Source organism: Paramormyrops kingsleyae, chromosome 25 (genome assembly GCF_048594095.1).
Source record: "Paramormyrops kingsleyae isolate MSU_618 chromosome 25, PKINGS_0.4, whole genome shotgun sequence".
Lineage (NCBI taxonomy): Eukaryota > Metazoa > Chordata > Actinopteri > Osteoglossiformes > Mormyridae > Paramormyrops > Paramormyrops kingsleyae.
The window spans coordinates 9,683,846-9,755,934 of record NC_132821.1 but is presented as its reverse complement, the minus strand read 5'-3'; the positions used below and the strand labels follow the sequence as shown (position 1 = coordinate 9,755,934).

The window sequence follows — 72,089 nt, the reverse complement described above, 5'->3', positions numbered from 1 at the left end:
GTAACCCTCCCAATCAACAAGGTATTGAGTCCCGCGACCCCGAGGGCGCGCATCGAGGATCCGGCGCACAGTGTAAGCGGGACCACCAGCAATGATACGGGGCGGAGGGGGGGCGGGGGGGGGGCGGAACCATGGGAGAAGTAACAAAGGGCTTGAGCTGAGAAACATGGAACACTGGATGAACCCGAAGAGTCCCGGGCAGCAGGAGACGATAGGTGACAGGATTAAGATGGTGGGTGATACGGTACGGCCCGATGAGTTTCCGTGAGTCGGTGCGGAGGCGAAGGTTCTGGGTGGAAAGCCAGACCTTGTCACCCACATTGAACAACCGACCCGGGGGGTGCCGACGGCGGTGTTGGGCAATGTACTGACGATTAGCCCTCTTGATGGCAAAATGTGCCTGCGTCCAGAGCTTGCGACATCGACGGACCAACCGTTGGGCCGATGGGACATCCACCTCCGGTTCTTGATAGTCGAACATAGGGGGTTGGAAACCGTTGCACACCTCGAACGGACTGAGACCAGTTGCGGCGGAAGTGTGCAGGTTGTGAGACAGTTCAGCCCAAATGAGGTAGCGCGCCCAGGAATGCTGTTTATCTGCAACAAAGCATCTCAGGTAGCGTTCCAGTTGTTGGTTAGTCCGCTCCGTCTGACCGTTGGTTTGAGGGTGGTAACCTGAAGACAGACTGCAAGAGGAGTTGATCATGCGGCAAAAAGCCTTCCAGAACCTGGCGGTGAATTGAGGCCCTCTGTCCGAGACGATGTCCCTGGGGAACCCATGCAAACGGACCACGTGTTCTAAAATCAGTTCAGCGGTAGTTTTAGCCGATGGAAGTCCGGCTAGGGCCACCAAGTGCACCGCCTTGGAGAAACGGTCTACGATAGCGAGAATCGTAGTTTTCCCCTCTGACTCCGGCAGGCGAGTGACAAAGTCCAGGCCAATGTGCGACCAGGGCCGATGAGGAACCGGGAGGGGTTGAAGTCCACCCGGAGACGGTTGATTGTTGGTTTTGGCCCTGGCGCACACCGGACAGGCTCGCACGAATTCTCGGACATCCCGATCCATGGCAGGCCACCAGAAAGCGCGCTGGAGGTACTGGAAGGTTCTTTTGGTACTGGGGTGGCCTGCCAGGGCAGAGGAGTGAGCCCAAGAAAGGACTTCCGGCCGGATGGACGTGGGAACATAGAGCTGGCCGGGTGGAGAATCTGCCGGAGCGGGCTCCGTGGTCTGGGCTTGGCACACTCTAGTCACCAGATCCCACTGGAGAGGGGCGACGATTCGAGCGGTGGGCACCACCGGTTCCGGATCCATCCGAGGAGCATCGGCCTGGTGTTGGCGGGAGAGAGCGTCAGCCTTGGTGTTCTTGGACCCCGGCCGATATGAAATGTGGAAGTTGAATTGTTCAAAGAACAGGGCCCATCGTGCCTGTCGAGGGTTGAGCTGTTTGACGTGTTGGATGGTGATGAGATTCTGGTGGTCCGTCCAGACCATGAATGGTTCGCTGCCACCCTGGAGCCAGTGACGCCATTCTTCCAGGGCCCACTTAATGGCCAGCAGTTCACGGTCCCCCACCCTGTAACGCTGCTGAGTGGGGTTGAACTTCCTGGAGAAAAAACTACACGGATGCAGTTTCTGGTCCAGACCCCGCTGAGAGAGGATCGCTCCGACGCCTACGTCTGAGGCGTCCACCTCCACCACGAAGGGTTTGGTGACATCCGGGTGAAGAAGAATAGGGGCAGTAGTAAAAAAGTGACATAGCTTCTGGAATGCGTTGATGGCATCCGGAGTGAGACTGTAAGGATGGGTGGAAGGACGGGTTAGAGCGGTGAGAGGCGCAGCAACTGTACCGAAGTCCCGGATAAAACGCCCATAGAAATTGGCGAACCCCAGAAAACGCTGCAGCTGCTTAAGCGTCTTGGGTAGGGGCCAATGACGCACAGCTTCCAGCTTCTGGGGATCCATGGCCACGCCCTGGGGTGAAATGACAAAACCCAGGAACGTGGTGGAGCACTGGTGGAAAGCGCATTTCTCCAACTTACAGTACAGCTGATGAGCGAGTAAACGCCTGAGGACCGCCCGAACATGTTGGATGTGCTCTTCTAGGGTATGGGAGTAGATGAGGATGTCGTCGAGGTAGACGAATGCCCAACGCTCTAGCATGTCCCGTAGCACATCGTTAATAAATTGTTGGAAGGCGGCGGGGGCATTGCACAGACCGAAGGGCATCACTAGACTCTCATAGTGACCAGTGGGAGTGATAAAAGCCGTCTTCCACTCGTCGCCTTCCCTGATGCGCACCAAGTTGTATGCGCTCCGGAGGTCCAACTTGGTGAAGTAGGTAGCACCGGATAGAGCGTCCAGGGCGGTGTTGGTCAGCGGAAGTGGATGACGGTTCTTCACGGTGATGTTGTTGAGCCCCCGATAGTCGACGCAGGGACGGAGACCACCGTCTTTCTTCTTCACGAAGAAGAATCCCGCGGCCGCGGGTGAGGAAGACGGCCTGATAGTGCCCTGACGGAGAGCGTCAGCAACATATTCCTCCATCGCCTTGGTCTCTATGGGGGAAAGGGAAAAAAGTCTGCCGTGGGGTGGAGTCGCACCTGGTAAGAGGTCTATGGCGAGGTCATAGGGCCGGTGAGGAGGTAATTTAACGGCCCGTTTCTTGCAGAAGACTTCCGTCCGGAGCAGGTCGACCCCCACTGAAGAATCCGCTGTTGGGTCCAGGTGATGAGGGGGTCGTGCTGAAAGAGCCAAGGGTGCCCTAGGATGATGGGAGGTGAGTGGATGGATGTGACAAGGAACTGGATACGTTCATGGTGTTGACCGATGCTGAGGGAGATAAATTGAGTCTGGTGAGTAATAGGACTGGTGGTCAGAGGTCGACCGTCCACCGCAGTGATCGAAACCGGCTGAGGTAACGCCACCAGCTCCATCCCTAGTTGTTTGACATAGGTTAGGTCAATAAAGTTCCCTGCGGCTCCAGAATCAATAAAAGCCGAGGTCTTAACCCGTTTGTGGTCAAAAGGTGTACCGGAACCGTGAGGCGAGAAACCGCCTTAGTAGTGGAGAAAAGATGTAAGGGACCCGGTGAGCTCTTCCCAGGACTCACCGGGTATGACCATTTCCCGGACGGAGGGGACAGACGGCGCGATGGTGCTTGGGAGAGGCACAGTAGGCACACAGACCTTCCCTATAACGCCTCTCCCTGTCCGCTGTGGTCAGAGAGGCACGCCCTAATTGCATGGGTTCTCCAGCTCCCGGGTGGTCCACGGATCGAGGTGGGGTGATAGCCCCTGCAGATGTTGGGAAAGCAGCTGGTGGATAAGGAGACGATGTGGGTGGCAGGTTACGGGGGATTTGCCTCGGACGCGAGCTCATCCGTTGGTCGATCCGGAGGGCCAGTTGAATGAGACCCTCCAAAGTGGCGGGGAGCTCCCTACCGGCAAGCTCATCCCGAATACGGGGAGCCAACCCCTCAGTGGATTTTCGCCAACCCCTCATTCCGGAGAGCGGAATCACCCCAGGTGGTTTGTACTGTGAGGGTGCGAAAATCCGCTGTATATCGGCTTACGGGTGAGCCCCCCTGCCGCAGATGGTACAACCTTGAATCGGTCTCCACCTCACTATCTGGATGACAAAACGTAGCACGGAGTTGATAAATGAACTCGGGATAAGAGTGCCCTATGTCGGATCCGGACCAAATAATGGCCGTAGCCCACTCCGCTGCTTGTCCGGTAAGAAGGGAGACGAGAAGTGCAATGCGCTGTCTATCTGTGGAGTATCGGGTAGGTTGGAACTCAAACACTAAATCTAACGCAGTGAGAAATACATCGCACTTCCCATCTACCCCATTCCATTTCTCAGGCAGTGAAAGATGGGAGTCAACAATAGGGGAAGAAAGACGAGCCGCCGCCCGCGGTGCGTGCCGCTCGCCAGCCAGCTCCCGAACTGCTTCGCGAAGGCCCGCGACCTCCTGCCGCAGCGCCTCCACCTCGCCGCGAGACGCAGCTTGGATTTGAGTGCTTTGGCGTAATTCCGCGACCTCACGCTGGAGCAGTACCGACTGGTTTGCGACAGCGTCGCAGATGGCGGCGAACTCCGCTGGGTTAACCGCACCGGGCTCAGTCATTCTGTCAGGAATTCCCGTAGCAAAACACGGCGAAGATCGGATGACAGCGGATATTTAATGTAGCGTGGAAGGTAACCCAGACGCGGAGTGTACACGAAAAGGGTAGGATAACCACGCGATTAATCTAAGAATGCTCCTTAACTAACGAGTAGGAATTCCCACCGGAATCCCCGTTCTATATATACACACAATCAGACTGCTGGAATCAAAGGCTGAAGTACTCACAGTACCGGCGATGGAGGTAGAAGAGGCTTGGGTCATTTAGCAATGACTGAGCGGCGAGAGACTGTGAAGCTCCGCTATTTATCTTCCGGACGATCACCTACTTCCGGGTCCTAGTGGCGATCACCTGACTGGTGCGCATGACAGTTGAGCCCAACTCTGAGTCATTTACCGCGGTAACATACCCCGTGAAGCTAACCTGCTCGCTAGCAGGTTTAATCCCTGTAACTCTGAGTTCCTCCTCTTTAAATGAACAGTCAGATTGAAGCAAGTACTTTCTCAGACATGGCGTGTCCTTTTCTCGAAAGACCGGTCGACATCGAAGCACAAATTATCCGCAGGAATCTACGTCAGGAGAGGGTGATCAGACCCCGTTTAGATATTTTATCATTTACAAATGATTTTCTGTTAGAGCGTTACCGTTTTTCATCACAGACAATCATTTATCTCAACAATATTCTTAGACCTCATTTTGCTCGTCAAACACACCGTGGACATCCTCTCAGTTCCGAGCAAATTCTTTGTACAGCACTTCGCTTTTTTGCTAATGGCAGCTTTCTGTACAATATTGGTGACGCTCAACATGTTTCTAAGGCAACCGTCTGCCGGTGTATCAGACAGGTTACTCTTGCGCTTAAACATTTTCTCTACACGTTTGTGGCATTTCCTGGTCACAGATGTAGTAGAATAATCAAGGAAGAATTCCACAGAATTGCAGGTATGAAGTAATAGCCTCATATATTTAGTAATATGCTTTAAGATTTGAAGCAATAAACAATTGTAGGTTAAGACTAGATAAAATACAGTTACACTTTTTGCATTGTAACACCATACAAAACTAGAAACTGACTGCAGTACCTGTTAAAATTAAGTAGACTTATGCCCTCTTTGTTAGGATTTCCAGGTGTGATTGGCTGCATAGATGGCACACATATTCCCATTAAGGCTCCTTCAGTAAATGAAGGAGACTATGTGAACAGAAAGTCATTCCACAGTATTAATGTGCAGGTAGGTGTTTCTAGCTTTTAGTAGTTTACTGCATTGAATTATTGGCCTACTTTACAGTACATCTACAGTAACTAATCACTGTTCTGCATTGTGAAGATTATATGTGATGCAGCCTATGTCATCAGCAATGTGGAGGCAAAGTGGCCTGGGTCTGTGCATGATGCCAGAATGTTCCGTGAATGCACACTGAGTGCTAGACTTGCTCGTGGTGAGTATACAATGTAGCTACAGTATATTATAATCTTTAAGCAATATCTTGTTCCCTCATATTGCACCTTAACATGTAAACTGTCTACTCATCATTGTAGGGGAGTTCAGTGGTTACCTACTCGGTGACAGGGGGTACCCATGCCAGCCCTATCTGCTGACCCCATACCCTGATCCTGAGCCTGGCCCACAGCAAAGATATAACTTGGCTCACAGCAGGACCCGGGCCAGAATAGAGATGACCCTGGGCATACTGAAGGCCCGTTTCCAGTGCCTTCGTGGCCTCCGTGCCACCCCAGAAAGGGCCTGTGATATCATTGTTGCATGCGTAGTCCTGCACAATATTGCAATGATGAGAAGAGAAACCTGGGTTGCTGCCCCAGAGGTTGACCCTGATAACAACCCTGACATTCCTGTTGATGCAACATGTGGCAGGACGACCGACGGAGGAGCAGACAAAGAGAGCCCAAGTAGTTGTAAATGGCACCATATCACTTATTTTATTACTCTTCTCTTTTTTTTTCTCCCTCTTTTCTTAAAAATACAAACACGTACGGAGACAAAAATTCACCGCACAACTAACCCAAAGAAAGGAAAAAACAGAAAAAGGATATGAGTGGCCAGACTATGCTTAAGAGCCCTGGCTCACAACCGCAGAGAAAACGCATTTCACCAGCCCCACTTCTCTTCTTACCACTGAGCCACTAAGCCTTATATTGACCAAGACAAACTATAGCTCCTTCCCCCAGGTTAGCCCCATTAAGCAAAATAATCAATTAACCCAATAACAGCAAAAATCAAACAAAACAATAAATCAAGCAAACAAACAAATCATACCCAGACATACAAAATAATTATGTTACATCAAAATACATTATAGTGTTATTAGAAACAGCAAAAAGACCAACACACAAAACACCCCCGTCACATTGGACTTTACCCTCGCCCCTACGGGAAACCCCGCTATTTACATGAGTTGGACCAGTCCCTCGGTTTCGCGTCCGAAACCAGGAAGTAAGCAGCCAACAGTCCAATATCGGTAAGCTAAACAGAATATAAAAATAAACCAAGAAATTAAACAGTACATATGAAAAAGTGAAAAAGTAGTACCACGACCAGCGTCCGGACAGCATGTTGGAAAATGCCGGCAAATGGCTGCCTGCACGCTGGTTAGCTGCGTAAGCGTCACAGCTCACCCTGTGACACAACAGATGGACAAGCTGTTCGAAACGCAATATGTTCTAATCATTTCCAGTAAATAAGTTGCAAATAAAAACAAATGACAATCATTTTATGAACTCTTCTTTATTTCCTGTAATTGATTATGCAAAACAGTATTTTAATATTTTGTTTTGAAAGACAGTTAACGATCCATCAACTTGTGCCACTACCCACCTTTAACTGATGTTCCAATATTTGTATTTCTATTAGGGTTTTCTGCATTTTTTGTTTAATGTGTTCCATTTCCAGATCCGATTTTTCAATTTGTTTCTCAAGGTATATTTTGTACAACTGCTTTACAGGGAGCTATTAGAATACACAAAAATGTTACATCTTGGCAGTATTGCACTGTGAAAATTGTACCACTATGAATATAACTTAGAAAACAGACACTTGTAGCTAACGACATTTTCATTTAATGAGAAGAATGATTCTTAATCCAATTTTTCAATAACTGGCAGGCAAATACTGAAGCATCTTACAGAGGTAAGCTGCGCTGTGGCTGTGGATGCAGTCGGTTCACCCTGGAGATTCTCTGCATTGCTCTGTGAAGAAAGGATAAATGTTTTAAAATGGTGCATCACTTACATGACGTATTTGTTAGAAAGTGCATACCATAGGCTGCTCTACATCTTCCCTCCCTGTGACAGCTGACAAGGTGTCTTCATCCTGTAGTGAAGACTATCTCTTACTTGCATACACCAATAATGAAAGACATAATATGAAAAATCGCTAGAAGAGTATGTACCATTTCATGGGTGTCTGGCGGTTCCACAACAGAGATTACTCCATCAGTAACTGCAAGACAATGTGGATTACAGGCAATTCATCAACTGAGACCTGCACATTTTGAATATAACTTTTACAACAGTGGGCAGTCTTTCAAATATCACAGTCTTTCAACAGTATGTACATGAAGTAATGACATCTATCAAATTATACTCATCTATAACTTTTAAATAAATTACAATCGGTTCGATTATGATGGGTTTGATGATGAGTTTAATGGATAGCCATCACTGAGCCAACACTGGACAAATGCATATACATCATTCATATGAATTAATTACTTCTTATGTAAGAACTTCTGTCCTGGGGCATGGCTGTATCGGAGGAGCTTCCTCCAAGGATGCCATCAGCCATGGGCCGGCCAGTGTTTTGGCTGAGAGCCATCTCTTCAGCCTCTGAGAGAGGTGTTGGTGGTGGACCCCCACCAGTTTTTCGGGCCTCTGCCTTTTTCCTATTGGCTAATATGTAGGCAAAATGTGAACATATGCACCCAAGCCCACATTTAGAACCTTGTAAAAAGATTTAAACAATATTACATGCTGCCAGATTTAAGATGAAACTGTAGCTTTTGTGTCTTATAGACAAGCAAAACCTCCCAATCGTCCAGTGCCTACCTGTTTGTACTATATTTTTATACTTCATCTTTATTTGCTGCCAAGTGCGCTTTATGCCTGCTGGGTTACAACTGTAATAACGAAATTAAATTAGAGAGAATATAGAAAAACTAGTATTATTTCTTAAATATACATCAATCAACATCGTTCTTATCAATACTTACGCATTCACTCGGTCAGCTATTTTCTGCCACGCTTGTTCCCGTTCTTTCGCAGCAGCAATCGTGTTTCCTTTTTTTGATATGGCATGCTCATATTCAGTATACGCCATCATTAATAATTCAAGCTCCACTGGGGTGAAATTGGAAGCGCGAGATTTGTTTCCCTGTGTTGTCATGGTGAATCATTTTCTCTGGATGCCATTGATAGAGCCTTTTTATGTGCTCGTGCACGCGTGATAATCAGGGTTAATTGAACTCAGAGTTTTGTAAACTAATCGTTATCACCTGTTCTGAAACCAAAAACTCAGAGGTTGACATCTCAGAGTTAATCAACTCAGAGTTCAAGTTTAAACCCAGAGTTTGCAAAACCTGCTTCGTGAAATACCCCCCTGGGGCTATAGACATGTGTCTGGTCTCTGTGTGGACCACAAATGTTGTGCTTTAATTTGATGCTTAATTTGGCTTTATAGCCTGAGGTAGGAGCTCAAACAGACCTCATTCCAGGCATCCGTACAGACTGTAAGGCCCTTCCGAAGTCTGTTACCCCTCATGTCAGATGTTGATGTTAACCACTTGATTAAGTGACCTGTGGGTCGCACTTAAAATACTGTAATACTTGGGGCAACGACAAGGTCTTAAACTTTATACATTGTCAAAAAAACAAAAACAAAACAATTATACCTGGATGTTACTAGAAAAGTGTCACTTTATTTCACATTTAAAGAGTTATTTCACATAAAAACTGCATACAAGAAAATAGTACAGTGCAATCAGGATGTACTTGGGCCAATAGATTAGAAATTAAGAGCTTTAAATTTGATGAATGAATAATCTTTTTCGAAATCAGTCGCCCTATTCTTAGGTAATAAAAAGCCCACCAATCAATCTCCGTCTTTTCCCTTTAAATGCTCTGAGGATGGTTTTGTATACTTGGGTATTCATGTGACCCCTACTTTTGAAGCAATTATATAAAGTCAATTTCACACCATTGTTAGGAAATATCCATGATGATTTGAATAGGTGGATGGCTCTCCCTCTGTCATGGCTGGGGAGGGTGGCTCTGATAAAAATGAATGCCTTACCCCGCTTACTGTATCCATTGCAAATGATTCCTATTTTATTGTCTAATAAGGCTATAAAAGTGTTAACTGGGTGGCTCAGTTAATTTATTTGGAGCAAAAGGAAACCCAGATTAAAACTATCAATGCAAAGGGTGGCTTGGACCTCCCAAATATTAGATTATATCAGTTGGCTTGCCATCTTAGATTTATTAATGAATGGCTTATTAAAGACCCTAAATCAGTGTGGCTTGATCTAGAATCTTTACAGTGCAGCTGCCCCTTACAAAACTTATTATTTGTTTCTAATTCAAATTTATGCAGAACTCTGTATAATAGTCCTTTAGTACCCAATACCCTCAAGGCATGGCGTGCTATTCAAAGGATGGAAGGCAAGAGCGATATAACCTCACATCTTCTGCCTATTTTGAATGATCCAGAGTTCCTGCCAAGTGTCACAGATTCAGGTTTTAATCTTTGGCCTATTCTTGTTATTTGTAGGATGGGTGACTTGTTTGAGGATGGATCTCTAATGTCTTTTGATAATTTAGTTTCTAAATATAATCTACCTAGACAGCACTTTTTTAGATTTTTGCAAATTAGAAACTATATATTCAAAAATACCACACTTATCTCTAAATACTCTTTTTCTGTTATTGAGGAAATCCTCTGGAACTCCCCATCACACAGGTTGATCTCCCTTTTCTATAAAGCTCTATGCTCCTATGGTGCAGATAGCACTTCATATCTAAGACTGATTTGGGAAAGAGACCTGGGGGTGGATATTCCAGTAGAGGAATGGGAGACAGTTTGGTCTCAAGCTAACAGGCTCTCGGTTTGTAATAGGGCAAGAGCCATTCAGCTTAGAATTTTACATAGACTACATATCATGCCACAATTAAGACATAAATATAATGCAAGTCACTCGCCACTCCGTCCTAAGTGTAAGTCTAATGTAGGAGATTATATTCATTGCATTTGGAACTGTTATAGGATCCAGGCATATTGGTCCAAAGTTGTGGCTCAATTGAACAACATCTTTGGCCTGGATCTGGATCCTTTGTTACTTCTCTTGGGCTTTCCTTGTAAGCTCATTCCAAATAAATTTGAAAGACGACTTTTTAGTTTGTTGTCTTTTGCTGCCAGGAAGAATTTGCTGATGTCGTGGATCAGTGATAAGCCTCCCTCCATCAAAGGCTGGCATTCAATTATTAGGGAGATTATCCCTCTGGAACTCTTGACCTGTATTATTCATTTGACAACTGATGCTTTCATTCGCATATGGACTCCATACCTTAATTTCATAAATGCTTCTACCTGTGACATCTTGTGGTTTGGAATGTGTTACTAGTGGTGTATAGATAATTGATGTATTCTCCCCGGTTATTGTTGATTTTGATCTGTGATATAATACTCTGTTTGTCATTATATGTATATTTTTTGCTTTCCTATTCCAGCCAGTGTGTGTATGGTTTTGTCTTGCTAAAATAAATAATAAAAAAAAAAATTAGGGGGTGCAGTTCGGGTATGAGGGCCCCACCACCACTGCTAATTAAGCTGCTAATTTTGTTGCTAAAGCTGCTTTTGTTTGGTGGTATTAAGTAATTTTGTTTTAGGGACCAAAGAGCAGTCAGCTCAATTCATTAAAATGGAGGTATAAAAACAATAATCTTTCAGTTTAAACATCTTATGCTTATGAATGCAGTTTAACCCTCATCCTGTATGGAACCCATGACATCAAGACAGGCAATATAGGGGGCAATATTGTGGGCAGTGGTGGCTTAATGGTTAGGGAAGCACCCTTGTAATTGAACGATTGCAGGTTTGAATCCCCAACTGTCACGTTCGGAGACGGAGGCAAGCAGGGAAGCAGGAGCGCACGCCAGGACGTCAGGTAAACTGAGTTTAATTGCACGAAGACGGACAAGCACGGACACTACACTGACATTACAATGCACGTTCTGGGGAACAAGGGGAGACGTGGACTGATATACAGAGAACAAGGCAAAAGAAACAGGACACAATCGGGGAAGTACACGTGGATAATGAGGGGGCGTGGCACACACTAGGAGCGGACGGAGCGGATTGTGACATAACCCCCCCCCAAAGGCGCGCACACCGGGCGCGCCCGAGGGGAGGTGACGGACGAGACGGGGCAGGAAACAGGACCTGGAAGACAAAAAGCAAACATCAACCAAAGGCGGGGACCAGAAACAGGACAGAGGAACAAAACAGGAACAGGGACCAGAAGAACGACAAGACACGATAAAGAACAGGAAACGCAGACAGGCAAACAGAGAAGGGGGACACAGAGGGAACACCCACAGGCGACACGAAGGGGCCAGGAGTGAACAGAGGAGACACAGAGGGCAGAGGAGCAGAGACAGGAGGCAGAAAGGGAAAGGGAGGAGGAAAAAGGGGAGCCCGAGGGAGCCCAGGCGGGCGACGGGCAGCGGCTGGAGGGGCCGCAGGGGAGAGGGAGGAGGGAGCAGGAGGGGACACGGAGGGAGCAGGAGGGAACACCAGTGAAGGCAGGCAGGAGGGGGCGCAGCCGAAGCCGGGGAAGGCGCCGTCCGACGCCCAGCCGGAGCAGGGGGGCCCGGAGGCGACCGACATGGCGGGACCGAGGACCGGCATCAAGGATCCAGGGGGGGACCCGCAGGCAGCCGCCGAACGGGCGAGCCAGGGGGCAGGGCAGGGCGGGCGGGCAGGACCCGGGCCCGACGCCTATGTCCCCGACCCTTACGGGACACCGAAAGGCGGGGTCCTGGGGGGCGTTGGCCTTGCCGGGGTAAGGGCGAGGGAGGACAGAGCTGGGCGGATAAGAGTCAGGGCCTCTAAGGAGGTAACAGGCGGGGCACCCAGAGCCGTGGGCTGGGCCGCGGGCAGGACGGGAGATGCGGCCTCGGGCAGGGCCGCGGGCAGGACGGGAGAGGTGGCCGCGGGCGTGTGGCCAGCAGGGGGCAGAATGGAGGCAGCTGCAGGCATGCGACCAGCAGGGGCCGCCTGGACAGGCGCCTCGGGCGTACGGTCAGCAGGGGGCGCCTCAGCGAGCGCCACCAGCAGGGAGCGCCACAGCGGGCGCCACAGCAGCCACCACAGGCAGGACAGGCGAGACAGGCAGGTCAAGAGCCGGCAGGACGGGCGCGGCCAGCAGGGGGCGCCGCGGCGGGTGCCGCAGCCAGAGTGGTGGCAGCTGCAGGCGGGTCAGGCGGTGCTGCAGGCAGATTGGCGGCGGCAGCAGGCAGCGCAGCCGCGGGCAGATCGGCGGCGGCAGCAGGCAGCGCAGGCGGAGGCAGATCGGCGGCAGCTGCAGCAGGCGGTGCCGCGGGCAGAGGGGCGGCTGCTGCAACAGGCGGTGCCGCGGGCAGAGAGGCGGCAGCAGCAGCAGGCAGTGCAGCCACGGACATATCAGCGGCAGCAGCAGCAGGTGGTGCCACGGGCAGGTCTGGAGCATGCAGGTCCGGAGCCGGCAGGAGGGGTGCTGAGCGCGTGGGCGCCCTCCCTTGTAGGGCTTTGGGAACCCGGGGAACGGCGTCTCTTACGGCGCGAATTCCGCCGTGCCCCAGACGCTCCGGCCGATAGAAGTAAGCCTCCATCGGAGGTGGCTTCTCCGGATGGGAGCTGGCCAGGCTGGTAGCGCCGGTGTCATCCCAGGCGGGGAGGAGAGAGCAGGCTCCCAGGAAGAGTGATGGAGTCTCTTCCTGCTGCTTCTCCCCTCGCTCGGTGAGCCGGCGCAGTAGCCGACGGAGGCATTTCCGGGCTCTCTGGAGCGGGTATTCCTGCCCGGCTGGGCGGTCCTTGCCAAGGAGTTCCGTGCCCCGGTTAGCCAACTCCAGGGCTACGGGGTCCCCCTCGACCTCTGGCTGGGAACGCCAGTACACAAATTCTTGCAGCAGCCCGAGCCAGTGGTGCTCGGACTGTTGCTTTGTGCTTTCACGGAGATCGTGCATTCTGTCACGTTCGGAGACGGAGGCAAGCAGGGAAGCAGGAGCGCACGCCAGGATGTCAGGTAAACTGAGTTTAATTGCACGAAGACGGACAAGCACGGACACTACACTGACATTACAATGCACGATCTGGGGAACAAGGGGAGACGTGGACTGATATACAGAGAACAAGGCAAAAGAAACAGGACACAATCGGGGAAGTACACGTGGATAATGAGGGGGCGTGGCACACACTAGGAGCGGACGGAGCGGATCGTGACACCAACAACAAATAATTTATTTTTGTATAGCGCATTATCACAACATTACATTGTCTCAAAGCGCTTTACAGCATCCCCACCCAAAGCCCCCAGTGAGAAAGCCATAGGCGACAGTGGCAAGGAAAAACTCCCTAGAAGGAAAAAACCTTGGGAGGGACCAGACTCAAAGGGGAAGCCCATCCTCCAGGGGCCAGCAGGGAGAGTCAAATACAGTTAAATCTGAGACACGAACAGGGAGCAGGGGGGAGATGGCAAGCCAGTGCTACCGCTCCCTCCAATCGCCAGGCAGCCAGAAGGCAGGGAGCGGGTCATACAAGGAAGATGACACAGGCAGAACGGCGAGCTGGATGCACGGACGTCATTGTTAGAGGCGACGTCACATGTAGCAGGGTGTGCTGGACATCTTGATAGATTGAGGGCTCCAGGCAGCTCCCCCCAGGAGAAGTAGGGGAAATAAATGCAATTAGTCAAAGTAGGGGAGACTATAGGCAGTGCTAAAAGGTAGATCGGCAGATATGGCTATGGCAGCATAAGTAGGAGGGAGAGGCAGGTGGGAATGCAGGCATGGGGAGTCCCTGAAATGTCAGCACTCCAATCCCACAAGCAATTGTGTAGCTAGAGTGACAGCACTGTCAATTCAGTTTATCCAAAGCCAATGGCACCGATCCCCACCCAGCTCTACACCTCACACTATAGGTTTAACTAGGAGTGAGAAGCTAGCTAGAGCTAGAACTAGTGTCCCTAAAAGCTAAACTAAATAGGTGTGTTTTTATTCTAGACTTGAATATTGAGAGTGAGTCTGAAACCCGCACATCTGGTGGAAGACCGTTCCACAGCTGAGGAGCTCTATAGGAGAAAGCTCTGCAGCCTGCCGTAGCTCTTTCTACCCTAGGTACTAACAGATATCCCGCACCTTGAGAACGAAGCAAGCGTGGGGGATTGTATGTGGTCAGCAGATCACTAAGGTATTCTGGTGCAAACCAGTGAGGTACTCTGAGAAGCACTGCCAGAGACTCCCTTATTAGCCGAAAATCAGGCCTGGAGTCCTGCTGGTTAAAGAAGCGGTCCAGGACTGGGACGCTAAGTTTAATCCTGCAGAACAAGGGTCTGATCTGGTTAGGGAAAAGATGGAGAATAACAAAAACATCTTTATAGTATTACGGTAAGATTTGGGTTATTTTAAATGATCAAAGCATTATTCAGATTATTACACTTAAGTAAAACATACTAATACTGTCAGGGTCAGCCCCCCACTGTGGTCCTTCCGTGCCCCTTCGCCGTTTGACCAGCAGGTGGTGCTGGTCATTCCATCCTTCACGTCAGTCCTTGTTCTCCCCTGTCTACTGTCTGGTCTCGTGGCTCAATGTTTTAAGCATGTGCTGTCTGTTTGCCCCTCGGTCCTGAGTTCCCTCTTGTCTTGTGTTCGAATCCCACCTCCTCTGTTTTTGTATTTAGCTCCCTGGTTTTTTCCTTTGTACTTGTTAAACCCTGGTGTCTGATTTAGTAATCGGTTTTGGTTTTGTTTCTTGTTCCCCTGCCTGTGTTATTCCTATGTACTCCCCTAGTGTTGATATATGCATTCTTGGTTAGTTCTTAGTTCCCTGATTGTTAGTTTCTTTGAGTTAATTGGTTTCACCTGTGTCTTGTTTCCCTAGTCCTTGTTAATCAGTCTCACCTGCCCTGTGTTAGTCATTACCCCTTGTAGTATATTAGTTCCTGCCCTTGTTCTGTTCCCCGCTGGTTCATCGTGTCTAAACTATTGTCTAAGCTCGTGTCTCTGATGTCTACGTTTGTCTGTGGTATGCCCTTGTCTCTGGTTTCCCCCATGGTTGGATTTTACTTTAGTGTCTTGCTTTTCTAGTTAGTTTTTCCATGTGTGTTACTTAGTCTAGTTTATTCCTCCCTGTTTAGTTTTGACCCCTCGTGGTCTTTTGGTTTTCTTGAGTTATCTGTTTGATTTAATAAACCCTGTTTTGTTTGCTGGAGCCGCAAGCGGGTCGTCCGCCCCTTCTTTGTGCACCATGCCTCGTTCCCGTTCCCGTGCCCAAGATGCCCACAACCATGACAAATACACTGTGGAAACACTCCAGTGTCATATACTTTATCTGTGTAAATCAGCTTTGTTTGAGCCCGATATCAGCTTTGTGACATTTTTCAAGCCAATCTATTCACACAGGCCAGCTAGAAGATCAAATGAACTTTAGGAAATGTTCTAGTTTATTCTAAATTTGAAAGTTATTTAGTTTATACAGCTACAACGTGTATCCAATCGTGGGCCATTCAGTTTCCGAAATTATCCGTAAAATTAAGTAACTAGCTATGTTATAATTTAATATTAAATAACATAGTAAAATCTCCAGTCGTTGTCACCACAATGTCAGAAATGTTGGACCAAAGTCGACAGCCAGGTTGTTTTTATTTAAGTTGTTTTTAAGTATTAGGTTTCTGCCATTTTAGCCAGTAGCAAGCAGGACCATTAAAGCTTCAAGGAAAGCTGAAGAGAGCTTAACAGTGGACCTTTCTCAGCATTTCCCTGAAAGTGAACCTTAGCCCAGTGTTGTAAGTATTTGTATTTGGTATGTTCCATACAGCTGTGAGCATCGTGGCCCTTTTTTAAACATACTCACATCTACAGATGTGCACACTTTGAAACGTCCCATTATTGACAATTCATCCCTGATGCACACACACACCCTTTCCATCCTCCTTTCTACTAGGACCACTCCTCTGCATTGGCCGATTCTCCCACTCGTCTAAAGGCTGGACTCGGTGACGCTTTGGCTAGAGTGGAAAGTCTGGAGGGGGAGAAGCGGAATGGTAAGGCCCGAGAATAGAGGGCAAAGATAACGGTGAAGAGTCTTCGCAAAGATCTGAATAAAAAGAACCTCATAAACAACAAGTAGAAAGAGAGGCTTGATTTCTACCCGGGTAAAATAAATTGATGAGTACAACTTGGAACTTCATGTATATGTTATGTTAACACTCTTTTTAAAAATTCATATAGGTATTGTTTCAATTAATTGAATTTCAGATCTTCAGATAGACCTCTTTGGGGGCCATGAATACACAAAGGACCAGAGAGTGTCTGCCCTTACACTCGACCTCCATGGTCCAAAAGCATACAGCTGCCTGAGGGAGTCTCTGCATCTTCCCCTCCCACATCCACATACCTTGCAAAGGTATTGTTCATGTTATGTGATTAAACGTTTTTTAAACATACTGGTCCAACTACTAAACCACTTTAGCCCTACATACTATGTTGTACGACAAACAGCGAACTGATGTATACGCTGTGAGCTTGTTGATCTGCTATTTTCACTACTTTTGAAAGTCTTAGAAAATGCGAACAATTTCAGAAAAAAATGAGAGATAGAAAAAGTGCCTGAAATAGGGATGCCAGGGTTAAAATGCCGAAATATGCTATTTGTTTTCTTTTTGCAAATGTGGATGTAATCAGTGGATGCCAAGCCTGGACTCAATACGATGATGTTGGACATGTTGCAGAGATGACTTACACAAGACCCACCTAAATATGGTCGTGTGGCACTCATGTTGGATGCCATGGCCATCATAAAACAGATTCAGTACAACCCCCATAGGCGAAAAATGTCTGGATTTGTTGGTATGGGGGATGGCAGGGATGAGACTGATGTAGCCACAAACATGCTTGTTTTCATGGCGGTTGGCTTACAGCAGGGGTGTCCAATCTTATCCGCAAAGGGCCGGTGTGTATGCGGGTTTTCGCTGCAACTCCCTAATTAGATTACTAATTAGAGGACTGATTGGCTGAAGAGTCCTCACACCTGGGTTTGAACAGCTGACCTACAGGTTATCCAAAAAACCTGCATACACCCCGGCCCTTTGCGGATAAGATTGGACACCCCTGGCTTACAGGGTCATTGGAAAGCTCCAATTGCCTACTACCTCACAAAGTCGCTGTCACCAGACACACAGAAGGTCCTGGTTGTCCATGCTTTGGAGGAACTGCATGCACGCAGGGACGGATTATGGACCGGGCCAGCGGGGCCACTGCCCAGGGGCCCTTGGGGTGCAGGAGGCCCGTGGGGCCCCTAGCCCAAAACAATTTGCAACGCTTATCAACAATGTATTTTCGTTTGTCTATTTTAGAGGGCCTACATTCTTTGATCCTCTGCCTACAAGGGCCCCTGACCCTACAGGGCCTCTGATGGAAACATGGAGGGAGGGCGTTTGGCTGCCAAGGGCCCTTGAATTGTGGTGGTTGTGGTGGTGGGGGGGGGGGCCCTCGCAAACGTTTTGCCCAGGGGCCCACACAACCCATAATCCGTCCCTGCATGCACGTAGCATAAGAGTGGTCTGCATGACAATGGATGGGCATGCCTGCAACATGAACATGTGCAAGCACAAAGGGGCAAGTTAAAAGGAAACCCTCATGAGCCATTACAAACCTTCTTTGAACATCCAGTGACTGGTGACAGGGTTTTTGTGTTGATGGATGCTTGTCACATGCTGAAGCTGGCATGCAACATGTTGCAGGCTTACAGTCCAATAAGCAGCACTACTGGAGAAATCAACTGGTCATACATTGTTGATCTCAAAAATGTCCAAACAAAAGATGGATTCTGTAGCAGTAGCTCTATACACATTGAGGGACCTTGATATTCACACTATAAACACTGTGAAGAAACAGTTGAATTCATTGAGGTAATACAACATGAAAACATTGTTATATAACATTGCATATTCTTCATGAAACCCAACTCTGTTTATACTTACCTTTCATACTTACCTGTAGGGGGAAATCCAAGCAAAGCTTAGGACTTAAATGTTTATTTGTTGTATATATTGAAATTAGATATTAATTTGATCTCTTTGATACCTACAGACACCCTGTTATGGTGATATTTAAGATGGTTTTGGTTAATAGTCATTTGTTTTCTTAGATGATTGACAGGCTCTTTGACATCCTGAACAGTTGCAATCCCTGTGCCACAGGTTTCAAAGCTCCCCTGGGTAGAGTTCTTCTTGAGAGGCAGTTTGGTGATGAAAGATGGCACACCCCTTCGTCAAACAAAAAGGTCTTTTAAAATAGTGAATGGTTTCCATGAAAAGTTCATGAAATCATAAGTTCAGATTATGCTCTATTATCTTGTTGTGCATCGAGTTCATAAGATGCTCTGTTCTCTTGTTCTGATATTCTTGCTATCTGCAGTTTTGTTTCTGTTGACTTCTGTCAATGTTTTTCAGGTCATACAAATGTCAAAAATTGTATGTATGTGCATATGATGCTGTGAAAAATGGTATTTTCATATGATGCTGTGAAAAATGGTATGTATGTTTATATGATGCTTTTGTGTGCAAAGCCTTTTGATGTCTGCAGTTTTGTTTCTGTTGGAATTTTCTTGTGTTCAGTGTTCTTCCGTTCATACAGGTGTCAATTGGTTTGTATGGCATGTTCTTGTCAAACTTTCCCTTTAGCATCCTCGAGGTAAATCATTGATTTCAAGGACCTTAATCTTGACATTCTGAAGAAGCACCCAGTAATTTTGCAACCAGTAGCTTTGTAGTCATTTGCCAGTCAGGGACATTACTGGAGAAAAAGATGTATTACTGTTACCATCCCTGTCATTACGTGTTGTCACATCTCATGGATATTTGTTGAAAAGTCATATAAATAAAATATGCTAGATGCTCTCAAGGTGTCTTGTCTTTCCATTATCATATCAATAAAACGTTTTTTTTAAGGTACCTGTCAGTCATCGGCTTTGTCATCAACACTGAGACATTTTTGATGATGATTCCTGGCCTCCTCCAAGTTCAGCATTATGTCTGCACATACAGCTTCATTCAGGATCACTTGGAGCTTCTCTTCAATTATCTCAGGGCATCAGGTAGGAGTTTCACATTTATAGCTACTCTTCTTCTTGAGCTGCCACCTTTGAGTGCTCATATGTTTCAGGGGTCTACCAAGGCAAATTGGTCCTAGGTGAAGGGCCAGACGAAGAGTGGTCCAGAAGACCTCAGGAGGTCACTGGGGCCCTGCCCTGGAGCCAAGCCAGGGGAATGGGCCCGTAGGTGAGCGCCTGGTGACTTGGCTTTTGCAGTAATCGGACCTGTTCCCGGTGAGGGTTGGACTTTGCCAGGGTTCACAACCTTAATGGACAGAATTTCTAGCCGCAGCAGGGTGATGGAAGGTTAGGGTTACATTAAACCAGGTAAGCGGAAGATGCTAATACAGTATGGTAATTAGTCTTTTCTAAAACTTGCCCTATGTAACCCCAGTTCCACTCACTATGGCGAGTGGTAGGTGTACAGGGACCAGTGTGCTAGGTTCGGTGGGAGCAGTGACAAAGGAGCAGACCCGACCACAGATTTAAGAGATTATTTACACCTCACTTTTACTGAGGCGAAAAGGGGAGAAAAAAAAAAACATATACAGTATATACCCACCTAAATGCATATACAGAAAAAAAAAATAATTGTAGTAACAGTATTTTGCCAACGGGCACAATGAGTTTACTCCCCTTTTAAATTATATTTCTTCTTTAAATAAAACAGAAATTCCCAAAACCATATAATTACAGCTAATGACTTCCATACGATACCAATTTTCAACAACAAAAAAAATACAGGGACAGATGTACAAATGTCAATTGGACAAGTAACAAAAAAAACAAACAAAAAAAAGTAATAGAGGTACACTGATTAATTTCAGAGTCACCGTTGGTGACCTGATGAAGGAAAAACTTAGCTCAATGTCCAAAATAGAGCTTGCCATCGCAGTTAGGCTCTGCAGCGCTGAGGCCGAAGGTTTCCAACGGAAAAAAAACCCAACCTGTATAGTAGTACAGTGCCGTACAAAAGTTGTCAATTACAAAAAAAATAAAATAAATTCAATACCCCATTTCCTTCCACTGCACCCAAATCACATAGGAAAAAAAAAATAAACAAAAGATTGCCGTACACAGCCTCCAAGATGGCAGATTCACGAAAAGGGTAACAGAAATGGCGCCGGTGTTCTGAAATTCTTTCCTACCCATGAAAATGTCCTACCCGAGTTAACTGCACATGCTCGTTCGCTACTTAACACACACCCATAAATATCTGCTGCTTTCGAGTCTCTGCTTTTCGAAGAAGAAACAAGGTTAGTTTTATCGCAATTTTAGAAATATATATATATGTGTGTGCGTGTTTGAGTGTCATACATTTTTGACTTACCATGTGCATGTGTATCAGAGTGCAGTTTGAATACACTCTTGCCTGCAAAGCATCCGCATGATTTTCATGCTGCTTTAAAACTTGGCTGTGTGCGAAATTAACTCAGGGCTTGCAGTATCCATAGTTTGCATAACAATTTAAGTCTCTGTGGTAACTATTCATCTTTCATTCTGAAACATGTTACATAAAATCGCATTCCTATTATCTGTTACTAAAAATAGATAAATAAGATTTCATGTACACGTTTTTACTCACGAAAAAGTGAACAGTATTTCTAATGATCTGAGCATAATGTTTGCATTAACAATCTAATACTGCACTTGGGCACTGTGAAACGTAATGAAAACAAAATGTATGAATCAATAAAAACAGAATTTACTTAATTTTTTAGTGCTGAAAGTCATGTCGTGACTTCTCTATGCAAAGACTACGTTTTATCCCAAGACACATTATATTGGAACACGCATGAATATATTATCCTTTCTGTTACCATTTCTGAAAATATCAGTTTTCTGAAGAGTCATGGGTTATAAGAGTTTTATATTTTCTCTTTTACAAGTATGTGTCAGGGTCAGCTTTGTGTAACATTATAAAATTTCCTCTGTTTTCAGGTGCTACATGTATAACTAATGAAACTAGTGGGGACATTGTGATTGGACAAAAAAATCAATATCTATACTCTACACCAGGGCTCTTCAAATCTGGACCTTGATTCCAAATCCAGGCCTTGTTTTCAGTTCTCCCAGGTAGTTTAATAATTACTGATTCTGATTGGTCAGAGGCTTCACATCTGGCTCACAGGTAAAGGAAGGCTGGAGAACCAACAGTGCTTGGACCTCGAGGACCGTGATTTGAATAATAGGGCTCTACACTGTGGTCATCTTATATGAAATATTCATATTCCCAAATGTTTTAAATATGAAATGGGTTGGGATGGGTTAGGATACCCAGAGATACATTCACTAAAGGGAAGAACGTGGACATTTAAAGATTAACTATGACAATATGAAAGATAACTATATCTATATTTCTGTATCTTTAATAATGTCCTACCACCCTTAACATAGAGGGGAGCAGATATTTATGGAGTGTTTACGTCTATAATAATGTCCTACCACCCTTAACAAAGAGGGGAGCAGATATTTATGGAGTGTTTATGTCTATAATAATGTCTTACCACCCTTAACAGAGAGGGGAGCAGATATTTATGGAGTGTTTACGTCTATAATAATGTCCTACCACCCTTAACAGAGAGGAGAGCAGATATTTATGGAGTGTTTATGTCTATAATAATGTCTTACCACCCTTAACAGAGAGGGGAGCAGATATTTATGGAGTGTTTACGTCTATAATAATATCCTACCACCCTTAACAGAGAGGGGAGCAGATATTTATGGAGTGTTTATGTCTATAATAATGTCCTACCACCCTTAACAGAGAGGGGAGCAGATATTTATGGAGTGTTTATGTCTATAATAATATCCTACTGTACCACCCTGTGATGGCTGCCCCCATTTTAAGGGAAGTATCATTTATGGTCATTTGTTATTCTATGTTTGAGTTTGTTTAGTTTAAGTTGCAATATATTAGCAATTAACATTTAATTTATGTATTTCTTTATTTGGCACATTTAACCAGTTTACTAGATGAGGCGCACACATTTGGTTAACTGGAATAATGTGTTGAGTATTTATTGAGTTTAATTTGTTTCTTTTGATTTACCGTGTGTGGAGTGCAGGGGAGGATTCCTTGCTGCTCCAGGCAAAAGAGGTGGCCAACATGGAAGCTGGGCTAAATGCAGGAAGTTGGACAACTCCAACTGGCTGTTTGCCGTGGGAGTGGAATAGTTTGCATTTAGTTTCTTTTTATTGTTTAGGTATATTTTTTCGGATTCACTTAATTTGATTAGATTTTGTTTGTTTTGATTGAAACATTATCTGACTTTTGTATGGGTGTATTTGTGGTATTTGTTATTGGTTTTACCCCTTTTGTGTCTTGTGGTTTGGCCAACCAGTGTATATATAGCCCTCATGGTGTCTTGTCTAGGAGGTCAGTATGTTTGGTTTAGGTTATTTAGTTATTGATTAGTTGACTTTTTTTTGTGGGCCCAAGTTTATTCTTTGTTAAATTGCTTTCTTTTTGTGAATTAAAAAAATTGTGAATTTTTTCCTAATCCGCCTGTGTTCCTCGTGCCTTCCATCTCGGTCCCTGACACACCATTAAAGGGGAGCAAATATTTATGCTGGTAGGAAAAAATTTCAGAACACCGGCGGTATCTGCATGTCTCGGCATATCTCGCGAGCGCGTGTATATACCCCCGTGTACCTCTTGGATGTAGCCTCTGTTTACTTTGTATTAGTTAGTGTACATACATCTTGTGCTGGGTTACATCCAAACGTTTGTAAACGGGCGGGCGATTTTCTACCCGTGTTTTAAATAAGTTTTATAAAATCGCGCATGAATAGACGATCTGGGTCTTGGTTTCACTTTAAAATGCCATCGCTTGAATGCCTGCAAAGTTTTTTTGGTCACCAGATGGCACTATCGCTCCATTATACAGATTGCCGTCTGCTTACCTGCATTTTTAACACTTGAAAAGAGCCGTTCATACCCTAATTTGTCTTCTTTCATGAGCAAAATTGTGCACGGGTGTGCAGATGAGATCTAAGTTTGTAATTAAAAATGAAAAATGGCATGTTTTATCTGCCAAAAAAATCAATGTGACGTTTCCGACCCGTGTTTTTAAAATTCTTGTAATTAAATTAATCACAAGATTAATAAATGAGGTAGGTCTTGGTTTCATTTTTAAACGCCATTGCTAACGTACCTGCAAAACTTTTTTGGATCACCAGATGGCACCATTGCTCTATTATACAGATCAACCCACTCGCAGCGGTCTCCTCATTAGCATTTAGCACCTGATAAGGGCTGTTCATACGTTTCATGTTTTTTTTTCTATACCAAAATTGGTACACATGTGCAAATTAGGCCCCAATTTATAACAAACAAGGGAGAAATCAAATGCCATGTTTCTGTAAAAGTTTATTTCATTTCAACTGTTGAAGCCCCATTCACTCATGCAAATATGTCAGTTTGTTCGAAGTCCATGAAAGTACCCTAAAGCTGATTTTTGCACGCCTAGAATTTGATCACTTGTCCTAAACCGATCAAAGATTATAAAACAGAATTTGTAATGGAAAAAAAGATCAGGTGTTCCGGGCAATTCAGTTTTCCTATGTTTCCCCTGTCGCGCGCTGATTTGTACACGATTTTACTGTTGTTTTCATGTCTTTTTACGAAGCTCTTGAGGTAAACAAGCCATATATTTTAAAACATCACATGCCTTTTCGGTGTTTTTTGTTTTTATAGATAATACATGACAGTATTTAATTCGCTGGATAGAGATATTTCTTGATGAAAACGGTATAGTATTGCTTATAAGACTACTGTATATCTTGTCTTTTTATTAAACAAACTAAATAGCCTCATGTTATTTATCTTATTTACAGTTCATCACTGTAGTTTGCACACACAACCGGACACGTTTTAAAACGAAATTTGACGCCTGCCGTTCACTGGTTTTTCCTCACCAATCGTCTTATTTGCGCCGTTCAGTAACTAAAGTCTATGGCGTTTCACGAGAGCGCAAGTCGGCGCATTTGTAGGCTTTTCTCCGCAATTAATGTTTACTTTGTTTGTCCATAATAAATGCAGACACATTCACTCTCTCCCCCCGTCACATATGTGTATCAACATTAAATAACATTAGACAATTATTTAATAATATTCTTAGTAGCAGCAGCGGTAGTCTGTGCTTTAACATTAAAAAACTGGAGTACTGAATACATTTTGTAAAGCACCATGCTGGTTGCACTTCATAAAAAAAGGATTGTGTTTTTCATGACATTGATTCAGCTGCTACAAAATAATTTTTTTGTACTCTTAATGTAGCATACATTTTTTTTTATGTGAGTTGCTGGAAACAACCTTTATATGAAGACAGTCTGGGTTATTAAAACATGCTGGAAATCAAATTGATTTTGCCCCCCCCCCCCCCCCCCCCCGATTAATAATCAATTAATCGGAAAAATAATCGACAGATTAATTGACTATCAAAGTAATCGTTAGTTGCAAGTTGCAACCCTAGTTGAAATTATTTAAATTAATGATTTAAACCATCACAGGGCACATACTGTACATGCACACACTCTGGGAAATTTAGAGACACCAGCTAGCCTAAGTGTGAGGTTAACCTGAGAATACTCACAGAACATACAAACTGTGCTCACACACAGCAGAGAGATGCTATATAGCTATCATGTTGTAGGATGATAGCTCTGTATCTCTCGCTAATCTTCCCCTCATCAGGGATAAGACTTCCTGGCCACTGATTGAGCTCCTCTGACAGCCATCATGAAGGACGATGCATTAGACATCAGCTTAGGACTCAGGAATTATACGTCCATGTTTCTAATCTAAAATAAACTACTGTGACACGATGACCAGCCGGGAATGCTCTGTGAGCGAGTGGGAATCAATCTGCACCATGCAGGCAGACGGCAACAACGGCTTCTTCATGACCGTCCCAGGCCAGGCTGAAACAGATTAGACAGAGACTTAACCACAGAGCACAAGCAGAATTAACACAGATATCCAGCAAGAGAAGATCATGTATTTAATTATAATGTGAAAGTAACAAGAGTGGGGGCGGCATGGTGGTGCAGTGGTTAGCCTCGCACCTCTGGGACATGGGTTCGAGTTTCTGCCTGGGTCACATGTGTGTGGAGTTTGCATGTTCTCCTCGTGTCGTTGTGGGGTTTCCTCCGGGTACTCTGGTTTCCCCCCACAGTCCAAAGACATGCTGAGGCTAATTGGCATTGCTAAAATTGCCCTTAGGTGTGCATGTGTGAGTGAATGGTGTGCGAGCGTGCCCTGTGATGAGCTGGCCCACCATCCAGGGTTGTTCCCTACCTCGTGCTCATTGCCCGTGCCCCCGCAACCCAGTAGGATAAGCGGGTTGGACAATGGATGGATGGATGTAACAAGAGTTGTGGGGAACATGGTTTTATGTATATTGTGCATGTTTCATTTCGATGACATAATGCTGTACAGATCAGAAATGGATTTTTCTTTAAGTGTTCTTGTGGTTTTCTTTGTGGTCCATATTCCTCCGTCTCTCTCCTCATTGGATGAACTGTGAAGCCCAACCTGTGATAAGAGAAAAAGCGAACCAGCACTGTGCCTGCTTAATAATTCCGAAGTGTGAACAGCTGTACGCAATGAGGAGGATTCACTAGTGCATTGTGGCACCTTAATGACCCTGCTTAGAGGGACAGGTTTGTGAACAGTGTGTTTGGGGTGTCCTAGACTGTTTTATTGGACTGTCATTAGATGCTGGATGGACAGAGTAAGGGAAAATATGTCTACAGAGAACTACTTGGGGACTTAAGCGGCTGATTGGGATTATCAGTGTAGGACTTATTACTGTACATATTATTTTTGGATAACGGTTTGTATCTAACGTTTTTTTTTCATTATTATTATTTACTTCCAGTTAAACCTGAGAATGTTCTTTAATGTCCATGTATAAATTGTATTATATTGCCTTATTTTTGAGAATTAGAAAAAAAATTTAAGTTGGATTTTAAACTGGCATTTACTGGTAGGGGTGTAAGCTTACCTGTGATCTTACACTTAAACTTAAACTTCATAGCAGCAACACCATCTATGTGAAAACAACACGTTTGTTTTGTTTCCGTTTAAAATTAAATATTACCACATGTAACAATGTGAATGGCTAATTAGCAGAATAATGGCCATGCAATAACTGTGTTGTGATAAATTGCCAGCCAGAATCAACTGTGAACATTAAGTACTGATCTTAAATCAGTTCCAAGATGTACTGAATTGGTCAAGGATGAAGGGATACTGAAAAAATGGACATTAAACAACAGACTTCCAAGCTGCTTTTGTTTATTCCTAGAATACAGAGATAGAAACCAGTGTGTGTAAAAGATGGAGGGATTTTTGTGAAGTACCTGTAAAGCTTGAGCACCCATATCATCATTCTGACCAGATGGCCCAAGTCCGCAGGCATGCAGTGGGCTCAAGCGAGGCACAGAACCAGGAACACGCCACGCTGGTCAGCGTGCTCCCACAATGCGGAGTCTGGTCCAACAGCACAGTAACTCCCAGGGAAACCATCTACTTCTACTTGCTTTATGCCTGCCAGATATGTCTCAGATCTCCAGTCTTGCTTATAACCGCCTGAACTGCAGTTCTATAAAACAGGATTAAAGAAATGAGAAAATATAGTCTGGGCATGTGGGAGTTTAACAGGTGGTCAGTCTTCCTGTTGGTATTTATAAATCTCATTGGAGGCTGTTCAGTTTGGCCGTAAGAGCAGATGTGGATGCGGATTAAACTGTTTAGCCTCAAACATGAGGCACAAAGGCTGCACTACCGGTACACGTACCAAGTACCACGTACCAAGTCGCAAAAAAGCACAAAGTACAAACAAAAAATTCACAACACAGACACAGCTATGTTCAACTCAATTTCTCTTTATATAGCGCCTTTTACAACAGGGTCACCCCATGCCATTTCACATGAGTGTGTTGTAGCACATTACTACATCGTTTATATAGAATAATGCAAAACCAGAAAAGCAAAAGACAACAACTGGAACTAGTACAGGATTGTTTTTTTACTCAGTTTGTTAATACTCCTACCAGGGGAGAAGCCCTTCTTGATCTCGTTTTCTGTAATAACCAGGATAGGATTGAAAAATTAGAGGTTTTAGACCCATTGTACGGTAGTGATCATAACATGGTTAAATTCGAGGTTAATTTTAGTGTCCGAAGAGCAAAGTCGAAATTAAAAGTATACAATGTTAGGAAGGCTAACTTTAATGGTATGAGACGGAAATTAGAAACTGTAAACTGGACAGAGTTAAATAGCAAAACAGTTGAAGAGGCATGGGAATTTTTCAAAAGCACATTGTTGCAAGTGCAAGAGGACTTCATACCTGTTTCAAGCAAAACTAAATCTAGGAAACGACAACCAAGGTGGTTTACTAAGGAAATTAAGAATAAAGTCAGGAGGAAAAGGGATCTGTTCCACAATTGGAAAACAACTAATGATTTCAAAATTAAGCAGGAGTATCTAAGTCTACAGGCAGAGTTAAAAAATGACATTAGGCTATCCAAGAGGGATGTAGAAAGAAAAATTGCATTGGAGGCTAAGCATGACAGTAAAGGTTTCTTCCAATATTTTAACTCCAAGAGAGCACTAAAAGCTGAAATCACTAATTTGCAGGATAGTAAGGGACTTATAATTGAAAAAGAAATTGATATAGTAAATGAGTTTAATGATTATTTTTCAAGGGTGTTCACAATAGAGAACACAAGTAACTTACCACCAATTAATACGAATACAGCATCGTCTATGACCAATATATGTATAACTGAGGTTGATGTGATACTAAGCCTAGCTAAACTCAAAATAAATAAATCGCAGGGGCCTGATGGCATCTTACCTATAGTCTTAAAAGAGATGAGGGATATTATTAGCCAACCTTTAACTTTAATATTCCAGAAATCGTTATCTGCAGGTGTGGTACCATCAGATTGGAAGCATGCTAATATAACACCCATATTCAAAAAAGGGGACAGAAGTAATCCAGCAAACTATAGGCCAATCAGTTTAACTAGAATTACTGGAAAAATAATGGAAGCTATAATTCAAGTGAAAATGGTAGATTACCTAGATGCAAATAACATTATAAAGGATAGCCAACATGGATTTAGGAGAGGTAGATCCTGCTTAACGAATCTACTTGAGTTCTTTGAGGAAGCTACAAGTGAAATTGATCACAAAAAGGCCTATGATGTGATTTACTTAGATTTCCAGAAGGCCTTTGATGTTGTCCCCCACAAACAGCTCTTGCTAAAGCTTAAAGCTGCAGGGATTTTAGGAACTGTGGCAGCTTGGATCAAAAACTGGCTAACTGACAGAAAGCAGCGAGTAGTTATTATAGGCACAATGTCACAGTGGGCCTCCGTTCATAGTGGGGTACCGCAGGGTTCAATTTTAGGACCACTATTGTTCCTAATTTACATTAATGATATTGACACAAATACATACAGTAAACTGGTTAAATTTGCAGACGACACCAAGGTGGGCGGGGTAGCAGATACTAATCTAGCAGCAGAGAGGCTTCAACGGGATCTGTATTTAATTAGCGAATGGGCTGATACTTGGCAGATGAAATTTAACACCGATAAATGTTAGGTAATCCATGCAGGGAGCAGAAATATAAAGTACAGATATTTTATGGGTCCCACTGAAATAAAGGTAGCTGATTACAAGACAGATCTCGGGATGTATGTTGATGCTTCCATGTCCCACTCTCGCCAGTGTGGGGAAGCAATAAAAAAGGCGAACAGAATGTTGGGTTATATCTCTAGATGTGTGGAGTTTAAGTCAAGGGAGGTGATGTTACACTTATATAATTCCTTGGTAAGACCCCACCTAGAATACTGTGTGCAGGTTTGGTCACCATACCTCAAGAAGGACATTGCTGCCTTAGAAAAGGTGCAACGAAGAGCTACGAGAATGATTCCTGGTCTTAGAGGAATGTCTTACGAGGAGAGGTTAGCGGAACTGAATCTGTTCAGCCTTGAGCAAAGGAGACTAAGGGGGGATATGATTCAGGTCTATAAGATTCTAACGGGTCTGGATGCTGTTCAGCCAAATGACTATTTCAATATTAGTCTAAATACTAGAACTCGTGGCCATAAGTGGAAATTAGTGGGAGAACATTTTAAAACAAATTTGAGGAAGCACTTCTTTACACAGCGTGTAGTTAGAGTATGGAATAGTCTTCCTGCTAGTGTAGTGGTAGCTAAAACCATGGGTTCCTTTAAATCAGAGCTAGATAAGATTTTAACAACTCTGAGCTATTAGTTAAGTTCTCCCCAAACGAGCTTGATGGGCCGAATGGCCTCCTCTCGTTTGTAAATTTCTTATGTTCTTATGTAACAAAATTAAAGTAAGGAAGCCAGATTACAATGGAGGAGAGGGAAAAAAAAAGACCCAAGTAAAGGGAAACCTCTGGGGATCCATGCCCAACCCCACCCTCCCGGGCTAACATTGTTGAAGAAAGAAAGAGTGGCTTGCTTGCTAAAAGCAGTGTAAGCTGTGGTCAAGGTCAAAGCCAAAGTCCACTGAGTCAGTTCTCCGTGCCGGCCTGTGTAGGGTGGCAGACTGAAGGCTGCATTAACGATGTCAAAGGCATTTTAAACCACTAACTAAAGGTACAGCAGAGTTGTCCCTTTGTAAAAAATATATGTTTCAGTGTCTGACATCTCATTTGGATCTTATTTGTGCCATGGTGCGAGATGAAGCAGTATAGTACTATACTATGTACTATATATTATAGGACTGACTCTTTGGGGGTTTACTGTATGTGCCTTTTAATTCCAGCGAGGGGTAACAGTGAGACCTTCTTTGTGTCCTGTTTCCTTCAGGACTTGTGCAGTGCTAAAAGTGAAACGTGAATTGAGACAACACAAAAAGAGCACTTTGCAAGGCTGGTTCACACACGGTAGACATCGCTGCTGGCGACGTGTCAGCTTGGATTGTGAAATGTGCCCCCCCCACACTAATAAGCTGGACATTCATGACAAAGGTCAGGCTAGGGAAACAGCAAGCTGTCAAGCTGCGTAATAGTCGAAACCCATTTGTCAAACGGTTCCAGGCCGAACGGGCAACTGAGCCGAAGCACAGTACTTTGGGGAAAGGCGAAGGCGCGGTATTTCAATGGGAAAAGCGACTGGCCTGGGTTGCCAGTGTGAATGACAGGCCCGACAGGATGAATGAGAGGATGGCTAACATTACGCCGATCCATTCTGAAAAAGCAGTGCTGGGTTTCACCATCCAGTGCACACACCACTGGGAAAGGTACTTGTTTCACCTTAAACATCCTCTTGAACAATACAAAGCTGATAAAACTGGAAAGGCCGTCTAGGGCGCTATAGAAAAGCTATAGAAAAAGTAAAATTTCCAGAAAACTTAAAGGGGCAGAATAGTGCATTTCTTTTTAAATCAATGTGTCGTTAAAACAGTAGATAGAGAAACGTTTCTAAACACCACACAGGAAGAGAACACAGTGACAACACAGTGGCTTTCTGTACAGAAAACACACCAGAACAAGCAAGCATTTTTTTGTAAGACTAAATAAGTCTGAGGATTTACCTTGATTGGGGTAGATAAAACATTCAGTCACTATTAAGCATTCAGTTTCATCCCATGAAAAAATTCAGTATGATAAAACTTGTTAGAAGCATTTCACATTGGGGGATCTTACCACTGGAGCTGGAAGGGGTATAGATGGGCATATTCACTGCCAGGGACAGCTTACCCCCTTTTGGCTGCCAGGAAGGCTTATCCCTGATGAGGGGAAGATTAGGGAGAGATGCAGAGCTACCGTCCTACAACATGCTAGCAGTAGCATTCTGGTCCAAGTTTTAAACTGGAACTTTTCATTAGGAAGGAAGCTATGATGCTTAGTTACTACTGGTGTTATTAGAAGAAGTAGTAACACAATGAGACAGAAGAGTCAAGAACTTGCGTGGCGACTGAAAAGTCCACAGTGGAGATCCAGAAAAGTGAGAAACTGGCAGGGAGCATCGGGATCACCCTGGGAGGGCAGACTAACAACCTCAGGAGCCATAGTAAGGGCCCTTGGCCTGCTGTTGACGGCCATTGGTTGAGTGCCATTGCAGCAGACTCTCTGAAAAGATGCTGCAATACATCATGTAACAAGCAATACATTTATATGTGTTAATAACTGCCTTAAAAAAAACAGAATTTGACTTTGTAGATGAGCATCTTAGTTGCTTGGACTAAGCCATTCTCAATAATCAAAAATCCCGTACAGATTTTCAAGTTTTAAATCTTGGGGAAGCACAGAGCACAAGTCAGAAGACGTACTGTTTGGGATGCCAATCCATCACAAGGCACAAACGCTGACACCTAATTCATCTAACAGCATGTTTGTCCCTAACTGTATCCTACAAGCATATTGTACAAGAAAGCCAATCCATCATTCACTGCAATACCAGCAGGAAACTAATCAGATGCTGATGTAGAGTAAGATGCACGGGTCACTAAGAGTAAACAAAGGTCAGGGGACGAATGAAGCAGTGAGGGAAATGTTGAGGAGTCCAAGGAGATGCTGTAGCCAGCACCAGAGTCCGCAGAGTCCAGGTTAATAAGGGAAGTATCAGGGTGAAAGGTTGTGGTTGGATAAGACAACTTCCCCTCACTTGATGTAGACATACCTCAGAATTACTTCAAATCTTTCTCTCATGTAACGTCTCGTCACATCTCAGAGCAGACAGACCTTCAGTCAATAAAGACAAAACTTTCACACTCAGCAGAAGTGCCTTAAAAATACCTACAAAAACCAGTTTAGTTGGTGAAAGCTGAAAAAGACTAAAAAGTTTTGATAATCAGTGCTGGGGAGTAACGAGTTACATGTAACGGCGTTACGTAATTTAATTACAAAAAAATGTAATTGTAATCCATTACAGTTATTAGAGAAACAAGTGTAATTAAATTACAGTTACTTATGGAAATATTCATGATTACAATTTTAGTTACATCATAAGATTGTATGCAAAACCTTGCTAATATCTTTAATAACAGTATTTTTTTTGCTTTTCGTGTTTTTCTTATGCAAAACATCCTCCTTCTGCACACTCCAGGGGCATCTCCTCTGGATACACCTTGCCAAGGACTGCCAAGAAGTCGTTCTTGGCAGCCCTCAGCACGGCCCAGCAGTCCTCTGGACTCTTCTCTGGGCTCATCTCCGTGAGAATGACATGACTATGTGGGTGGGAGAAGAAAATTCAATTACTGTCAATCCTAATCAATACAGTACACATTTTAATAAAATGTGCTCACAATGTAAAATGGCTCTGCTTCTCCATGCAGTGCACTCCAGGAGCAGTGAGGGAGATAAAAAAACAACATCATGAGTGTGTTAAACACAGTAGAGGAGATGTATAATCAAATCATAATATGGAATTTAACAGGTGTTGACAGTTGAACTTACCTCCTTTGCGTCATCTCCTTACTCACCAACTTTGCAGAGCTCTGCTGGAGTGAGCCCAGGTACTCCACGAAGAACATTGCCTCATTCCACAAGGCAATGTTGTCACGCCGGAGGTCGGTGGCCACGGTGTGGTACTTGAGGAATCTGTCAGAGGAAGGACATGTATGTAAGTATCCATATGTACATAAACTTGTACATGCCACCATGACAATAGTGGGAGGACTGAACTTCCTTGAAGAAAACAGATACGACAATACAACACAAACCTACAATATACTGTTAAAAATCTACATGCTACCAACCTCTTCAGGCTCTTCATGTAGTTGACCTGAGTCTGCCTGGAGAGACCAGCCTCAGTCAGCTCCCGAAAGAAGAGCTTCGTCTTCTCCCTCTCCCTCAGAAATTCAAGGGATGGCTCTTCAGGGTTCACAAAAAACATGAACCTGCTGACGTTTTCCACCTGGAAAATAAAATCGGCATTACTTAATGAATATATTGCGTAGATATAAAGCTCCAAAAAATAATAGAGTGAACTTTTATGGGAGACCTCACCGTCTGCTTGAAATTCTCATTCAGGAGATCCTTCTCCAAGTATGCGGCGAAGCCCTTGTAGGAATTATTAGCTCAAATAAATTTTAATATTCTCCACCAATATGTTTGAATTAATTAAAGTTTAATTAATTATTATTTAATGCTGATTATTAATCAATTGTTATGCCGAATGGTCGGCTCCTCCAAACTCAATTGCGGTATCCCTGTGAGTCTGTTAATGTGAGACTTAAATGGGATTCACTAATTACCAGTATCACTTAGTAACCTGGGTTAGAAGGCTCGTCCAGCGAGCTGCATCACCAGGTAATGTACACGATTGGTAGCGAAGCTCCCCTCACGGCCAATGAGAGAGAGTCTCGCGATGTTTCAGGCGAGTTTGAGGTTCAGAGCGTGTAGCAAGATCGCACAAAGGCAGGAACTTATTATGAGACACACAATGACGGAGGCTAAAGTTGTGTAAAAGACATGCATTTATTCCTAGCTAACACTACAACTGACATAAGACAGACATTACACCTAACACAAACAACAAACACGAAATAACGGAATAAAACAAACAATGTAATTATGAAAATGCAATGACCGGATTTAAATGAGTAACCTGAAATGGGAAATACTGTTCTGCAAAGCAAGCACAGTTTGTGGAAACACGACCCTAAAGTCTAACAGCAGGTTAACAGAACAGCTTAAGTTGTTAGAATGAAAGGAAGTTGGTTTACTTGGTTGAAGAGTGGGGGGGGGGGGGGGGTCTTGGCAGTTGATGGCAGAGCTGCTGAGCTGATGGCACTCAGGAAGGCGTGGCGTTTGGAGCAGTGGAGTGGAGTCCCTTTAGATTCTCCCTCCTGGTGAAGCTTTGTCTTGGGTGCTGTTCTCTGTTCAGCTGGGCCTTCACCGGAGGGCTTCTGTGGGCTTCTCTCCTCCCGGGCTGATGTTCTCCTTCGGGCTGGCGGTTATTCTCTGCGCTGCTTTGTTCTGAGGTCCAGGTTTTTATGGTCTAAAGTTCATGAATAGGGATGACCAGGAATTCGAATCCTGGCCCAATGGCTGGCCATCCATTTGGCGGGCTTTCGGAAGGGGGTCTGTATCAGTCCTTTAGGGATTTATGGCCCGCCTGATTCTCCCTTTACTGATGATTTTCATTAAGCTGTTATAACTTTTGATACATCCACTTTTATGGTAATCACTGACCAGGTTTGGAATCAGGGGTGATTAACAATCAGTTTGATATCAAACATGCCATACCAGCTTCACAGGTACATACCTCATGCCATCTGCATTAATTGATTAAACAATTAATTATTGTATCTATGTGACTGATTCACATCAGTATAGGATACAGGTATTTTGGGTTGCACCTCAACAGATGTTACACTTTGTGCGGATATTACATCAAATATTCATATTACAAACAGCACATCTTATCCATAGATAGGCGTGGCCGTTAGTTTGTGGTAATATCAATATAAGTTGCATATCTGGAAACAACAGATTTTGTTTGGTGTGGCTTGTGCCAATTCATCTTCTCCAGAATGGATAAGATACACCTTAATTCAGTTCTTTTAACATAGCATGGTAGAAGCAAAGAAACTTGGTGACTGTCCACCAAGATCAGATAAGGACCACAAAGGAATGTTGGAAGAGAAGGGAGGGTTTTTAACAAAGCAGACTCTCTAAAAGTTAGGACACATTTATTACACTCACTTTCCAGATTCTTCTGGTATACCATGAGAACATACATACAATGGTAGCTATACCTATCTATTTATTTAAATTTATATGTGTTCAAGTGCAAAGGGGTGAAATAGGTGATACTCCGTGAACATGGTTATAAGGGTGGCACACAAAACACTAAGATTGTCTAAGGACACATACAAACATAACCTATCTGTATATTGAGACTAGTAGTCGTGAGTAAATCAATATACAGGGTATACAAAAGCCAAACTTAACTGAAATTTCCTTTAGGGTGTTTGTCTGTTGGGTGCTGGGATGTAAGGCAGAGTGTATGTGGAGGGGGTTGTGTGCCAAGTCGAGGGACCCCTGTCCGTGAAGTCCACTCTGCTTGTCTGTAGGTCCCTAAATCTTTGGGCAATAAAAGTTGGAGTGCTGGCCTCCCTGGTTATCTGTGTGTGTGTGTTTATGTGTGTCAAGCCACCTGGAATTTAGGCCCTGTGATATGTGCATGTGTGATCCTACACCCTTCAGGAGGGGATGGTCCAGAGAATGTTTCCGGTACAGTCCCTTCTCCTGCATCATGTGCCTGGAGGTCTGTGGCCACTGCACCTCCCGGGTACTGCCATGTGGAAAACATATTTCGTCTTAAAATTGCACCTTCAACTGGCTCACAAGCAAAAGCAAAAGGTATCAATGAAGCTGCAAATCCGAGACACTCATACTCACACTTGAAAGATCTCGCCGTCGCTGACACTGACTGCGTCCTCCGACTGCTCAGTCGCCGAGCTCTCCGGTCGCTGCACGGTTGTACCAGCCACCACAGGAACACTGCTGGTCTGCGCCGCTACTGCTGGGGAGGGGGTGTCAGGCACCACCATGTGGCAACGCTCCAGCTCCTGGATCATCCTTTCAGATAAATAAGTAAATAAAAAAACTCTTAGTAAATGTCATACTGAAGAAACGACGCGAGATGTGTAAAAAAGACTGAAGAGTTTTCCCACCAACCTGCTCATAGGATTAGCATCATCCATAATGTCTCGCAGGTGCCTGTAGCTGAACACCCTGCCCCACTGCAGAACTTCAAGCACATCCTGCTTTGCCTTCTCCACTACTTCTTGGATGGCTTCTTTCGAAGATCTCTTCATGCACACCCTAGTCAGATGCACCGAGAGGCTTGCCTGTGTCTTCTTGCACACGGGGCAGAGCAGGAAATGCCTGTTGGAAGTACTGCGGATATAAAAAAAAAAAAACAATTAACAGTTATGTAACAGTCAAGGAAGTGTTACTTAAGATTAGATTTAATTCATGATTTTCAGGACCCATTCCAGTCATCATCATCAACATTGTTCATTCCTCAGTGGTTTGGATAAATAACATTTGCATATCTATTGTCACACTGCATGGAGAAGCAGAGCCATTTTACATTGTGAGCACATTTTATTAAAATGTGTACTGTATTGATTAGGATTGACAGTAATTGAATTTTCTTCTCCCACCCACATAGTCATGTCATTCTCACGGGGATGAGCCCAGAGAAGAGTCCAGAGGACTGCTGGGCCGTGCTGAGGGCTGCCAAGAACGACTTCTTGGCAGTCCTTGGCAAGGTGTATCCGGAGGAGATGCCCCTGGAGTGTGCAGAGTGCTGCCTTGTCCTCTACTACCTGGAGGCCACGGTGATTCTGAAGCATCTCCAGCCACCAGGCGTGGTGGAGCACATGACCGTAAGTGTTGTATTCTTTTTGTCTTCACTTTTTAATAATACTAATAATACATTTTATTTATAGGCGCCTTTCTAAACACTCAAGGACACCGTACAGTGAATGCTAAAACCATGATAATGCAAAATACAAGATTAAAAACACAAGTTAAATTAAACAAAGCAACTGAATTCACAGAGAGAAAGCCAGCTTGAACAGATGGGTTTTAAGTTTCGATTTGAACAGTGGAAGTGAGTCAATGTTTCTGAGCTCCGATGGTAATGTGTTCCAGAGTCGAGGTGCTGAGCGACTGAAAGCTCTGTTCCCCATGGTAGTCAGACGAGCGAAGGCGATAGTGAAATGGATGGAGGACGACGATCTGAGGGTGCGAGCGGGAGTGGCAACTTGTAGGAGGTCAGACAGGTATGGAGGGGCAAGGTTGTGGATGGCCTTAAATGTTAACAGCAAGATCTTAAAGTCAATACGGAACTTAATTGGCAGCCAGTGAAGCTCCTGCAAAATGGGAGTGATGTGGTGGACGGAGGGGGTTCGGGTGATAATACGGGCAGCGGAATTTTGTACCAATTGTAGCTTATAATTGTAGCTTTTTGACGATACTCTTATTGATCAGTGAGACGTCATTGTATTGTGTCGGTCCAGGAGTGGATGACCAGGAGCACGTCCGAGGCCAACTATACGGTGATTGGGGTGAAGGAACACAAGACGTCGGCGCAGCAAGTGGCCACGTTTGCATTGTCCTCTGAGGAGGAGACGGTAAGTATATCAAGTTTGATAAGATTCATTTCATAGTTTATTTCAAGAGCAGCAATTTAATCTGTTTTCCTCTGCCAACAGTGGTTCGACATCTACTTCACCCGGGTACGGCCACAGCTCCTGAGCTCCAAGAGGAGCCGGACGACGCCGGATGACCTGGGAGGAGACGAACGGTTCATCATCTCCACCGCAGGCAGGCCGGTGTTCAACGCTTTGAATGACCTCAACCGGCTGCACCAAAAGTGAGCTAATCATCATGATTCATTCCCCCTATTATATGTTCTACATACATGTTGTCAGGTGTTGTGTGAGACGTATTAATAAATGTATTTTTGTATTTTAGATACAAGCTGGATCCAGTCACCAGCCAGACGGCCCAGCGCATCTTTGAGACGGCCACCAAGGACTTGACGGACCAAGAGAAGTCCTTGGTGGCCGATTACCTCACTCATTCCACTGCGACGGCTGACAAGCACTACCGGATGAAGCAGTCGCGGAATGTGGTGCTGGCCAGTAAGCTGCTGAAGAAGCTGGCAGGTGACTCAAGGTAGGCATGTTTTCTGTTTGTCAACACACTTACCAACATCAAGACACACAACCAAAGCCCTCACCACTGAACACTAATAGAGGTCGGCCGATATATCGGGCCGATATTTAGCATTTTTTAATGTATCGGCATCGGCCGATATCCGAGTGCACTACGCCGATTTTCAGACAGGCACGTCTGTGGGCAGCCCAGTGTTATTGTTGCTGTGGAACACGTGACCCATGCTGCCTTGTGCAGGACCACAGCCAGAAGTTTTGGAAGAGTCCTGGGATAAAACGGTAAGGCTTAAATTCTGATCTTTCAATGACCTGTTTATTTAAGTAGTTTGCTATGAAGTGTTGCTTTAAAAGAAAACGCGAATTACGCTATTGGGAACTGGGATAATGATAATGAGCCTTCAACCAACTGTAGCTTACAGGTAACATTAAGGATCATTGATTCTAATATAGTTCGTTTTGTGCGCTTATTGGTGGGCTCACAGACGTTTTTTAATCATTAAAAATCATTTTAATTGTTAACATTTTAATTATTACCATATCAGCCCGATGTTATCAGTTATGTTTTTTTTCTTGTGTCGGAGAGTTTCACTCTGTGAGTGTGTGGGGCGGAGCAGGCAGCTCTCAAATACTGCAGCGTGTGTGAGAGTTGCGTTATGCTACGTTCACACTGCGAGCGGCGAGAGCGTCAAAGCGACCGGAAGTCATTCATTCTCTATGGGAGGGAGCGTCGGGAGGCGTCGAGGAGCGGCGCGGTGCGGCGCGTCGCGATCTGGGCGGCGGGAGCGTCAGACAGAAGTTGAATCCAGTCAACTTTATGGTAATGAGCTGTGACGCGGTTGGGCGGCAACCAATGGGAATGTAGAGATGCTCCGCTAAAGAGAGCGCCGCAGAACATAAGCGTGTAAACTTTTGTTCCGACCCAACCGTTCCTACGCACAATGGAGGAGAGACTTATTATTGCTGTGGCCGGGTACCCAGTTATATATGATGTGTCTCTGTTTGCATACAGGGACATAAATAAAAAAAAAAAATGAGGCATGGACCAGAGTGTCCGAAACAATCGGTGTTCCAGGTGAGATGGTTAAGTGCATAATATATTTTTTTGTGAAAAAGGAAGGAGATCAGTAGTAATTTTCGCGCCATAGCAGAGAAAACAGTGCAAATTGTCGGTAATGTTAAACCTATTTATAGCATTAGTGTTTGTCAAAACATAATTATGTGTTTTAGTAGAACTGTCGTGAAACATTTTAAGTAATATTTATGTTAACTAAAGAAACATAAAGCACAAGCAACTACTTGGCGATCATCCATTGTGATCCAAGGTAAATTTGAAAAGAAGCGCTACACTATTTATAGGTAACATTTTCCCTCCAGAACGCTTGATGTTAAGTGGGAATGCAAATAACTGGCTCACAACAATATTTATTTGACAAATTATGTCCTATCAGGAGTCGGTGCAAAGATATAAGCTACACGTTTGTTTGTTTTGCGACCCCTTTAAAAAGTTCTCAGAGCCTGGCATTCTGAGCGGCCTTGTCCCCGCCCACTCTATGACGTCAGAGAGCGTCTCCGGCGTTGGCTAGCGTCGCGTTCAGGGCGGCTGGAGCGACGGCTGGCGTCTTTGACGCTCGCGGTGTGAACGTAGGATTACTCTGCCCTGATCACAGACAGCGCCGTCCTCGGAGACACAGAGCTGCTAAGAACAATGCATGGCGGAGAAAAGTGTTTGTTCGAAAGCGTGGTTACCATTTACTTGAGCTGATGCTGACAATGGTCCTTCTGTGCAACTTTTTTTCATTTGAGACCGGAGATTCAAACAATTTGTCGGACGTCTAGATAAAAAGTGCATGAATTTGCGCAGTTAGTTTCCTCATTAAACATGTCTATCCTTTATACGGGCTTATACGTAGACAACGTCACAATCACTAGGGGCTTATGTTGCCCTTGCATACAAGGCTGTGCAATACGACAGTTATTTTATTTTATTTTCCGGGATCACTAGATTCTGATTGTGAATTTGGCTTTAAGCTATCTGTCTGCTAACAACAGAAACAACATGTTAGTGTACACTACTCATCATACCATGATGCACTTAGTGTTTTTTTTTCTTCAAAATGTATTAGAGTGTAATTGTTGTAATGTGCATGGAATACTGGAATTGTAGAATGAATTGAAGATGAAGGTACTATAATAAAAATTCTAACCTTGCATTTATTCTTCTGTTTTAGTAATTGCTGTCTGATGGCTGAACAAAAATCTAATCCTGTATGGCAGCATTTCACAAAGCCAACACCAGGAAAAGCCAGGTGCAATATCTGCAGCAGACTGGTGAGCTTGGGAGCTGAAGAATGAGTTTTCTGCTAAAGAGATTCTGATGCTGCTATCTTTATTGTTTATAAGTTTAAGTTGTTTATAAGTTGTATTGTGTTTTTGTTATTTAAGTTTATATTTAAATTAACACAAGTCAGTATTCAATAAATGCTAAGTTGAGAAATTTTGTGTATCGTTTGTTATTATTAATGTGATATTTTAATCATGCAAATAGAGGGGAAAACGTCCAATTTTCGGCCAAAAAATATTGGCAGCATATATCGGCCATCGGCTGACCCTGACTCCTAAATATCGTCATCGGCTATTGAAAAACCCATATCGGTTGACCTCTAAACACTAACCTTAACCTTTTGTGTTTTTTTTTATTTTTTTATCTCAGCGCTGACTCCGCAGAGGAAGGACCCAGCTGTTCTGCCCGTGGTGCCGCACGGGATGCTGCCCTGGCATCCAACCAACAGATGGATGTCCAGGCAGCGTTCGATCAGCTCCTTCGGACCCACCCTGTGACCCTGGATGGCGACGTCCCAGATAAGACCGCAGTCCATCTTCATCTGCTGTTTCCATAGTTCATCAAGCATAACCGCAGTAATTCTATTGGCGGTAACCACAGACTGACACCCTGGTCTTGCACAGCATTCTCCGCCAAGTGGCCCATTCACTGTCCAACCAAGCATGGTCTTAATGGCGAAAGGCCCATCATTCACACTCCGGACAACTTCTATTGGCTCTAGGGCTCTAGGCATATTCATGCCAATCAAAAGCTCCACTTGCGCTTGTATCTCAGGCAGACGAATGTGCTTCAAGTGTGGCCAGCCATCCAGGTCCTGTTGTCTTGGGATGTTGTACACGCTAACAGGCATTCTGTACTGTGTGAAAAGGTCAGGCATTTCACAGTAGACATCACTGTCCAATCCAGCCACCTCCAGGTCGGGCACAATGAAACTGTCCACCACTTTCTCTTGTCCCATGGTGCGCAAGAGAATCTTTGTCTTCCTCCCAGAGAGATTCAGCTTATGCATAAGACCCACTGTACAAAAAGACGCTGAGCTCCCCTGATCCAGGAAGGCATACGTTTCCACTGTTCTTTGACCTTTCCTTGACTTCACTTTAAGTGGTACAATGGCAAGCTTGCAGTCTTGTTCACCGGCTCCAGTAAGACCACTGGTCTGGACTGTAACAGGAGTGCTGTCTACCTCACTGTCAGGCTTGGCCTCATTCTTCTCCTTGTGGAGGATATGGAGCACACTTGGATGTCTGAAACCACAGATTTTACATAAAAGACGTTTTCTACATTCTTTACTGATGTGCCCAGTACACAAGCAGCCAAAACAGATGCCATTCCTTTTAAGAAAGGAAACCTTCTCATTATGAGGCTTCTTGTCAAGCAGAGTACATGACTCAAGTGTGTGTCTGCCTTTACAGAACAAAAAAGTCCTCGTAGAAGTATGACTATCTCAAATCTCTGATTTTTTCCTTCAACAGCAGTGACAGTTGTGCCAAAGCTACTTCCTTTAGCCCGTGGACGAAGAGAACGTTTCCCTCTGTCGGCGTCCATGGCTGTTACATGTGTCAGTGAAGTGTCACATAGAATTCCGAAGACAGGATCTGTGATGATTTTAACTTGCCGCTCAAGGAAGACAACCAAGTCAATGAACACAGCTCTTTGGTGCTGCCTCTCCTGAATATCACACGCCACTGTACGCCATTTGTCTTTCAACTTATAAGGCAATCTTTTAATCACAGCAAGCATATTAGCAGAAGTATTTAATTCAGAAAGACCATGAACTTCTTCCATTGCGTTGCAACACCCTCGCAAGAGAAGACAGTATATGCCTGAAGAGCCTTTCCATCATCTGCTGTAATCAATGGCCATGAGTGGACTTTGTCCAAGTAAGCAGATGCAATGACGTGCTCATTTCTAAAGTGTTCGTACAGCAAGGTCTTTGCCTTTGCATATCCAGCACCGCCAGACATATGTTGACAGCTCTTGACAAGCTTGTTGGGCTACCCCCTGGTGTACTGTGCAAGGTAATGTAGGCAGTCGTCAGCATCACCAGTCCTTGTCTCTATGACCTGTTCAAATGAGTGCATAAAAGCATGAAAGTGCAAAGGATTGCCATCGAAGACTTGGAATTTCTCTTCTAGATAAAGATGAAAGATTTTGCTGATGAACCAACATACTAGTTAGTTCATTCTGCTTCTCCATAATGGATAACACATATTGATTCTCACTGGATATAGGGTGCGAAGTTCGTTGTTCCAATGGCAAATGTGGAATTGTGCTACATTGTCTTAAGGAGTTTGAAGGCCCCTTAAGGAGAGGTACAGACTTATCCCTTTTCACACTTTGTTGGACCATATTTTCCCTTGGCGCTACATTTCCAGTATTTGCATTCCCCTTTGTATTTCCATTAAGTTTCTGCAGCACAAAGGTCTCTGCATCAGCAATAAGAATTTCAAGAGTCTTCTCCTTGGCTTTAAAATATGATTCCATTCCGTCTGTTTTCCGTAAAGAAGCACTTCGCGCAGTGGATCCAGTTCTCAGCACATTCACCTTTGCAACAGTTGCAGCTATATCTGCTTCAAGCTGAAGTTGTTCTTTCTTTCTCCTCAGTTGCTCCTCCTGTTCTTCAAGAGTATGCTTATCCTTAAGCATACGTTGGCGTGCAAGCAAGGCAGCCATTTCAGCCTCTGCTCTTAGACGTGCAGATGACGTTGTAGATATCCTTGAACTTGACCTACTGCCTTGATTTGAAACGCTATCAGATGGCAATACATCATCCTGGACATCATGCTGAAGATAGAAAAGGAACCTCAATCTTCTCTCTATGTTCTCCTGAGCCCCCATTTCTCCTCCTAATGGAGTTTCCAGGGGTTGCACTGAAGCAAATGTTGACCCTACAGGCCTGCTTGAACATTTACCAACTTCAGAAAGCCATATTTTAACATCCTCAATAAAACCTCTGTTATACTTAATAATGCTTGAGAACCATATAGTTTGATTATCTTTCTCGTCGGATGGCATTATATGCAGCAGAGATTCGTGCAATATACTGGCATTCTTAAACAACTGAGTTAATTCATCAAACTGTGATTTAACTAGTAAAAACATTTTTATCATTCTTCATTAACTCCGTGAGAGACGCTATTACCTTCTTCATTTTGTTTACATCACTTTTTAATTCTATCTGGATGACTTCAATTTTGTTTACAAGAGCTTTCTCGGGAAGGACGATTAGTCTTTTATCCTTTCCAGATTTCCCATCAGTAGAACCAGCCTTTGATCCACTCATTTTAAGCGGTCAAAACAACGAGCATCAAACTTCCAACATAAAACAGTCAATAGGAGCAACAATTTCTTTTAAGTTCGCTGACACGTAAATCCAAGCCACAGACGCATCTAATTGCCAATAACTTCAAGGCCTACACATGACGCAGAACAGCGACAACTATACCAATGCAACAAGTAGTGAGAGGTCTCAACAACAACAATGTCTTCTCGTGGAAGTAACCAATTCAACTGTGTTCCAAACAAGCAGAAAGTATAGAGCTGGTCCACTGTTCCACGGCCAGGGTGAAAACCGCACTGATCCTCCTGAATCCGAGGTTCGACTATCCGACAGACCTTCCTCTCCAGCACCCCCGAATAGACCTTACCAGGGAGGCTGAGGAGTGTGATCCCCCTATAGTTGGAACACACCCTCCGGTCCCCCTTCTTGAAGATGGGGACCACCAGCCTGGTCTGCCAATCCAGAGGCACCGCCCCCGATGTCCACGTGATGCCGCAGATGCATGTCAACCAAGACAGCCCCGCAACATCCAGAGCCTTGAGGAGCTCCGGGCGGATCTCATCCATCCCCGGGGCCCGGCCACCGAGGAGCTTTTTAACCACCTCAGCGACCTCTGCCCCAGAGATAGGTGAGTCCACCCCCAAGACCCCAGACTCTGCTTCCTCATTGGAAGACGTGTCAGTGGGATTGAAGAGGTCTTCGAAGTATTCCTTCCACCGACCCACAACGTCCCGAGCTGAGGTCAGCAGCGCACCGTCCCCACCATAAACAGTGTTGATGCTGCACCGCTTTCCCGCCCTGAGAAGCCGGATGGTGGACCAGAATCTCCTCTAAGCCGTCCGGAAGTCATTCTCCATGGCCTCGCCAAACTCCTCCCATACCCGAGTTTTTGCCTCAGCGACCGCCGAAGCCGCGTTCAGCTTAGCCGCAGATGTTCCCCACAGACCCACACTATACACTTGGGTCTGACTGGCTTCCTCCCCCACCAGCAGAGCCAACCCACCACCAGGTGGGGATCGGTTGACAGCTCCGCCCCTCTTCTCACTCGAGTGTCCAATACATGCGGCCGCAAGTCCGATGACACGATCGCAAAGTCGATCATTGAACTGCGGCCTAGGGTGTCCTTGTGCCAAGTGCACATATGGACACCCTTATGCTTGAACATAGTGTTCATTATGGACAATCCGTGACGAGCACAGAAACCCAACAACAAAACACCACTCGGGTTCAGATCGGGGGGGCCGTTCCTCCCAATCACGCCCCTCCAGGTCTCACTGTCATTGCCCACGTGAACATTGAAGTCCCCCAGCAGAACAAGAGAGTCCCCGGGAGGAGCGCTCTCCAACACCCCTTCCAAGGACTCCAAAAAGGGTGGGTATTTTGAACTGCCGTTTGGTGCATAAGCGCAAACAACAGAGAGTGCATAATGAAATAATTCAGCAGACAGTCTCATATACTTTTATATTAGTGGAAAGAGAAGAATGGAGAGGAAAAATAAAGAATGTAGGAAAAAAAGGGAGAGGGCAAATGTTATGTATCTAAATGGAGGCTTATATAAAAATCTTAAATTCTCTGCAGATTTAAAACGTTTAATAGCTTTTTTATTCAGTGATGTAAAAACATTTTGTATGCAGATTTAAAATTCCTTTTTATATACCGTAGTCAGACCTTGTGGTGACTGTTGCTATCGCACCTACGTTTCACAACAAAAACACAGAGGAAATTCCGTCTCAGAGTCCCCCAGAATCACTCAAGTACACTTCGCTGCAGCCTGCGGGATGGGGCGGGGCGAGATGTGGGCGGAGCGAGATGTCACGCAGTGGCCTTATATGGTGAAATACCCATACACTCCGATACTGCAGGTGGCGATAGTTGAAACAAGTTGCATGAGTCCAACAAGAATGCGGGAAAGCAACACTTTTCGCGTTACGATGGATAACCTGTCAGAGGTAAGCAGAAATTAAATGCCAAATTAAAGCCTAAAATGCTTGTTTTTTGACCTAGATGAAACAAAGAAATGTGTGGCACTGGAATAAAGAAATGCATGTTAAGGAACTGTAAGGAAAAACCTTGCTTAGTTTTAACTTAAACTTATACTTCAACATCTGCTGTATTGGCTGTTTGTGCTTCGGTGAAAAGTATTAAATTGTAACCGCAGTATGTGCAGAACACTATACCAAATGTTCCATCGGACAATTTTTAAAACCAAATTATAATGTATATTTACAGTTCTTAAATGATGCTTATCTATGCATTGATCTGTTTTTCATCCGTGTTAAAATATATGAATTATGACAACACTGCCCCTTCCTTTCTTACAGAGACACATTTCCATATCTATCAGCCGACAGCCTTGCACTTATTATAAGGCTGGACAGCTTCACTGCCTGTTCTGCCACTATATGTCTGCAGAAGAACACAGGGTTACAATACATGTGCAGAACCATGCCGTGTTAAACATTAAGGTATGAATATTTGAACAAATGATCTGCTAAGGAACAACAAATGAAAATTGGTGTACTTTGACTGCACTTTTCTTGTTAACTTAATGAGAAATTCCCTTGATGCACATTATATTGTAATGATTCCACTGGCATATAAACTGAAAGATCTCAGTTGTTATTTATAATTATATGTCTTTTGGTGGAAAAAAGAAAGCATGCTTACAACAAACAAACAAACAAATTTATTTTTGTATAGCACATTATCACAACATTACATTGTCTCAAAGCGCTTTACAGCATCCCCACCCAAAGCCCCCAGTGAGTAAGCCATAGGCAACAGTGGCAAGGAAAAACTACCTACAAGGAAGAAACCTTGGGAGGGACCAGACTCAAAGGGGGAGCCCATCCTCTAGGGGCCGGCAGGGAGAGTCAAATACAGTTAAATCTGTGACACAAACGGTGAGCAGGGGGGAGATGGCAAGCCGGTGCCAATGCTCCCTCCAATCGCCAGGCAACCAGAAGGCAGGGAGCGGGTCATACATGGAAGATGACACGGGCACGGACGTCATTGCTAGAGGCGACGTCACATGTAGCAGGGTGTGCTGGACATCTTGATAGATTGAGGTCTCCAGGCAGCATCCCCCAGGAGAAGTAGGGGGGGAAAAAATGCAATTAGTCAAAGTAAGGGAGACTATAGGCAGTGCTAAAAGGTAGATGAGTGCAATATGAAGTGCAATGCTCCGGCAGATATGGCTATGGCAGCATAAGTAGGAGGGAGAGGCAGGTGGGAATGCAGGCATGGGGAGTCCCTGAAATGTCAGCACTCCAATCCCACAAGCAATTGTGAAGCTAGAGTGACAGCACTGTCAATTCAGTTTATCCAATGCCAATGGCACCGATCCCCACCCAGCTCAACACCTCACACTATAGGTTTAACTGGGAGTGAGAAGTTAGCTAGAGTTAGAACTAGTGTCCCTATAAGCTAAACTAAACAGGTGTGTTTTTAGTCTAGACTTGAATATTGAGAGTGAGCCTGAAACCCGCACATCCGGGGGAAGACCGTTCCACAGCTGAGGAGCTCTGTAGGAGAAAGCTCTGCAGCCTGCCGTAGCTCTTTCTACCCTAGGTACTAACAGATATCCCGCACCTTGAGATCAAAGCAAGCGTGGGGGGTTGTATGTGGTCAGCAGATCACTCAGGTATTCTGGTGCAAGGCCATTCAGTGCTTTATAGGTTAATAGCAGTATTTTATAGTCAATCCGAGACTTAATTGGTAACCAATGAAGGGAGGATAAGACTGGTGTGATGTGATCAAATTTTTTAGTGTTTGTGAGAACTCTGGCTGCTGCATTCTGTACCAGCTGAAGTTTATGTAAGGATCCAGACGGGCAACCAGAAAGGAGGGCATTACAGTAGTCCAGTCTGGAAGTTACAAAGGCATGTATTAATTTTTATGCATCACGAAGTGAGAGCATCTTACGAAGCTTGGCTATGTTTCGTAGATAATAAAACGCAGTTCTAGTAATACTTCTTATGTGAGCATCAAAACATAGATCTGAATCAACTAGAAGACCAAGATTTCTAACCACTGTGTTAGGTTGTGTAGGAAGGCCACTAATGCTGAGGTGGTGAAACTTATTTCTTGCAACTTTGGGACCAATCACCAGTACTTCTGTTTTTTCTGTGTTTAAGATTAGGAATTTTTTTGCCATCCAACACCGGATATCTAACAGACAGTCTTCTAACCGAGATAGGAGTGATGTATCATCAGGGTTAACAGATATATATATATATATATATATATGATGATATATATATGTATCATCTGCATAACAATGAAACCCAACACCATGATTTCTAATAATGTTACCAAGCGGTAGCATGTATAGGGTAAACAGTAGTGGGCCCAGTACTGATCCCTGTGGGACACCGTATGTGACTTTGGTGGCCTTGGATGATTCGTTGTTCACATGTGCATACTGATAGCGATCAGTTAAATATGAGCGGAACCAAGAGAGTGCTGTCCCTGTAATGCCAACCACACTTTCTAATCGGTCCAAGAGGATATTATGGTCCACAGTATCAAATGCTGCAGTTAAATCTAGTAATACCAACAGCGATATAAAGCCACGGTCAGAAGCCATAAGTAAATCATTCATTACATTGACTAGAGCAGTTTCTGTGCTATGGTTTGGTCTAAAGCCAGACTGATATAATTCATTAGTATTATTTTTTTGTAGGAAAGAAGACAACTGACGAACTACAACCTTTTCCATGATCTTTGAAATGAAAGGAAGATTTGAGATAGGTCTATAGTTTCCTAGAACACTAGGTTCAAAATTTGGTTTCTTTAGGACGGGTCTAATAACAGCCATTTTAAAAGGTTTTGGAACATAAACTCATCTCTTAAGCTTGGATAACACATTTAACAGGGTATTGCTAATCTGCGGTGCAATTTCCTTGAAGAATTTTGCAGGAATTGGGTCTATGAGGCTTGTAGAGGATTTACAGGAGGAAATTAAGGTCAGGAGTTCTGAGTGTTTTATAGGAATGAAAGATTCAAAAGTCTCATTATTGATAGGCATAAGACTAGCAGGAGTCTGGCAGTCATAGGTAGCTATAAGGACGTGCACTGGATGGTCTGTCTAATCTTAGTTATTTTACCATTAAAGAATGTAATAAAGTCATTACTCTTAAGAGATTGTGGGACTTGCGTGTTTAATGGAGAATTCTGTGTTAACCTAGCCACGGATTCAAATAGGAATTTTGGATTGGTTTTGTTCCCGTCTATTAATCTGGAGAGATACACAGACCTAGCAGTCACTAGTGCTTGTCTGTATTTAGACAGGCTCTCTTTCCATGCAGATTTGAAAACTTCTAGTTTAGTTGAGCACCATTTGCGCTCTAGCTTGCCTGTTTGAGTTCACGTGTATGATCAGAGTACCAGGGGGCAGGTTTCTTATCTCTATGCTTTATCTTCTTAAGTGGAGCTACAAGATCTAGTGTGCTACGAAGGGATTTATCCATGTTTGCAGTCGCCTGTTCAAGTTCATTTATACATGATGCTTCAGATGTAAGGCTGAAGGACTGTGGAAGTTGTTTCATAAATGTTGTTGTAGTTACTGAGGCAATGGAACGTCTGATTCTGTACTTTGGAGCTGTGGTCAATGGGAGGCTATACTGGATTTAAGAACATAAGAAATTTACAAACGAGAGGAGGCCATTCGGCCCATCAAGCTCGTTTGGGGAGAACTTAGCTAATAGCTCAGAGTTGTTAAAATCTTATCTAGCTCTGATTTAAAGGAACCCATGGTTTTAGCTTCCACTACAATAGCAGGAAGACTATTCCATACTCTGACTACACGCTGTGTAAAGAAGTGCTTCCTCAAATTTGTTTTAAAATGTTCTCCCGCTAATTTCCACTTATGGCCACGAGTTCTAGTATTTAGACTAATATTGAAATAGTCATTTGGCTGAACAGCATCCAGACCCGTTAGAATCTTATAGACCTGAATCATATCCCCCCTTAGTCTGCTTTGCTCAAGGCTGAACAGATTCAGTTCCGCTAACCTCTCCTCGTAAGACATTCCTCTAAGACCAGGAATCATTCTCGTAGCTCTTCGTTGCACCTTTTCTAAGGCAGCAATGTCCTTCTTGAGGTATGGTGACCAAACCTGCACACAGTATTCTAGGTGGGGTCTTACCAAGGAATTATATAAGTGTAACATCACCTCCCTTGACTTAAACTCCACACATCTAGAGATATAACCCAACATTCTGTTCGCCTTTTTTATTGCTTCCCCACATTTGCGAGGGTGGGACATGGAAGCATCAACATACATACCGAGATCTTTCTCATAATCAGCTACCTTTATTTCAGTGGAACCCATAAAATATCTGTACTGTATATTTCTGCTCCCTGCATGGATTACCTTACATTTATCTGTGTTAAATTTCATCTGCCAAGTATCACCCCATTCGCTAATTAAATCCAGATCCCGTTGAAGCCTCTCTGCTGCTAGATTAGTATCTGCTACCCCGCCCACCTTAGTGTCGTCTGCAAATTTAACCAGTTTACTGTATGTATTCGTGTCAATATCATTAATGTAAATTAGGAACAATAGTGGTCCTAAAATTGAACCCTGCGGTACCCCACTATAAACCAAATTTCAAACGTTAACAAGTAATGATCTGAGAGCAGAGGACTCTGAGGCATAATAGATACATGTTCCACCAAGATGCCATGGCTAATAATCAAATTACTGCATCTTATGAGTAAATAACAACCAGAAAGTGTCTATATAAACTTGTAAAAGAAATTTTCCTATAAATGACCTGTTTGAGCACTGAAATACAGTATATCAAAAAAATGGCCATTTTGGTAAAATGTTTCAAATTACATTTTTCTCCATTTCAGAGTTTACCATAGTAAAGTGTGGATTAAACTGCAGAAAACACACCCACTTTCACTGCCCCTTTTGTACCACTACAATTTGTGACGGGAGCACAGTTTGATTTTACTGAGGTATGTTGTGGGCAATTCAAGTGAAGTGTGCTTTACCAGTTCACGTAGTCCTTCAAAAACTGAAAATTTTGTTTCTGCAGATGGACATGCACAAAATCAGAAAATGGTGGTGCTTAGTACTTCTGAGGAACTTCCCTATGCTGTATGTATTCATTTTGACACTACATGATGTGTGCCAGCTATGACGCTGGATGCTTATTTGGGTTTTTACTGTGAAATGATAGGTCACAGGAAAGTAGAGAGAGAGACAGGAAGAAAAGGAGAGCTGAAAGACAAAAGGTAAGTATTTTGTGTTGCGTATCAATGTAAGTGTAGAGGGTCGAGATTTGACCATAGAGTCACACTACATGTCTTTTTGAAACAGGAAACAGATGAAGAACCAGCCCTAAAGAAGACTGCCAGCATAGTACTCAGTAGTGATGAATCTGATTTGGTGAATTCTTTTTTTTATCCATTTTATCATACCTGTACTGTACTAGCAACAGCAGATAACAACATGTTTTTATATAAAGATGATCATGTTTGCAAAAGTTGGTATGGTACTGCAATGCTCTCCTAATAAACAGGCACTGGAAAGAAAAGAAGAAATGTTTATGTAGTAATTAATTCAATATCTGTTTTGTAGGCTGATGAGGCACCAGTCAGTTTCACTTCAGATCTCTACATTCAGAGGCTGGAAGTCAGTAGCTATCTGCATTATAACATAGTTAAATTAATCCCTGTTTATTGAAGCACACTTTGTAATTATCCATCACTCCTTTAACAACAGGAACGAGCCCATGAAGTCCAACAAAAGCCGAAGCAAGACTGTTCTGTGCTTACTGGATACATTACTAAGAACTATAATGTACGACAACAAGTTGAAGTAAGTGTAGCCAAGATGGAAATTATTTAATTTAATTTACTTTTTATTAATCTTCATATAAACTGTTATTAGGTTTTTGCAGTATTACTGGTGTAACATCCCCCTTATTTGACCACCTCTCATTCATTTCCAGGCCATCTGCACAGGAATGTTGGAGTCTCCATGGGAAACAGAAAAAGCCCAAAAGCCGATGGTTCATTTTGAGGATGATGAGCAGATGGATGAAGTCTTTGCATTTCTGTCTGGCATTGTGAAGAATACGGCTGAAGCCAGGCAACTCACGGATGAGATTTCTTTCATCCTGGATGTGCTTCTACCAGAAGTGCATAGATACTTATTAATTATTTATGCATATTTCTTCACATTAAATATAACATTGTAGTCACTATCTTATTAAAAATTGTTAAAAAGCCATGTTTTGATTTATTTTATTTAATAACTGACTTGTTTGAATCAATCTTTATGCTACAGGCAACAATACACGCTCTTGCAGGGGTACCCTCCCTGTCTGAAGAAGCAGCAAGGCAGATGTATCTGCGTGGACCACAGTATGACTGGAGGTAAGATTAATATTTGATATTTGATATATATTTGAATGATGAATAAAGCTGAAAATTACCAAGATATTTTAAAGTATTTCAATGGTTATAACTTTGTAATATCCTTTCTTACCAGTAAAAGACAACTATTTGACAACCAGGTTATCGGGAGTTTAAGAGGAACCTGAGGAGAAACTGCTGTTTACTCTGTTGGGTTTTTTTTTCTTCAAGGATTTGTAAATAATGTAAATAAAATAAACCATTTTCCCCCATATTTATCTGGGTTGGTTGTTTCTGATGTGAATTTAATGGTGTTTGTTGGAGAGTAAAATAACATTTCGCACACCTGTAACATGTAACAAATCTGTATGTCTTAATTCAACTTTAAACACTATCAAACTTTTAAATAACAATATGAAATATTCTGTAATCCACTAGAGCAGTGGTTCCCAAACTTTTTCCAGCCGCGTACCCTCTGCTACCAACGACTCTTAATAAGTGTCTATAAATAGATTGCAATACCGCATGCATAAAAATAAATACTGAACAGTCCATTATTTCTCACCACCAAATGAATTTAATAATATATTTTAGTAATAGATTGTTGCTATCCGGTGGGAGAATTTCACAGTAGGGATGGGCACGGAAAAGGTTTTTGGTTCCCGTCCCATCCCATTCGCGTTGGAGGGTTTCCGTTCCCGTCCAATTTAACCGCCAAATTTTCAAAAACCATTCCCATCCCGTTCAGTCCCGTGGGATGTCATTCCCGTACCGTCCCATTCCCATCAAATTTAAAAAAATCTTCTACCGCTCCCGTGTTTTTCATATATTTCCGTTAGCGCTTGTTTTCCGCGACCAGAGTGGCAGATATTTTTGACTAGGGTCCTGGGAAAGTTGCACCAGCATCATACTGGTGCATGCCATGGCAGAATTTCAGAATAGAAAAATATGCAGGACTTTATTTAATGTGCGGTTAGACGCTGTTAGAGACAGTTAAGTTATCCGTGACAAAGCTCTCCAGTGAGTGTCATGCCCCGATCGTCCGCTCCTTCCGTGTGCCAAGCCCCCTCGTTAACCCTGTGTGGATTCCCCGTGTTTACCAGCTGTTCCTGATTGTTGTCAAACTTGTCATTAGTCCATTGTATTTAGTCCGTGTTTCCGTTTGTTTCTCCAGTCCTGTCATTGTATTGTAATTCTGCTTTACCGCTAGTCGGCTAGTGTGTGTTCCTTTTGCTCATTAAACCCCGCATTTCCCCAATCCTATGTCTCCTCGCCTCTGCTTCCCCGGTCAGCGTTGTGACAGTGAACCTACTCCAATGCTGCAATGTGAACATTTGCCATGTTCCTAAAAATTCTGTTTATTGCACAGTGTCTGACCACACAGGCCTACAGTAAGAGTAAAATCTTTCCGTGCCACGGGCATATGCCACTCAACATGTCACCGCTACGTGCGCATGGCACTCGACATGTCACCGCTACGTGTGCACGGCCCTGGACATGTCACCGCTACGTGTGCATGGCAGTGGCAGCTGCCACTCTACATGTCACTACTACATGAGCATGGCACTCGATGTTTCACTGTTATATGCGCATGGCAACCGACCCGGCACGGCCATCCGCGCATTTCACGGGACCCGGCACGGCCATAGGAACCTGTCACTCGACCTGGTGTCTTCACATATCGGCTGTCATTCGACCTGTCACCGCTACATGCGACTGTCACCACTTAAAGCTTGGTTTATACTCGCAGAGGTGCGCGCGGCGAAAATGACTGCATGGTGGGTCATTTTGCGTGGTGGTGGGCACGGTATTTTTTGTAACTTCGGAGGTTAGCAGAGGATTAGCAGAAATAAGCTTTCAGAGCGCTTGTAAATTACCCAATATTGTCGGAGACTATATAAAAACATTAGTTTTTCTATGTATTTTTGTCGAGATGGGAATTCACACGCATGTTATCTTTGACATTTATGTCCTTGAGTATTGTTTGTTTTTGGTCACATTTCAATACATTGTTTTATGTAGCCTAGTTACACCAACTATTTGCAAATCTGCATAAAGTTTAAATTGTTTCTGAATACCCCTTTATTTTTAATTATCCCTCACCCATTTGTCTGTTCATACCTTAAGCACCAGTGTTTTATCAAATTTTACAAATTCAGAGGCCTATAACGACCCCATTTCCTACACCGTTCATTTGTACACTAGTCATTTGATCTGGTATTCTCTGTATGCATCTGTCACAACATTCTCTCAAATTACTATTAAACAACCAAAGGAGATCAAGAAAATTAAAATTGTCATTAATATTAAGACTACTGTCAAGGCTAAATTAAGCAATACGTTTCAATCTAAATTATAATACTATGTTGCTTTTAATATATAGTAACAGCAACCTAAAGTGACAGAAATAGTGACAAGAAACACGATATATATAATCACACCAACCACTTCTTTAATAAGACCTCTATAATGTTCCCTATTTGCATTTCTATGATCAAAAATAAATGTTGAACGCGAAAGTCTTTTTTATTGTACCGTAATATACTTAGACTGCAATCTGTTTCTAGTAATTAGCACTTTTGTGTGCTCATAACTGCCCATCCTGTTTCACAGGTACATCATGAATTATCCAATACATAACTGCCCATCCTGTTTCACAAGTACATCATGAATTATCCAATACATAACTGCACACACGTCCGGAGTAATTTACTTAGGGGGTTCAATCTTGAAACGGCAGCTGGCAGGAGGAAGTGACGTCACAGGCACCCGTCAAGGCAGGTAGCGGCAGCTGCCACTCCGTCACAGGCACCCGTCAAGACAGGTAGCGGCAGCTGCCACTAAGAAGTGGCAGCTGCCAGTTCTTAGTGGCAGCTGCCACTTCTGTCCGTTGATAGTGGCGCTAAACAGTGACAGGATCCGTTCGGGAACAGTGCCTGCCGGTAGTGGCAGGTCTAGTGGCAGGTCCCGTGGCAGGTCTAGTGGCAGGTGCCGTTCAGATACAGTAGAGAGGCACCTACCCGCCACTCCTGGAAGTAGCCTAAACCAGAGATTCTGTACATCGGCTTAATGATCATTTTGTGAATATTATAATTATAAATAGTACAACTAAATGCAGGAATTTTTACGTAATTTTATACAAAGCTTCCTTAGCTATAGAAGTTGAGGAAATTAAATAATTTACATACCAAATAACAATAGTACCTAGAGATGTTTCAATGTAATAAGAAATATTATTACATTGTAAAATGAATAAATATAATATAATAAATATAAACAGTACAATCATTGTCTTCTCAAATATGACAATGAAGAGTTTTGCAATCAACAACAATAACATCATGCATAGTCATACAACGATTAAACAAGTCCTCAATTTATTTCCGTATCCCAGTTTATCCTAGCCGATTCACAGAATCTCTGGTTTACTTCCATGAGCGGTTGGTAGGTGCCTCTCTACTGTATCTGAACGGCACCTGCCACTAGACCTGCCATGTGACCTGCCACTAGACCTGCCAATACAGGCAGGCACTGTTCCCGAACGGCTCCTGTCACTGTTTAGCGCCACTAGCGACGGACAGAAGTGGCAGCTGCCGCTACCTGCCTTGACGGGTGCCTGTGACGGAGTGGCAGCTGCCTTGACGGGTGCCTGTGACATCACTTCCCCCTGCCAGCTGCCTTTTTGGGACTGACCCTTACTGGTAATTTATAGTATTTGGTGTGCTCATACCTGCGCAATCTTTTTCGAAGGTAGCGTCATCAGTGTTTACGTGCAAAGCGCATTGTGCCATCTCATAAGAGATTGAGATAGTAATCAGTAGTTTTTACAAATTCTAAGTTGCAAGTTCCATATTTTTCTTCATTACTTATAAAAATGCTTTGTCTGTCGGCACATTTATAATGCATATATCGCATTAATGTCATGCCAGGGTAATTTTAACGACATACATTAATTAATTCGTCTTTTAGCCCTGATCGAACTTTAAAACTGAAAAAGAGATTAGCACCGATTGTTACAGACAGTAAGCAAATGCATTTATTTATTCTTTCAAATACTTTCGGGAAACTGAAATCGCAATTGCTGAATCGAGAAATGGGGATTCAATTGTATTTCAAATTCAATTAATTATAATCAGTGCTTGAAGTGGGCCAGAACGCAGCAGAACGCAGTTCCGGAACTTCTGTATTTTCGTCTTTTGGGTTCCGCCACTTTTTTCTGCGTTCCGGTACTTACTGAAACTGATCCGACGCAGCGACAGTGGCCCTAGAATAGACAATATCACAAGACCGATAAAAGACTACATTACCCACGAGCCACGACAGTGCCCTATCATATGCATCCACTGAGTCCCAACCAATCGCATCAGCTTTAGCCCTAGTCTATTGTTAGGCCTACAAGTATCACACTGGTCTGGTTCATGTTGTTTTAATGGTTTTCAGTATTCCATTTGCGAATTAGAAAAAAGTAGCCTATGCCTATAGGTTATTGCTTGGAAGAATGATTAAATTAAAATAGTTTTTGAACCAACACATCCTAAAGACTTGATTTTTTTTTCACCGCACAAATGTCAAATGACGGAAAATTAGAGTTCCTGCACTTATTTTTTCTCACTGATTATAATATAGGCTACATGTATTTTACGATTCCTCAGACCACACTGTTAGAAAGACGTTTCTGTGCAGACCCGAGGTTGAAACCGTGAAACTCGCTTTCATTTGTAAAACAATAAGTGTTGATTGGCGCTGATGAGGGGGCGGGCAGTTTGTGTGGGGGGGGGGGGCTCCACGAGAGGTGCGTCCGAGGTATTTCGTAGGTTTCAGGGATTCTAGTCCAGTGGCGTATACAGACGTGTATAGTCATGTTGAGACCGATGACAGACACACATATCAGTGGCAGCTGCTGTACTGGTAGCAGTGACGTGCGAGTGGCAGCTGCCAGTGCCATGCGCACATAGCGGTGAGATGTCGAGTGCCATGCACACGTAGCGGTGACATGTGGAGTGGCAGCTGCCACTGCCATGCGCACGTAGCGGTGAGATGTCGAGTGCCATGCACACGTAGCGGTGACATGTCGAGTGGCAGCTGCCAGTGCCATGCGCACGTAGCGGTGACATGTCGAGTGGCATATGCCCGTGGCACGGAAAGATTTTACTCCCTCTGCAGACCTAGATCATACTGGACATATTTTCCACTATTACAGATTGATGTCTTGCATATACTGATTTTATCGATTACTCAAGAACATACAATATAATTAATACCACTTTTGTTTTCACTGTAAAAATAATTCCCATGGTTGTTCATATTCTCATTCTTACTTAATATTTACTTTTTAATAATATATATAACGAACCGAATCAGGCTTAATCAAGATAGGTGATCTATCACTTTAACGATCCCCAAAATTAACCTCCTGGACCGGACAAATACAAATTAACGAATGATTAAACATTATATGCGTCTCTTTTTGTATGTTTTCTAAATAAGACCGCGTGCCCATACCCAACTGTAATAGCGATTAAAGCGATCTATTAAGCAAGACATTTATTTTATTACTGTTGTGGGATTAATCTTTGGAAACACTTAAATTTAATAAGCACAAAAACATATGACATAAACACGACTGTATTTTGTGTTTTACGGCTTTTTTGGAGGTCACCGACTCCGCTGTTTTGAGAATTACTGTCTCGTTCGAATTCGTGATTCCCCCCGCTCCCTCTCGTACCCCCTACAGCCTCTTGCGTACCCCAGAGGGTACGCGTACCCTAGTTTGGGAACCGCTGCACTAGAGCTTTCATTGATCATTTCATTTTTTTTCATAAAATTAATATTTTAATATATATAAAATATCTCACATCTGGATTGCATACGATAATTAGGGTATACAAACGTATGACGTGAAAGAAGCGCTAAAATCTCATAAATCGGTGAAGTTTACACATTAGTTGTAGTCAAACCATTAAGTCTTCGCAAGGCTGCCATAATCACGGAGCGGAGTTTCGAATTGGTCCTGCCCATCCATGTACCCATATAAGGCTACTGCGTGACATCTCGCTCCGCCCACATCTCGTCCCGCCCCATCCCGCAGGCTGCAGCGAACACCTTCTCGAATCACTCAGCTGTCCCAGACACGTAATGCGCATACGTTCTATGGGACGTCAAACGCCTCGCTGTATGATTGGCCGAAATCCTCGCCCCCCGGCACCCCCACCGGCTATATAAAGGAAAGCGCAGCGTGCACGGTGTAGATCCTCTGCTAAAGAGTAGAGTCGCACTTGTTTATTTCTCTGGTTTCCGCCAAGAAACAGGGTTATTCTTTTACAAAACCAAGTGCAGACGTTTTTTCCAACCGAAGGTCACCTAATCTTCGCTGGTGTGATTTTCAGGCGACTGGCTGAGATACGGAATCAAAAAGGTGAGCTTTATTTTAACACGGTAATTTAATTAGATAATTGTACTTACGATTTATTGTCCAATACATATGTGAGTATTGTAGGATAGTCCGACACAAGCTAGTCAACAAAAATGCTGTCTGTTAAATAAAGGAGGCTGTTTTTCTTTAAATGTCTGCGGCGCTATTTAGAGACTAATACAACATTAGTATTGTAATGTATTGGTTTTTCGTTTGCCAGTCATATATGATGCATTTTATGGGCGGCGTAATACTATGGAAGATCGTAATACTGCGAGATGTTCGATTTGCGACGGTTTTTAACCAATCCGTAGGTTCCTATATATTCGAAGTTTTTTTTGTACCAAATGTTCTTATGCTCAGTTTGGTTAAAATTTAATTACTGCAGCTTGGTCTAGTGGTGGAGTACTATTATCCTGTTTCGGACGTTTTTTGTTTGGTTTATTGGTTACCGTGGTTTTTTTCTTCCCCAGAATGTGTGTGGATATCGTCAATATCAGTGAGTGGCCGACGCAGATGTTCCAGGCGATTAAGAAGGCCTTCCGACGCCTGAGGGCGGCGCTGTCAAAAATCAAGCGTCGCTGTATAGCAGCCGTGAAGGCTCTGCGGCCTGAGGTGTGCCCCCTGCCGATCGTTACTCTGGGGAAAGATGAGCGTGCGAGTTCCCCAGATGAGCAGGATGTTGACCTGTCGGAGTGGCTGGAATGGGAGTCCTGTGAAGTCTCTTCTGATGAGGCCCATGAAGCTGTTCCTGGGAAATCCAGTGTGTCCTCGGAGGGGCCAGGCTGTGACAGTGATTCAAGCTGGTCTGATGACGACGGTGATGACAATGACAACTCTGAGAATGCTCAGCTCTGGGAATCCTTCTTCCGCACTGATGACCCATACAATCCGCTCAGTTTCTCCTCTGTGGTGACGTCTCAGGCCACTTGCCCACCAGAGGGCTGCACAGCAAACGCTGGAGGGACGCAGGTGGAACGTCTCTGTGATGAGGAACAGTGGCGCCCTCTGCAGGAGGAGATGCCCACTACAGGTCACAAAAAGGTATAATTTGGATATCATCACTGTGCCTCTGTGTTCCAGTCCCACAGGGAGACACATTCTTTTTGGGTTTCACAACATCTTCAGTAATGCGTTAATACAAATGCAGTGAACAGCTAATGTATGTGGTTGGTTATGTGTTGTGCTCTTTGTGTAACACTCCAGGTTTCGTTCAACGCCTCCCCTTTGTTATTGCAGGTGACCTTCAGTGAGAAGGTGGAAGTGCGCCCTCTTGTGGCCTGGGCGTTTGCCAGCCGTGTTGCCCGTGATGGATCCTGCTGGTTGCAGATGGCCAGAGACAGAGACCGGTTCCGGAGGAGGGTGGAGGCAGCCAGTGATGTCATTGGGCCTGTCCTGCTCCCCCAGCACAGAGCATCAGTTTGGGAGGGGCTCCTACTCTCGTGTTTATGTCTGACTGACACGCGCCGCCATAGTGAGATTTAACAGTACTAACGTTAAAAAAGCTCTTACTGACCTCGTTTTACTGTATCTTATGCGCGGTAATTTTGCGCTAGTGCTCTGTTTGAGTCCATGAATTATGTCCTGCATAGAAATGTGCAGTGGCAGTACATTTAAACAACTGGATCGCATTTTAAGACACAATCTTATGTAGACATCACACCTCTCCCGGAACTTCCGTGAGTCTCCCGCAAATGGACCACAGCTCCCTCAGCATCCCGGAAATCTGTCCACACAGAAATAAGAGCAATCAAATGCAGGGAAGTGGCCACGTGCCTATGGATTGTATGCTGGGCGTGGCTACGGATCGTCTGCCGCCGCCCCCCAACTTTCATAACCAGCACCCCCTCCCTTCCCTAAGGGGGGATAATTCAGACATCCCAACCTGCAAAAACTCAATTCAGGGAAGTGCCCCAAACCCCCCAACAAGGAGGGAAATGTAACTTCAACAAACTTAATTTCACAGTTTAATTTGTTCATTAATTTCCTCTAGTCAGCACACTAAATTACGAAGGTCAATATTATGTATTATTTTGACAATAATATAAGTAGATTATTTTACCATTTATGCAAATTCCTTAATTATATTCCATTGCTACTTTACAAAAGTCTTCAAGGAGTCTTTCATGACAGCATTGGCAACTAACCAAGTGTCTAACTAGTGTAGACCTGAATAATACAGCATATGAAATGACACCCGTTAAACTCACCTCAACATGGCTTTTACAGTCGTCTAAACCGTCATGAGCAATGCTGAAATCACTGTTGCAAACAGTACAGCGCGCAACATTGTCATTATTTTAATCCTTATTAAACAAGGATTTTCACTTTTGTGTAGTCTGAAGTGAAACACGTTTTATATTTTCGTTTTTTGGGGCACTTTCCCTCAGTATAGGCCCTCTGTGATCACTGCAAATAAAAAAAATGGTATTCTACAGTTTAATACCATCTTTACTACTAATTTAAAGATAATTAGTATAAAATACATTTTATGTGCATTGCATTTTATATTTTAGCAATCTCAAAAGTGCTATAGAAAAAAAAATAAAGAGATAAAACAGGAGAATTTATAAAGTACCTTAAAATGTCTTTCTAAAAAGATGAGTTTTTAGTAATTAAAAAAAGTTCTTCGAAATGTTGTTTTCGTTCTGTAGTGGATGCAATTTAAGTTTTAACAATAGTAGTCAGTTTAAGAGACTTAAGCACAGTGTCAGTAAACTACATACAAGGATGAACAAGTTTATCCACAGTTACTACACATTCAAATGCAATAATAAATTGATCACAACTTACGCCTTGGAAGCAATTCTTGACGAGTTGTTCGACAAAAGATGAAATCTTGAGCAGAATCTGGAGCTCTTTGTCTCGCTGGAAGCAGAAGTAGAGTAACTGTACATGCGGAGGTCTCCTCTTAATATACCATTCTGACCGCGTCCCCCTCCCCCCCTCGTAGCCCCGCCCACCCCAGCCCCAGTGTCATTCTGAGGGACACTTTGAAAGACAATTTCAAAAAATGTAACTTTTTAAAAGGATAAGAACTGAAATTATATTTCTAAATAAAGTGATAAATCGATAGTGCAGTTCTAAAACTTCTGCACCAATTCGCCACCACACCACAAATATATAGTAGGCTCTACAGTATAATATAATTTACCCAAACAGATTCCTTATGTTGCTTGCTCATATACATTTGATTTGTGTCTGTCTTTGCCATTTCAAAACCATGTTGTGACTCTTGGCTGACTTTAATATAAGCTATTGGAGCTGTAATAATTTCCGTTTTACAATATCTTGATTAATGTGGAAGATCGTAATTTAACATACATAGGATGATAATAAAGAATGTTTGCTTTCTTATGCGTCGGTCACGCTAAGCAACCGCAACGCCCCGCATACCATCGGAAAGCTACAGCGATTCTGAGCAATTGTAGCGGAGAAATTTCGCCCCGCCTTGGTAGGGGAAAACTGGCGGTTATTCTACCCAGGGAGACTAAGTAATGAGAGGATCTGAGTCCCTCACCCCGAGTTCTTTTAGTCCCAGTATTTGCGTGTGCAAATATGTTTTACCCGTCCTGCTGCGGGAGGGTGTTGGAAGGCAGGTTCAGGGGACAAAAATGGACACGGTGGCACCCTGAAGTATATACGTTTTCGGCCGGGTACCGATATAATCTGCCGACAACCCTGCACTCCCAAAACCTAGCACGTCGGGTGCGACGCCCCTACCCCCGAGTAGTTACACAATGTTTGAACGCATAAACCACCCTAAACACAAACGAGTGATTTATTGTAAACGGAAAGGTCGCTTCTCTTTCCGCTGTCCTCCAACCTTAAACAGCAAGCTATAAAACGGACGGCATGAAAGAAAATACTTCAGGCCACAGAGCTGAATTAGGCCCCGATGACGCAGAGGAAATTGAATAATTCAAACATCCCCTTTTTTAGCAATTCACCAATTTGTCCCGTTGTCATCAATAACAGAAAAAGACAGATTTAACTCAAAACGGGAAAAAAAGAAAGAAAACATCTCAGGGTTACACAGCAAAGCATAGCACAATACCAATCGTCATTCACCTATTCAAAATACAGCGCGTAAATGACATTAAACAAACACTTCGACTGCGCTTAATTACATCCAACACACACTTATGCATACAATTGTCCAGATCTGCAACTTTGCCGAGACCTTCACCCGATTGAGGAGAGTGAAGAAAAGGAGCAGGTTTACCAGTCAACGACGGAATGGGTCGAGATGAGTTGTAGGGGGAGGCCTCTGTATGGCAGGGTCACTCACTCGCGCTGCATCCGAGGTCGAAATCGCCCGCGTATACGCCCGTGTAACACAGCTCCGGGGCCCTGGATCTCAAAACCGGCGCGCGCTGCCTCCACTTCAGCACCGCTAATCCGGGTGCCCTCCTCCACGATATTCCCCAGCTCCTTCAGTTCCACCGGATGCCAGGACACGACTTAGACTCCCGAAGATGCCACTCGTCATACCCGCTGTCGTCGACACCACTCAAACAGCCCCTCCGCGTCTCTGTCTTCCGCTGCAGACCGAGATGGCGTCCGGCGTATGCACACCAGGCTGCTCACCACGCTCTCCGCTTGGGATGGCGCAGCCCCAATAATCCCCAACTCCAACACAAACAAAAAAAAAACAACAGACTTTCGTCCTGCCAAAACGAAGCCGGGCTCCAACTATACTAGCCGCGATTCCTTGTAAAAAGTAAAAAAAAAAAAAAAAAAAAAACTTCACGCGACTGTGCTTCCACTTCGCCCAACCGACCTTATTTTACCGCTCCCCTCACCACCAGAGACCCGCCCAGCAACGCTACTCATTAGATAGGCTAAGGCATGACCGCATGATCCAGCGAGCCCAGAGACTAGCAGGGAAACTTTAAAATAAAAACTACGGATCTTTATATCCGCTACACAATATTGGCAGTATGATCCAATTTCGATTTCGCCGTATTTACCCTGAAATTTCTGCACGAATTCGCCACCACACCACATATATATAGTATACTACAATATAATTTACCCAAACAACAGATCCCTTATGTTGCTTGCTCATATACAATTAATTTCTGTCTGTCTTTGCCATTTCAAAACCATGTTGTGACTCTTGGGTGACTTTAATATAAGCTATTGGAGCTGTAATAATTTACGTTTTACACTCCCTTGATTAATGTGGAAGATCGTAATTTAAAATACATAGGATGATAATAAAGAATGTTTGCTTTCTTATTTGTCGGTCGCGGTAAGCAACTGCAACGCCCCGCATACCCATCGGACAGCTACAGCGATTCTGAGCAATATTGCCAGTATGATCCAATTTCGATTTCGCCGTTTTGACCCTGAAATTTCTGCCTGAAAGCACTCGCTCACTAATTGGAGCGAGCCAGCCTTAAAGGGCCCAGATCGCATTACTGATGGTACCACATATTGTTCTAATCCGTACTGTTGTGACACAGACATGACATACAGTGACTACTAATATTAGCAGGATAGGCTCAATGTATAATGTTCCGAATATTTTGGTATATTGCTCGGCATTACTGGTTCTTTAATACATTTATTTGAGTCACTCTGTTTACGTGACCTGATGTTTACGTGATCTCAGCCTAATTGTTGCGTTGGCAGATTGTTGGGGGATGGGTAGCCCTGCATGTGCATCGCAGAGAAGTGCAAAACAGCAATCAAGGAAACAATAGCCCTAGGCTGGCAAGCCCAATCCAGGTATTTGTCCCCTCATGTCAGAAGCTGATGTTAACGTCTTGAATAACTGACCTGCTTGATTCAAATGCTGATGACTCCCAGGCTGAGGAATTTGTAACTAAATAGTTGGATTAAAAATATTTGCATCATTGTAATTTGCTCACAACTACAGCTAACTTGCCTGTGTGGCCTGTTCCCTGTCCCTTGTTTTCTTCTGCTTATCACTTACTTTTAGTTGAATTTCCAATTGTCATCTCCATTGTTTAGTGCTCAATGTCTTTGATAAATAACATCATATATATAATATGTCTAATATAAGTTTAATAACTTTATAATTTAAGTTAGGACAAGCTTAATACTAATTGTATATTGAGGGAATAATTAATAAAATAAAGGGAATGATTCTATAATGCTGTAATTAATCAAAACGAGAACTGACTGGCGCGCCGGCAAGGCAAGGCTACCTATTCGGAACAGATAGGGAGGGCGACAGAGAATATCAGCGGCCCCTACTTATCTTTTAGCCTTCCAGAAGGACAACTACAGTACGAGCCGGCTGGAATCACACATGTGGTTGTCACGTACACGGAAGGTACCGAGAAGGGGGGGGGGATGCCCAAAGGGCTTTAAAAGGGATACAGCTGATACATATGGCAGAGCCTCCTCCTGTACATGCTGAATGTATGTCAGACGGCCGCTCCCTGATCATAATCAGTCAAGACAATAAACCGGTGATTTGCAACTTCTCCCCGTGTCAGCTGTGAATCTCTTCTCATCCACGAAGTCGGTGGAGACGCAGTGCTCCAACAATTTGGGGGCTCGTCCGGGATCCCCAGGAGATTCGCAGGATTCGGCTAAGGGGTGACGCGGCCTACTTGGACACAGAGAACTGCGAGGCGCCGACTAGAAGAGGTATGCAGAGCCTGTTATATCAAAATCTGCACATTGGATATGTCAAATTGAGCAATTTGAAGTGTCCAGGGGCCCGTCGGTAAATTAAGACGGAGGAGAGGTTGCACGCACTGTGTTTATATAATATATTGGGTATGTCTATGTATTGTGTATGCATTGTGTCCAGGTATCGTGCGCAGAGAAATAGAACCTTAAGGAGCGGAGGGCACGGGACCCCCGCAGGGAAATAGAATTTTAAGGAGCAGGCAGGGAAATAGGACCTTAGGGAGCGGAGGGTACGAGACCCCCGCATTGTCTTTGGTGTGGCAACCCCACTATTTGCTGACGAGCGGTAGAAAAGCTGGGTCAGAATCCCGAGGAATTCAAGACCCCCGAATGCTAGATTGGCCAGAGGGAATAAGGTCCCCCTCTCTAAAACAGGTTGGAGTCTCGAGACGAGGAGTCTCAAAGCTATTTGTGTGTTGTGCTGAGTTGTGGGTGAGCAGGGTTGTGGGTTCTTCCTGTTCAGGGTGCTCGCCGCTCGCTCTCTGTTGGTCGAGCTGCCCGTGGCTCTGCTGTCACTGCTTGCGGTCTTACAGTTTGTCAGAACCGAAGGGGAGTTCTCAGCAATTGGATGCCCAAAAGCGTGCCAGCCCGGCCGCACCCGCTGACTCAGTACGGGCAGGGCCGACGGGTACCTCAGGCGTTCATTACAACTGCCGAGCAGGACCTCGCCTAGGGTGAGTTCTAAGAACACCCCTAGCTTGGACTCTCGGGAGGGTGGGTGACGCCTGAAGGCTATTTTGCTGGCCTTGGTCGAGTCAGAACACCGGTAGTGCGGCCGATAAGCTGACTCCCACCTGGGTTGTCTCAGTTGTGCGTACAGAACACCCCCTTCCAAGTTGACATTGCTGGGGATCGGGGGGGTTTCGGCTGGGAGCGGGCCTGTTTGACTGGGATTGGGCTTGTGTGACGTGCCTTGTTCAGGGGGGACACAACAGTGAGCTGCTCTGAATATAGTCTTATTATTTTAGAAGTTGTTGATTTATGTATTGGTGGTGTTTGTTGGTAGGACATTCGACTAGGATAAGGAGGTGTACTAAGTGTGGGTGGCTGAACCCACATCCGGAGGCAGAAGGGCTGTTAGACAAGGGATCAAAACAGTCAGGACTGATTAAAGATGGACCGCGAGTTTGATCGGGAGCTAGATGATGGGGGATGGGCGCCCCCGGAAAATACAGTGTGGAAGCCACTAGTAAAGCAGATCCAGGTGGTGAAGGAAGCTATAGAAGGGGCAAGTGGTGAAGGAGATAAAGAGAAGGAGGTAGCTGATGCCGGGGAGCGTATGTGTGGGGCGGTTCGAAGCGCCGGGTGTCGAGTAGAGGATAAGCGCTCACTGGGAGAATTACTGTGGAAAAAGGAGAGAGAGCATGCGAGCCAAAGGGACGAAGCAGCAAGGCAGAGGGCGACAGCCAGTATAGTGCAGAAAGGGAAGTGGAAAAAAGAGGAAGAGAGGCATGAGAAGGAAAGGAGAGTGTGGGTGAGATTAGCCATATTTTGGCAAGGGACAGACCACCTCCATAGTGAGGAAAAAGGGGAGGGTAAGTCACTCCCTCCCGTAAAAGAAAAACAAGTAAAACATGGGGATCGTCCCTCAGTGTATAAGGGTAGGGTGGCGCTCTCAACAGCGCCCCCGGCCCATATGTGCCCCATGATCAATGTGACAGGAGGAACCCTCCACATTCGAACACAGGATACTCAGGAAGTCTCAGACTGTGTCCGGTCTGGGAAGGCAGAGGAGGAGTCAGACAGGGACTCAGACATAGGATCTGAGTGCTCTAGTCAAGTGAAAAGAGACAGGTCAGATGTCCGTGAAAATACAAGGGCACAAGAGCAGCCAGCATTTAGCAACAGAGTATTGAGGGAACAGGCAGAAAACCTAGGGGGAGGTGGATGTGCTAAACCCGTCACACCAGGGAGAGAGCTAGGCCTCAGCGGCCGGACGCAGAAGAAAGTAGAGGTGCTGGGCCAGTTGTTAGGGTTACTGGAGGAGGAGGAGACAGAAGTGGCCCTACAGATAGACGGACTCAGTGAGGAGTACATAGAGGGACTGCCAGGCCCGTCTGGAAATAGATACGGCCTGCGCTCCAGAGGCAAGCAGCTCCCCCTATTGAGGGGAGCAGGCAATGGAAGGGAAAGGTATAAACCTTTCTCTATAGGAGATGTGCAGGCCTTGGCAGATAAAATGCCCCCCCCCCAGTGGATGGAGAAGTTAGACCAACTCACTCAGGGCATGACGCTTGCACTGGGAGATTTCCGGGCGGTGGCAGCCCGCTGCTTGACTAAACATTCCCTACAGGGCGTAGAAGACAGAGCAGGGACTATTACATATGCAGACAATATGTGTCTGACGATGGTGGTGATGCGCTTGGGTGACGCCATGCGGGAGATGTTCCCCGCCGCTAGTGGAGCAGCCGTCCCAAAGTTTACGTGGGATCCTAAGGTTCACCCTAGAGAATATTTGGATAAATGTAAAGAGGATTGGACCCGTCGAACCGGGTGCCACCCGGGGCAGGAAGGGGTGCAGCGGGAGTGGTTTAGGCGGGCAGTAATGGAGGGGGTCCCAGAGGCAGTTAGGTCAGCTATACTGGGCAACCCGGAACTCCCGGGAGCAGACTCCCATGTGTGGGACCGGCATGTAGTACACCATCTGCAGAGGGCACAAGAGGAAGCAGAAAAGGAAAGAGTAACCTTAAGGAACTACAGACACAATTACTGAAGCTGCAGGTGGGCAAAGCGAGGCAAAAGGCTAATGAAGCTAAAAGGAAAGAGCAGGGAAAGCAGATGGTGCCGGGGGTGTCCCCAGGGGGACCACCCATATACCCGCCCGGCCCTTGGAATGGGCCACCCACCTACCAACAGGGGAGGTGGGGCCAGCAATGGGGAAGGGGCCGAGGCGGTTGGCGCCGGGGATACAGGGGCCGGGGCTGGGGAAGGGGCTCACCGCAAAGAGGACCACCGTCAGGTGTCTGTTTCAGGTGCCGGGCAGAAGGACACTGGGCAAGACATTGCCCAGCACCTGTCCCGGCCAGTATACGCGGCAGGGGAGGACCTCCTGGAGTCCAGGGACTGTCAACCGATCCACAGGTGATGGCACCCAACCCCCAAGCGGCTCCCACAGCAGGACAATATCCAGCAGTGGAGGCAGGGGAGTGGGACTGGTACCCCTCCTCACCATGACGGTTCCCACGAGCGGCCCGGGACGCAGGGGAGGCAGACCCTATGCTGTCCCTTATGGTCATGGACAAAGAACTGCCATTTCTGGTAGACAAGGGAGCCACGTATTCCACTCTTAACGTGGTTCCACAACAACATCATCTGTCTACCTCAACAGTGACCGTTGTGGGCTTCTCGGGGGAAGAACAGAGACTGCCAGTGACTAAACCGGTGAAGGTTGCGGTGGGAAAACAGACCTTTCTCCACCCCTTCGTGGTGTCTTCTTCCGTTCCAGTGAACCTCCTGGGATGGGACATGCTGGTGAAGCTGGGGGCCTCGATGCTGTGTAGTAGGGGTGGAGCCGAACCCGAATACGGTATTCGGAAAGGCACAAATAATGTGTTTTTTACGAATACTTATTTCGAACAAATACTTAAAAAAATATTTGTATTCGGGAACAAGAAAAACTTTATATCAAAAAGCTGCGTTTCCTCTTGAGACCGCAGTGCATGCCCGGATGAGTGAGTGAGTTCAGGAGTCGGGAGGGGAGTAAAAGAGGTGACTGACACAGGCTGCTCCACACAGTAACAGAGAAGGCTCGGCTGAGTGAAAAAAGACTTAACTGTATCACTATTTTTGTTGAATAGATTTTTGTACCTTAACTGGGTTCCGGAGGCAGTTTATAACTTTCGGGAAGCAGAGTTTGATCGGGAGATTATTCCATTACGCTGCATTATTGACGTCTGCAATCAGGTGCTCTCATGTTCGCTCTGTTTACGTAGCTCTGTTAGCTCGCTAATTTAGACAATAGGCTGTTGACAGAGTAACGTTAACGTTTGGTTAAAAAGGTTAAAACAATGCTTGTGTAGTTGTGTCGAATTGTATGCACTTGTAGGAGTTATATGGTACGTTTAAGTTACTCTGTCTACTGCATATCCATAATTATTATAATGGATATAATTAAAGAATACTTACACTATAGCGTAAATTAGAAGTGCAACGCAAAAAAACTGGATTTTTACGCCTATTTTGAATTTTACTCGAATACAAATACAAATTCAAATACTTTTCCCCCCTCAACAAATACAAATACAGATACAAATACCGGCTGCTTTGCACACCCCTACTGTGTAGTGCAGACGGACTGGTGGTCACCCTGCCGGAGGGCACTCGCCTGCGGTGCGACGCCCGCACCGCGGGCACGGGACAGTGGCTGGTACAGCCGGTCCAGAGTCAGGCCCTAGCAGACATCTATTGGGGCCTGCTGGAACCCAGCCTGACTGGCATCCTGGCGGCCTACTCAGCGTGGCGGCCCTGGATCTCACTCCTAGAGCCCTATGTACCCCCACCTGACCCTCCTCATGTGACCCTTTCCTACGACAGGGATAGTACTGATTGGTATGAGGAACTGTTTGTTGAGCAACTAGAAGGCCAGCAGTGGCAAGTTGCCTCTGAGAACTTATATGTGGGTCCCGAAGGGGTAGCCTCAGCCACACTGCTTACCCCAGAACAGCTGCCCTGGTACATGATGGGACAGGAAGCTGTCCCACATGTCTCTCTGGCCCTCCATCCTAAACACCAGGCCAAGGATTTGGGCCCGATGGTGAAACGGGCCAGAGAAACTGAGGACTGGGTGCAGACCCAGATCCCACAGGTCTCCTTCTCGCCCTCCTGCAGTACCTATCGCATACAGGTCACAACACAGGACACAGCCCTCCTGCAACATGAGCAGATAGCTAGAGATCACAGATGTGAAAAGATGGACCACCCAAAGGCGTCGGCCCTTCTGGCGTCTCTGCCAGATTCGCTGTGGTCCACCAGCCCCACAGATGTAGGTCTAATATCCTGCACGCCAGTGCAGTTCCAACTTCGATCAGGGGAGGGTCCCCTCTGGCTCAGACAGTACCCGCACAAGCCGGCGGCTGAGGAAGGGATAGCTGAGACTATAGAGGGCCTCTTGCGTGCCAGGGTGTTAGAGCCCTCCACGTCTCAGTGGAACACCCCCATCCTCCCAGTGGCAAAACCCGGCACAGGCAAATATCGGATGGCCCACAACTTGCGTGCCATAAACAACCTCCTGCTGACCCCTACTGTTCCAGTCCCAAACCCATATGTTGCCCTAACTAATCTGACCCCGCAACAAAAATGGTTCACATGCATTGATCTAGCAAATGCTTTTTTCTGTTTGCCCCTAGCAGAGGAGTGTAGGGACATATTCTCATTCACTTACAGGGGCTGCCAGCTGCGGTACACCCGCCTGCCTCAAGGGTTCGCCCTTTCTCCAGGTATCTTTAACCAGGTCCTGAAGCAGGCTTTGCAGGGGTGTCCTCTCCCAGACGGTGTCACCCTCGTCCAATACGTGGACGATCTTTTGATCGCGGCCCCAACAGTGGAGGCGGCCCTACAGGCCACCCAGTCAGTGCTGCGCCTTCTGTCAGAAAAAGGCTTTAAGGTCAGTAAAGACAAATTGCAGATTGCTAGGACAGCAGTGACCTTCCTAGGACGAGTGTTGTCGGGGGCAGGAACAGGCCTCTCCCCAGCTCATCGGTCGGCTATCTTGCATTACCCAAAGCCCATCACAGTAAAAGACATGTTATCTTTCCTAGGGCTCACAGGTTACAGTCGCACCTACATTCCAGATTACACGGGACTTACACAGCCCCTGAGGGCGCTTGTCCGAGAACACGGCCTACGTAACCTCAGGGCGCCCCTTAACTGGGACCAAGCATCTGAGGAGGCGTTTATCACCTTAAAGCAGAGGCTAGCACAGGCCGCGGACCTAGCCCTCCCAGATTACTCTCTCCCGTTACACTTGGATGTGTTGGAAACAGGAGAGGTCGTCAACGGCATCCTGTTTCAGAAAAAAGGGGGAGAGAGGAGAGTGCTGATGTACGTCAGCATAAAACTCGATACTACAGAAAAAATACACCCCGCATGCACAAGGCACGTGGCGGGAATGGCCAAAATTATTCAGAAAACAGCACACATAGTGATGGGACATCTGCTGCACATTCTGACCTCGCACAGTGTGGTGGCTTATTCACAGACGTTTACCATGACGTCACTCAGGCAACAGAGACTTAGTAAAATACTAGAGGCACCTAATCTGAATTTTTCTCACGAAGGGATCAACATGGCAGACCACATGAGCGGGGGAGAACCACACGAGTGTGAGTACCGAGTTCAGAAGGAGGAGAAAGTCAGACCAGACTTAGGGCCAGAAAAAATAGAGAAAACAGACGATTGGTTTACAGATGGGTGTTGTTTTAGAACAGACACAGGAGGGTTGCAGGCAGGGTATGCAGTGGTGGCCAGACAAGGCCAGGATTATGTAACCTTGAAAGCAGACAGGCTGGGGGGAGCCCAGTCAGCCCAGAGAGCCGAGGTGATAGCGGTTATCGAGGCCCTGAAATTAGCAGAAGGGAAAGAAGTTACCATATACTCAGACTCAGCATATGCTGTAGGCGCAGTGCATGTGGAACTCAGCCAATGGCTGAGGGCAGGATTCTTGACCGCGGGAAACAAGCCAATAAAACATGAAGCAGAAATGAGGGAATTGGCAAAGGCCTTGATGCTTCCCAAAAAAGTGGCAGTGGTCAAGTGCAAGGGACATGAAGGATCAGGAACAATGGTAGCGAAAGGAAATCAGGCCACAGATGAGGAAGCAAAGAGGGTCGCAG

General features: G+C 44.7%; 2 protein-coding genes and 1 long non-coding RNA gene across 7 annotated transcripts; 2 read left to right on the top strand and 1 right to left on the bottom strand.

Moving 5' to 3' along the window:
* Positions 1–6,885: 6,885 nt before the first annotated feature.
* Positions 6,886–8,738, bottom strand: LOC140582941 (uncharacterized). Of its 2 annotated transcripts, XR_011985747.1 has the most exons (6): positions 8,356–8,738; positions 8,192–8,262; positions 7,859–8,035; positions 7,537–7,586; positions 7,404–7,457; positions 6,886–7,333 (listed from the first exon to the last, which is right to left on the bottom strand). It is a non-coding gene; the product is annotated as an uncharacterized lncRNA (long non-coding RNA). The 2 variants fall into 2 exon arrangements; XR_011985746.1 differs by having other exon boundaries at positions 6,886–7,457.
* A 35,926-nt stretch (positions 8,739–44,664) lies between these two features.
* Positions 44,665–52,371, top strand: LOC140582937 (PWWP domain-containing DNA repair factor 3A-like). Of its 4 annotated transcripts, XM_072707470.1 has the most exons (11): positions 44,665–45,751; positions 46,124–46,267; positions 50,664–50,771; positions 50,852–50,913; positions 50,996–51,050; positions 51,136–51,204; positions 51,397–51,450; positions 51,541–51,636; positions 51,770–51,958; positions 52,108–52,196; positions 52,312–52,371. In XM_072707470.1, the coding sequence occupies exons 4-11, from the start codon at positions 50,852–50,854 to the stop codon at positions 52,361–52,363; spliced, it is 666 nt and encodes a 221-aa protein (XP_072563571.1). In that variant the 5' UTR covers positions 44,665–45,751; positions 46,124–46,267; positions 50,664–50,771; the 3' UTR covers positions 52,364–52,371. The 4 variants fall into 4 exon arrangements, with proteins under 4 accessions (XP_072563571.1, XP_072563570.1, XP_072563569.1 ...); XM_072707469.1 differs by lacking the exons at positions 50,664–50,771; positions 50,852–50,913 and having other exon boundaries at positions 44,666–45,173; positions 45,665–45,751; positions 51,003–51,050; XM_072707471.1 differs by lacking the exons at positions 44,665–45,751; positions 46,124–46,267 and adding an exon at positions 46,919–47,372.
* Positions 52,372–58,062: 5,691 nt separating this feature from the next.
* LOC140582938 (uncharacterized) lies at positions 58,063–60,293 on the top strand. The gene is made up of 3 exons (XM_072707472.1): positions 58,063–58,590; positions 59,061–59,631; positions 59,827–60,293. The coding sequence occupies exons 2-3, from the start codon at positions 59,062–59,064 to the stop codon at positions 60,070–60,072; spliced, it is 816 nt and encodes a 271-aa protein (XP_072563573.1). The 5' UTR covers positions 58,063–58,590; position 59,061; the 3' UTR covers positions 60,073–60,293.
* Positions 60,294–72,089: the final 11,796 nt, after the last annotated feature.

Excerpts from the sequence above, each read along its gene's own strand:
- LOC140582938 (XM_072707472.1), top strand. The coding sequence starts at position 59,062 with ATGTGTGTGGATATCGTCAATATCAGTGAGTGGCCGACGCAGATGTTC. Across the intron at positions 59,632-59,826 it reads CCACTACAGGTCACAAAAAG|GTGACCTTCAGTGAGAAGGT; the intron begins GTATAATTTGGA and ends TTGTTATTGCAG.
- LOC140582937 (XM_072707468.1), top strand. The coding sequence starts at position 45,581 with ATGGGGCGGGGCGAGATGTGGGCGGAGCGAGATGTCACGCAGTGGCCT. Across the intron at positions 51,451-51,540 it reads TCTACATTCAGAGGCTGGAA|GAACGAGCCCATGAAGTCCA; the intron begins GTCAGTAGCTAT and ends CTTTAACAACAG. Across the intron at positions 51,637-51,769 it reads ATGTACGACAACAAGTTGAA|GCCATCTGCACAGGAATGTT; the intron begins GTAAGTGTAGCC and ends ATTCATTTCCAG.